Here is a 72,089-nt window from a genome sequence, read left to right on the forward strand (position 1 = left end):
GGGCGCTGTTGGAACATTTGATTTATGTTGTGTGTGTGTGTGTGTGCCTGTGCATGATACAAACAAGATGGAACATGACAGATTTTGCCAAAAATGTTTCAAGAAACCTGCTTAGTGCATCCTCATCTGAAATGACTTGTGAGGTCCTATGGGGTCCCCAATCTGGCTGGAGATAAATGAAAAGCCCCATAGTTCCAGACGTCTGTTTTCCATGCATGCGAGTCGACGAGGAAGCTGTGAATCAGAGGGCCTCTACAAATATTTACATTTGAGACTCGCTTTTTTTGCAGACCCGCCTACTCATCCATGGAACATCTGTAATGGCTGGGTCACCCAATTTACCTTAAAGCCATTCGCGTTGGCTTTGTATATTTATGTGAATAGAGTTGGAAGGAGTTGGATGTGGGCTTTCACCTCTTGATGTAATGGATCCTTAACATCAAGACCAAGATGCTATAGATGGTATTGTGAATGGGCTTGAAGAAGAATGTCTTTGTCCAGTGTACTGCGAGGACAACAGCTTGCTCTTAGAATACAGTTATATAGCTCTTACTAAGTCTGTTCTTTAGGTTTAGGTCTACACAGTGGGTTATTGTAAATTTGTATTAGCATATTGCACCTGTAGGCCAGGTGTCCCTAATACGTTTAGAAAATGAAAGCAGCCAACCTGAAATACAACTCACACAATACCACACCCAGTCGCCCAACACCAACCATTCAAACATATTTACCAGGACTGCTGTAATGCAGAAATACCAAGGCAGGGTGTTTAGGAACCCGCAGGATTTCCTCAACAATTTGCGTCCAGTCCAGACATTTCCAGAGTGTGTTTGCCCACGTGTTTTCGGCCGTAGAATGATTCGCTCCATACTGTGATGGCTCGATAATTAGGTCCATGATTTCCAAAGGAAAACAAATATTTCGATGGCAGAAATAAATTCCACCAGAGAAATAAACCTTGACCACAGCCTTGATTGAGGGCATTTCTCGCTGGCTTGTTTGCTTAAGCCTTCATAGGATACATGAAACATATGTTACACTCAACTATTGTCTGTGTGTTGGAATTTGAAGCAGCAAGAACACTGTGGTCTGTGTTCTGTTGAACTGTAAACCATCTTCAACAGGAGAGTTGCTGCACAAACTTGCTGTTCATTCGCATGTACACGTATACATTACAGAACAATATACTGCATGAGTCAGGAGTGGACGGTTGAGTGAGTCTGAGGTTTTTCTACCCCCTGTTCACTTTAAAAGAATGGCCAACCTACAGACACTGAATGAAAACAAAAACATGACGAACCATGCATCTACCGTCTGACAGCAAGGTGGAAAGTAAACCAACACATCTCAAAGGTATTTCTTACTAACAAATCAATTGAGGATAGACAATACCGACAATAAAAACAACTAAAGTCTTGGCCGGATTTTACAACCTCAGATGTCAAGATCATAAACTAATGCTCTTGTAGTAAACCTTCAATCATCTGAGGAAAAAACATCCTGTAAGCATTTGTTATGCTGATACATAAATAATTAGCTCATGTTACCATGAACACTCTGTTGTTTTTGGCTCTTTTTGAGACAAGCTCTGATCATTTGCACAAGTCATGCAGTGACTGAACTCCACATGATTTCAAGAGGTGATATATTCCCTCCATCACAGACTTCCACTCTCTTCATCAGGATAGCCTTCTGCTGATGTTCAATGATAATATATTTGTTGTTGATGTTGTTTGGACAAATTTTTGGACAAAAGCATCTGCTGCATAACATTAACATAAATATAAAATCTAACCAATCATCCCTTCATCATTTGCACACTTTCTATCTTCTATCTGAATGTGTAAGGAAGTAATGCACACTCATAAAGACACACCCATTCTCGCTTGACTACCGTCAGTTTTGCAAACAATTTTCATAGGAATTGTTTACCTGACCTTTCACAGGAAGCCCTACTCTGAAAACATTCAATCATGCATTGAAATTGTTGTTTGGGTGAAAGAGTCTTCGCCTTTCTTCCCTTGCCCTGCAACCCAGGACTAATGCTGATGAAAATGCACTACTTTATGTACTTTAAGCTCAACCACTTTTCACGCTACACTGAGGGTAAAAAAACAAGTGTGTTAAATATCCTGTCTAGGCTGAGACTCTTTTGGCTCTCTTCTTTTGCTAAACAGTAATTAGAGCAGTAATCTGCGCTGAATAGTGTGTATGTGTGTGTCTGTCTGTGTGTGTGTCTGTGGTTGCAGTATATGTTTAAAGTTGAGAGACCTATAGAATGAGGCATATCTAGAGGGTCCAATCTAAGGTCACTCTCCTGTCAACACGAAACTTTTCAGAGAGGAGACCTGCAAATCTGTGTAAAAGCTGTTTAATGGGGATGTAAGATGTTCCTCAGAGCTCCATTTCAGAGTGTTGAAGAGTTAAGAGAAACAGAACTGAAAATGTGAAAAAATATTTTAAAACCACATTAAAAGAAGTGTTCACTTAACTGCCCATGCTGAGAGGTGGTCAGAAGTAATATATACAAGTTATTGTACTGTGCCTCTGCTACTTACACTTACGTTATCATGGACATAAAATGACATGGAGATGAAATGTTGGATCATGTTGTCATAAGAGTTTGTGAATAGATGTCTTGTGCAAATTGAAGGGTGCCAGAGTAACTTATCACAAAAGGACTGCTTAGATGTCCAAGTCCCAGATGAATTCAACTTATAGCTGACACATTAGAATCTGTCTTCAGACCAAGGTCACTGGAAGACTAAATGATTCAAGAGATTACATAATGATACAATAAACAATCTGACAGACAGCCAAGCTCAGCAATATGTTATATCACTTAAAATCTATCAAGCAAAAGATGCGCTCACTTGCAGGTCTAACCCAAAGAAGCGACTGAGCTGGATCATTTCAGCACATCCCTCATTGGACCTATGATGGGAAAAGGGTGGCAGAGACATATGCATTCAATAATGGACAAGGCTCTGTCCTTTTTACACCAGTGTTAATTTCACCACACAAATTTAATATTCAACAAACGCTGACAAAAGAGTTTTAATATCACATGCCACAATCGTCAATCAAGGGCAATCACTGTACCATACTTGGATAAGTCAGATATTATTCAAACTCAACTGTAATTGTAAAAATGTGTTACGGATTAACACTGATTGACAAATCTACCCAAACTTAAAGTTTTTGCAAAAGTCCAGTATGTTGCCCAAAGGCTACATTGTAAAAGATGGATTTATTAAAGAATTTGTGAGGTTTAGAGCTCAGATTGCTCAGAGTGGAGTGGTATGTTTTTATATTTATATCAGACTTATTCCGTCTGATCCTTTTCTGATAAGCAGCTGGCTGCTTTTTCCAGACCACTCTTTTTGTTCATGTCTCGCGCAGTGTCTTGGCTGAATGGAATGTCTCGTTTGTTCCATAACACATTTGCGGCCCGCAAGGATTCTGACTCTCCTGAACTAGTCCAAGGTGCTGCTGCACATTGAGGAGAGGCCCCTCCAACCCGATCCTATTCCCTGTTGACAGCGTGCTAAACCTGGAAAGCTCAGACCTGCTGTGCTGTGTTGAGTGTCTCGCCCTCTCTCTCGCTCTCTTTCTCTGTCTTTCTCTTTCTCAGCAGTCAGGTATTTATTTATCCTTCAGATTAGAGAACTGGAGACTTTCCCAAAAGCTTCCATCTGCTCTCTATTTTCTCGTGTGGATCCCACACATGCAGGGAAAAACAAACTGACAGTAAAAGACGGCAGCTTGTTTTTGGAAGCCGAGTCGTGAATCTGTGACTCAGACTGGCAAATCCACTTCTGCTTTTAACTCTGAACGGCCGCTGTGATGTTTTACTTCGAGATGGTTTCCATCATAGTATTTTAAATTACGAGGGAATCATTTTCCCTTTCCCTTGGACCAGAACATCCATCCAGGCGGGCCGAAACGTTATCCCAATAAAGTGTGCTTGGGGACAAGCCATCAAAGAAGAAAGAGGACGCTCAGGCAAATTCCTGATTACACGGAATGTCAAGCCAGTGGGCAGACCTCACAACCAGGTCAGGCCATGTTTCTAGCACAGCGAGAACACTCTCAGGTAAAGCTTTCGCCGACCTCACGGGGCTGCACGCTTACTTGTGAACTCAGGTTCCCTTGCACTCACAATCCCTTGTCCTTGTCTTCCCCAAAAGCCTCCATCCCACGCCTCTCACTTTCTTTTTAAATGGCAGCAATTAGAACAGGCGTCTAAAAATGACCTCCATGCTGCCTGTGTCCAGGACTTGTTCTAAGGCGTGTTTCCCAAAAGAGTCATTATCCAAAGATGAGCTTTGGTAGAGAGAGAGAATAATTTTGAACTCTTTCTCTCTCTCTCTCTCTCTCTCTAGCAGTCATCATGGTCACTGCACAACCTAATTCTTGGATGCGATAAATGCAGAGACCAAATTCTTTACATACGCAAGTATACTTGGCCTAGAAACCTGATTTACATTTACATTTTACGATTTTACCTTTAAAACATACACACCAGAATTGTGAATGTCTCCAGTGACTACATAGGTCACATATTATAGTCCCTGAATGAATTTGCTTGCAGTGGAGGCACCAATAGCCATGTGGTCATCTATTTATCATGGTTGCTACACAAGCATCATAAAAAAGTGCCCCAGTATAGTGAAGACTAGAATAATTCACATGCTGATGGGTAGGGCTGGGACGGTATGGATGTTTTCTTACCGCGGTCGGTAAGCAAGAAATTACCGCGGTTTTGCGGTATACCCCCCCCCAAAAAAAAAAAAAATGGATTATGGATTATGAATTTTGTGCCGCCATCAGCCATCACAGCCAATTCAACTTTTGGCAGCTGCAGCAACTTCAAAGACCACTAGATCTAAGGCTTCAGACATGAAAGAAATAAGCAGTTTATCAACAAGGCTATCATGATTTAAGAACTGTTACAGTCTTGACACTTATGCTAATGTTACAACGGTAGGCTACCGCACGTTTTAATGGCTGCGTCAGGTTGTAACAAAAGTAGGTCTGAGGCTAGGCTCGACCTACATGTCGCTGTTAAGTTAAATTCTTAACAAACTAGAACATATTTTGTAATTCTTTCATGAACTAAACATGTAAACATGACTCCTTTCTGGCCAAATTTCACAGCTTTCACTGCAGCTTTATGTAAATCGAGTTTGAACGGAGAGAATTGAAAAGTGTTACGATTGTGCCCGTTCTCCCCTACTCTCGTAGCCTGACGAGCCAGACCCACATTAAAATGTAGGGTCTGGGCACTCACCGTTCGCAGTGCTCAGTCCAAGGGGCGGGATAATCAGTTGTCTTTCAAATTCCCTCTGCACGCAATAGGACAGCGGCAGCGCTATGAGTCCCATGCGTTTCCCACCAGCGGAGCTAGTTGGCTAGTTCAAACGTTTGCCAACTTAATAAAAGCTTAACTCGTGTCACACTGTTCGCCAACAGCAACATCCATCTTATTTGTTTTCAAGTAGCAGGGAATTCAAGCCAAACCGTTGCAACTCTGCCATCAATCATTATGTTAAGCCCACCTAACGACTCTATACACGATTTCATTGGCCTGATTGAGTTTCGATTTCTGGAGCTCACAAGCCAACGGAGAGTTGCTAGACTAGCCCTGGCAGCAAATGTAATTTGCTGTCGCTAGGGGCGCGTCTAGATTTCTAGGCTACTACTCTCGCATAGTAAACAAATGGAATGTTGGAACATCGCGCTCCCCAACACAAACGCGAAAGGTTGGATTTGCTTCATTTTTTTTGATGATACGGTTTGAAGTTTTGTTGTGAAAACGGAGGGTTAGCCTACTTAACATAACTGTGGTTCTCTGAGTATCAATGTCATAAGATGGTTCATCACATTACACATCATGACATTACATAGGCCTACAGTACGCGTACACATGTGTAGGCCAATTATAGTGGGATTCAACTTCATGTAGCCTAGGCTAGCCACCTGCAGACGTCTAAGCTGACTGCATAACTCTGAGATTCTGCTACGTTTTCAAACCGGAATTGTGCATATGTCATGGTTGAAAACGTCGAAGTCGAATCACCCAAATGTTTCACAGTTTTTTTTTTTTTTTTTTTGCGGTGATGACTGTGACGAGCTCAGACCTGCGGTAGGGGTCACGTGACCGCGGTATTGCGGTAATGCGGTTACCGTCCCAGCCCTACTGATGGGCACTAATGTTACTGGTTAACCCACACGTCAGGTAGGCAAATCTGTCTGAAATACTGCCTCCTGTGGCCGTACTGGGGGCCACGGCATGGGTGGCCCCTGGGAGCCCAAGGGAGCCCACTGGCAGGACACAGGTCACATAGGCATTGCGCAGCCCCGCTGAGTCTGCCAGGGCCCACAGCGGCCAGATTAGCAGTCAGTGGTAATCCGAGCCTGCTGCTCCTCAATGCACACCACTGAGGAGGAGCCACAGCCAGCGAACAGAGAGAGCGAGAGAGAGAGAGAGAGAGAGAGAGAGAGGGAGAGAAAGAAAGAGAGAGAGGGAGAGAGAGAGAAAGAGGGAGAGAAAGAGGGAGAGACAGACACTGAGAACACCCATAGAGCTCCCATTGGCTCTCTGTCTCACACCCGGACACACGGAGACACACACACACACAGGCACACGGATGCACTTCTCAGCCTGTACCCTCCTCTGATCCTCTAAAAGGCTTCACCCCGCCACATGAACAGGACACTTTCAATCCGGACAGTCTGTCTGCCCTGACCATCCTCACACAAGCCCAAAAGGTAAGTCACTAGCAAAAGGACTCAGAAGAATCAGATAGATAGAATCATCTGTAATAGGTACTATAAAGCATTACATGGAAATTGTAGTCGATCATAGTTTTGGAAGTTTAATGTTAGATTTGTGTCAAAGATGTGCATCTTGAGGATTGTCTGTCTTGTCTAATATAATGCCTTTTGAATTGCATGTGGAAAAGCTGTTAAGCTGCTGTCTAACTTTTGTTCTCCATGTCTAAATTGATTGGTAGTCCGTGGCTTTGACACACATACATAAGTCTGATACATTTAGTCTTTACATAGGAGAGATACATATAGATTCTTGAACAAAAGAATGTGGACACAGAGAACTACTCGGAAAAAAGATCTGCAACATAACTTAGTTTTGTTTTTGTAGATGGTGTTGGCTTGGATGTGTTGAAGTGCACATGGATAGTGTTCCCATCCCCTGTTTGAATTCTACAATTTATGTTCTAGGTCTGCCTTTCCCGGCTGAGTGGAATACCCTCAGCAAACGGGGGCAAGTGGAGGGACAGGAACACCAGTGTATACAGAAGGGATTTCAACAAACCAAAACATTAAGCGTTGGCCAAGCAGAGAATTTGAAGTGTCAAGGACTTGTTGGAAGGCGCTCACCGCCCCAACCTTCAAACACCAACTCCACACACACACACACACACACACACACACACACACACACACACACACACACACACACACACACACGCTGAAAAGTATGAAGAAACTACAAACACCCATCTTCAGGGAGGATGTGAGCCAGCGGTGATTTCATGATTCTGGAAAAGTCCGCAGCGCCATGAGGGACCTCTAGGGAGGAGTCCGTTTGGAGCATCGGCAGAGACGCACGTTCGGACGGCACGCACCACAGCGCTGGAGGAGCTTTCCCGGCTGCCCCCAGATGTAGAAGGTGCAGAGAGCCGTGGGGGCGGAGAGACAGAGACAGAAAGTGTGTGTATGGTGTGTGTGTGCCCATCTCATCCTTTGCCTCATGATGAGGGACTTATTGGACTGGCACTTGTCTTGAGGTCAACCCGATACAGCGACATAAAGATAAGGCTGGATTAGCCAAGCAAACGGTAAGGACACATCTCCTTTTGTTAGAATAAGCCGCAGCTTAGTGCGAATGCGTTAAGCACTGCACCGAGGCGAAGGTTCACAAAATGTCAGTATGCTGGCGAGAGCTCAGGGTTGACATTTGCTTGACAAGTTTGTTTAATGTCCGCATTTCCTATCAGTCCGCATAGTTCTCGTCACTCATCTGTGTTCACCCTTTGATCTGGCATTCCTGAAATGTGTTCAGCGACCTTAACAGAAGATAGTGATCTTAACAGAGAAATACAAACAACATAGGCTGCAGCATGGTTGCACACATTGTCTTTTGACATGCTTAGAAGCTTCATCTTGTTCTGAATCCAAGACACTTGTTGAAACCATATTGGTGTGGAAATGGTGCGAAGAGTTGGGGGGGGGGGGGGGGGGGTCGGGGGATTAACCTAAAAAAATGAACTAATCTCCAAAGTGCACCCCATCACTGTCTGACACCTGTTCAAGGTTTTAAGTCACTAACACTAGGACAGAGAGGCAAGCCTATTGATGCTCGTGGTGCTAACATCTACGCTTACTCACCATGTGTCATGTGCGTGATTTCTCTGCTATGAAAAGTAAATGGGGAGGCCAGTGACCCTTGGCCTGGGGGGGGGGGGGGTGCGAGGCACGTTACGAGTGGCTGGGGCACCAGAGGCTAAGCTTCTCGTCACTTGAGCCCTTCAACTCCCATAACCCAGAGATCCAATCTGGCTTACTTTTCAAGCTCCATGAAGGACTTCCATCAATCACACAAACCCCACGTTTGACGCCCACAGCACTTCTGGCATGGGACAGGGCAAACCGTTTTTTTTGGAAGCATGCGGCTCTCCAACAGATGGGAGATGGACGACATCTCTCTCTATCTCTCTTCTCTCTCTATCTGATAGGCACATGGCAAAACAATCCACTGAAAGCTCAGGAATGTTTTCGCTGATCCCCTTAAATGTCTCAACATATTTCAAATTGACACTCTGACGAGTGTTTTTTTTCCCTCCGTGCTGTGACATGTTGAAGGCAGAAAAGCTATTCAGCCCATGCCAGAGAGCTCCCATCAAGGCTTTTTGTGCCCCCATCACATGACAAAAAACCCACACTGCTTTCACTGAGGGATAAGATCTCTGTATACAAAATGCTGATGATCCCAGAGTGGCTTGAGTAAACCAACACTCCCTCCACTAATTTGACTAGAAGAGGGATGCCACCTTAACAACGCAAAGACCCGGTCTACACAAAATAAGAGAGAAGAAAAGGCAGGGGCACAAACAAACTCAAACTGTGTGTGTGTATATAGGTTCAATGCATCCAAATAGCAGTAGGTCTCTGGCAAACGTACACATGCTTTCAATCGCTTGGCTTTTCTTTAAAGAAAGTGGGTGTGCCGGAACCAGGCTGCATGTATGGTAGGGTGATTGCACAGAGAGCGTGGGGCTGGGAGAGGGGCCGCAGGGGCTGTCTAAATGCCTGCGCTCCTCACCTTGGGATGGCAGACTGCGTAATGATGGTGAATTCCTCACTTCCAGTGATGGCTGGGGACACACAAATCAGCCTTGGCCAGGTGAAAAATCACTGGCTTGGCTTCGGAGACACTGCACCTCGCCATTCCGAGAGGAGGTTTGGCTCTGTGTTCAAGAAAAACGCTTTTTTTTTATCTTTCTAGGCTATTTAAAAGAGACCTTTGCCTGGTTACACTTCGAAAAGAGAAATTGCCTGTACTTGGCCACATGCTTTAAGACCAACACGCAAGAGCAGCAGCAATAACTACAACCAGCTTTGAGCGCTACCAGTACATGGAACATAGGTGGAAAGTCTAGACACATAGGTCAGTGCCTTGCCTTCCAGAACAAATACTAGCCTCTGCACACAACATGTATCATGCTGTACCAGTTTCTAGCAGTGAGTATAATTGAGGGGTGCCAAGCCCTCTCCCAGCCTGCAATGCGGTCATGATGCCTGCAGCAACGAGGTGGCCCAGGCAGACTGTTAGCTGGGCATTAGAGCAAAGAGAGCTGATTAACCCGCGTCAACCTGTACTTCACGTTAGCAAGGATGGCTCTCTGTAGGCCAAGGTCCTATTAAAGCCGTATAGCTGTATAGAGGCTATAGAGGACCAAACCCAGTTTAGTTGCTTTCCCTTGTATATGATCACTGTGTGCTCATCACATTAATTTGAGCAGAGACACATACCGGTACATACAAAGGTAAGAAGGCAATCAGCCCCTCTTTGCAATACAATAGCTATATGGACGTGGAAATGCCCTGGAGCTAATATAAAACGGGCAGTCTACACAACTATTAGATAATGACATTTTGTATTAGCTAAAAAATATTTCCTATTTTTTAAAAATGTATTATGGTCAAATACAGTAGGTTGACCAAATACAGCAGCTGGATGTCCTGCTGTCAGAATTTGTGTGTGTACAGTACATATGTGTGCCACACAAGTCTATTCCCCAGGCTTTTTAGTGACGTACTTGGGGATCCTCCCTCTGTGTCCCCCTCTCTTTCTGTGTCTGAGTCGTTGTGCGGAGAGGGAGGTTATTGGTGGTGTAGTGGCGTGGTGCCGTAGGGGGTTGAAGCAAGGTAGGGCTAAGAGATTAAGTCAGATGGCCGGGGCCACACCTTCAGTCGGCCAATCGCAGGTGTTATCCCACGTGAAGGCAGATGAAGTGGGGCCGCATTAGTGCTAATCCGTCCCTGATCTTTGGAGTGTGTTCCCATTACTGGCCGTGGCCACGCTTCTCCACTCGCCCTTTATGGAGCCCGTCGTAAAACAAGCAAAGGACACATCCACCAGGAAGTGCACCACGGCAAATATCGAACCAGCCGCTGTCCTTAATATTTACAGGAAAAATAACGTATGTTGTAAAGTATACATGGGTTCGCTCTTCCAATCTCCCCTTCTTCCTCCTTTTTGATATGAGCCACAGTGTAAATCTATAGCCCCACTGCGGTGAAGGACAGGGGTGTGCCACGGGTGTGGGCCTGAAAGGAAGAGAACGGAGGGGGAAGAAAATTAGACAGACAAGAGCCAAGAGAGAAGTCAGAGCAAGAAAGTCAGTGAGAGAAAGAGAGAGGAGGAGAGAAGTGAGGTGACTGATCCAGCGGTTTGGACAAAGGGATGAAAATGCTGAGGTGAGAGTTGGCGTCTTTTCTCACACACTTCCTAGCTGCCCCCGGGGCTTGTCTCACTCTCTCACACACACCTAGGGTTGCTCCTGCAGCTTACACTTGGGACTGGGATAGGCAGCAGGGTGACGTGGTATTATTGGTGGTGGTTACCGTAAGTTATGCAACCATCAATCACCAACTATCAATACCTTAAGCAGGCCGATGGCAGCTACGGCTGTGGTCTATTTTAAATGAATGGATCAGCAACTTTGTGTGCTGTCATTGAGCAGCGTCACAGTTACCGTCACTCACATGTTTAGACAGACGAGGACGGTCTTGCTGGAACAAATTCGTCTGTCGTTAATGGGCCACTGATTAAAAACAACAGAGGATATTAGATATTTAAATTGATTCTCCAAGGATTTAGTTGTGTTTACAGGGTACATATGAGATAGTTCTTCATTTGATAACAGGTTTGCAGAGATAAGAGTTTCCCGGTATTGATGGAACGTTCTGAGGATGGCAGTAATGGAGATTTCCTATGCAAACGAAATTAGAGAGCAAAGATGGAAAAGGAAATTGTTATGATAAGCACATCATGCTTGCCCTGGTAGGTCAATAGAGCCCTCTTCATTTATCATGTTTCATCCCTGGATCAGATAAGAACGTCAATATTAGAAGAAAGAGGCAAGTATTTCTGCATTTTGAGCATGTCTGACTTTGCGTTCACAAGTTCATGGGTAGGCTCTGTGTGTATGGGTGTGTGTGTGTGTGTGTGTGTGTGTGTGAGTGAGAGAGAGAGAGAGAGAGAGAAAGAGAGGGAGAGAGAGAAAGAGAGCGAGAGGATAGGACATGCGTGGGGCTTAGACTGAGTTAGATCATGGACTTTAAGTGATCTGTGACAGAAGTTCATGTCAATTTTGGACTGAACAAAGGAGGGTTTCAGTCGTTACATGTAGTATGGCTGCAAGCCACAAACTCCCCGCACTGCCATACCATTCTTCACGCTGACTGATTCCCGCAGACATGGTTTCTGTCGAAATTTTGACATATCTGCACAGCTCACACTGAACAGCCTGTTGTGACCATGATCCGACAGAGCGCAAGATGTTAGAGGGGGTCAAAAAAAAGTGGAGATTGTAGGGAGCCCAGGCAATGCAGACCACAGATGGGGATAGAGACCTATTTGTGGTGCAGAGAAGAGAATGGGACAGAAAGCATGACCTACGAGACACGATGACACTTTAGCTGTCGTGACAGTGGGCCTTATGAATAGGCCCTCTGTGTGGCCAAAAGAGATGACGGTTAAAGACATGAGATAGTGGACGTCTTATGAATATCCCAACACGCCGGGGGTCTAGAATGTGATGGTGGCATTGGAAGCCTTATGTTGACGTTGAGGAAACGTTGAGATGACGTTTGTCCAGGTAGCTGAGGGTTGCTGCTTCATTGACTTTGACATTAATGGTCCCTTGTCTTCATCCTGTCATCTTCAGAGATGGGAGCCAGCCACACGATATCCACTAGGGGCAAAGTGTTTCTTTTCCCCCCACACCAATAATGGGTTTAAAGTGTGTGTATGTTGGAAATGGTTGACTTTGGGCTCAAATGGGGGAGACAACATTACCCCTCAATTCATCACCACTTACCCAACCTGACAGCAGATGGGAACAATCTTACCTCAGGAGGGCCATCCATCAGTTGCCCTCATTTCTGAACCGACACAAGTGTCTGACTGCAATTAGACTGAAAGAGAGAGAGAGAATGTGTGTGTGTATCTTGATGAGTTGAGATATAAGCTTGCAATAACAGCGTCTTGTGCTATAACCAGACGTCATGAGATAACAGCCGTTGTGGTAATGAAATCAAATAATGATGTAATCATTTATAACCATTATATAGTGCTGTAGCATGCTCTTCAAAGTGTTCCTATATTAAACTTCATCTGTCATGTTCAGAAAAGAAAACACAAGAAAGAGCTGAGTCTTGGGTGATAGCATGCTTGGAAACCCCAACACACACAAGAGTTAGGAAATAAAACAGATGGTCTATCCTCCATCAAGCACAGTCGCCATATGAAGGACTTCAAATTGTAAACAGTGCAATCAAGGGCCACCTTTCTGGTGCCTGGTGCGTCAAGTAATTACTCTGAACTGTACACGGAAATCCTTCAGTAATCTTGGGTGAATCTGAGCAGTCACTGCGGTGTGTTAGTTACAAGTCTTTCTTGTTTGGCATTGGATGTCGATGCCTAACATGTCCTTTCTATTGTTGCTCTTGGAGAGGCAAAACAAATTGATGTTGGGTTACTCTCATCAAAATAAGCACCCCCGTAGAGCTGGAACACAGAGGCACGACACGCATCATTCCCCGTCGACGTTGTCCCGTAGCATGCCAGTTAGGAGGCCTCATGCCTGGATGTGGTCCACTGAGGCCACCTCGAACCCAGTCTGGCAAAGCACTTTGTTGGGGTCCGGGAGGGGGCTGACTGGTCTGGATATGTCCTTAGTCCCAACCCGTTTGCCATTTCCTGATCTGCGGAAATGTTTTGCTCGTCCTAACCCTGTTCTAGAACAAAAAACACAGTAGCTTACCACTGGATACATCAGAGGGTGAGGGGCAAGGGGGAGAGATTCACCTTTTTAACTCAAAGGAGAGGAAGATGTCCAGGGAAAAATAACAGGAAGTTGTGTGATGTAATTCCTCTGAGTGGCCCTCTAAGTCCGGTGAGAGTGGTGTTGGAGGGAGCACACACACACACTAACACTCTGAGTCTGGTGAGAGTGGTATTGGAGGGAGGTGAAAGGGGAACATAACACTGACTGATTTGCGTGCACACACATACACACACACACGTACGCACGCACACACACACATACATTATCCATATGGACCAGGAGGCCCCAGGGTCAGCAAATAGGTGTGTCATGGCGATTCCTGTTTGAGAATGATTATTTCCTCTCTTTCACAATGTGAGTCAGTGCACTCTTGTCGCATTCTTTCAAGTCGACATGTAATGGAAGTTTATTTAGCAAAGCACACAGGGCCAATGCTCAGCTCGTCACTTCCCATCAATGAAGTACTTGATGCTAGTAATGGTACTCTCACCCCTATCTTGCGCCATGCGGGGTGAACTGTACCAACACGCTCAGCCAATGACTGATGTGCCTTTAATACCTTCTGCTTCCATCTTTAGAAAGGTATGAAACTTGGAAGGAAGTGTTTTTAGCCAAGTGAAAATGGGGTGAGTGGTGGTCTTTAAACCTCTGGTGAATAATAATGGAAACCGATTGGAGCCAATATAAAATAACAACCATGAAATAATAACCACTGCTACACAAACTTCATGATGCAATTACATAGGGGCCAGGAAGATTACTGTCAACGACCTATAAGAGAAAGAAAGCACTGGAAAAATATACATAGTATATACATAATATAATATACTTAGCTAGTGATACAAGTTTGTGATTCTCCCTGATCGTGTGTATTTTAAAACCTGCCAGACAGAATCTCGGCCCATACACATACTTGCACATCATGAGCAGCTAGAACAAACAACACCCAGAACTAACTTCAACTCCGAGAGAGTTCCCAGTGCTGGAGGTGATAAAAGATTGCTCGTTGAATAACTATTTTGTGACACCTTGTGGGCATGGGGCCAAGGGAAGATACTTCACATGTAAGTGTTCCTCTCTGTCTTGCTTGCTTTTGCAGAGTTTCAATGCTCCAATCCATTCTAAAATGAAGTTATGGAAAGGTGCCACCTTGGCCATCCTGCTCTGCTGTGCATCTCTGTGCGTCCTCCTCACTAAGCCTGCCATGATGCCCGCCGCGATGCCCCCCACGCCAGCCAAACAACGCTCTTGGGTGGCATCCCTGATGGCACCACCTTTACCGTCAACGTCATCACCAACATCATTGCCCACACAGTCATCAACATCCTCATCACCTCCGAGGTCAGCGAGGATGGGTGGTCTCCGTCGGCGTGCCCGGTCTGCGGATAACGTGGGCTCTCTCCTCTCCGAGTGTAAGCTGGCTTGTTTCTGTCCACCCTGACAGCAGTGCTAGTACTGATGAGCTGGCACTTGAAGGCCCTGACAGCAGGCTTATGGGCTTTCTCCATGCGGTCTCCAATTTGTTTATGCGACTAAGGCCTTTGTATGCTGCACTCTTACGCAGAGTCAACTAGCACCTAATGTGTCTCAGCCACACACCACAGACCAAAGTGGTGGGACGAGAAGAGTCATGGCTCTAAAATGTGCAAACGAACTGACTGGGAGGTGTGAAATTGCACTTGAGTCTGGGCTAGTTTCTGGGGAGTAATAATGACTGGGTTTCCATTCAGCTCACTGGCATATTTTAAGCACATTCATTTAAAGTCCATTAAAGAGAAGACGCATCTGTGTTTGCTACGCAAATCAAGAATAGACATTCTGCTCATCAAAGCGAGGAATTCAGAATACTAACTAAGGGATCAAAATGTAAGGTCGATCAACATTAATAGCATTATACAGTACCTTATTATATGAACTGAGAGCTAATCCACCCTCCTCTTACAAATCAAATGTTATGTGCATTACAAGATTTTATGTGCCACTCAGGTGCACTTAAAAAAACAACAAGTGCATTAAAACCCAACTATTGAGTCCTAAACACAAGTGCAGATTATCCTTAGATGTGACGTAGAGGTGATTAACAATATCTCTAAAGTGATGAACTAGAGCTCAAGATGATGGCATTGTGGATATCCATGTTTAACCCTTACCTGACAGACTTCTCACCATGCCTTTCTGCTCTCTCCTCTCCCTGCAGTCACCTACCTCTTTCAGAGCTTCACGGAGGGCGAGCTGAAGCAGATCGTCAGCGTGCTGGTGGACCGGAAGAGTCGTCAGGACGGGCAGGAACAGGAAGACGACGCTCGCAGCGGCGGTGGCCCGCGGAGCTCTGAGGACAGGCAGAGCCGCAGGACTAAGCGTGCCCGCAAGGACCAGCGTCCGTGCGCACTGCGTGAGGTCCACCGGACAGTCAGCGAGCTGGGCCTGGGCTACGAAAGCGACGAGATGGTGGTGTTCCGCTATTGCAGTGGCAGGTGCACGGCACGCCGGCGCCACTACGACATGGTCCTGGAGCACATGCAGCGGGCCGGCCAGCTGGACGACAGCACGTCCCGCGAACGGAAAGGCAGGGGGCGGAAGGACAAGGCCCGCTACAGCCCCTGCTGCCGGCCCACTCGCTACGAGAAGGACATGTCCTTCTTTGGCAACAACAACATCTTCTACACGATCCCCGACGTGTCAGCCAGGGAGTGCGGCTGCGTGTGACAGCCCCGGTGTAGGGGGGGTACATGGGGCAGGGGAGTTGGAGATGTACTGTGATTGAGGGGGATGATGGATTACAGATGCCTGAAAAAAGTGATGTGACATGGCCAATGCCCAAAGGGCTGTGGGGGTCACAGTCAGCCTTAAGAAAGGCGTTTGTTTCTCAAGTGTCCAAAGGTCAGAACCTCCACTAAGACCAGTAAGACAGTAATGGAAACCTGGAGACTACCAAAGGCCTTTCATGACAGACTTGGAACCATTGTATACACTTGACACTGAAACGATTCTCATGACTTATTCTGGATGGACCAGTTTGTGTTTTTACAAAACCAGCAAAATATCTGGCTAGGAATGTTTGTTTTTGATGAGTTAACTGCTTATGTTATTTTAATGATGAAGTATTAAGTTGTTTGTATGTGCATATCTACCTCAAATTTTGATGTTCCTTTTTTGTTTTTCCTGGACTGAAAATCCAATCAATTCAGTGACTACACACCCATCTCCTTGTACTTGAGCATTCAGTCATATAATTTAGTATATCTTTTTTGTTCTTTCATACTTTCTAAAATCTATCAGGTCAGGCTGTACAAATAGGTCTCAAATACAGATGACCATATTCTAAATCTCCTGCTTCAAAAGCCTTGCCAAAACAACACATTAAATCCCATTCAAACCCATACTTCTCTTGACAGAGTTCCCATCCAAACCCAAACTTGCCTCTAACAAACCTTTTATAACACAAAAGTATATTATTCTTCTGCCCAGACAGAAGTAAATAATCGGTCGTCGACATTCCACTCAGCCTAGTGAAAACAAACCTGTTACAGTGCTCAGTAAATTATGAGGCTATCTCAGACAGGCAGTTACAGTCACCTGTCAAAGCAGATTTGCATCGCACAGGTTTCAATGCAAAAGGGCAATCCCAGCCATTACTGACATCATTGTCCTCCCACCAGTGAAACTTGCAGTCAAATGCAGACATCAAGAGGCATTCATCAAACCACATGAATTAGTTTATTGAATGCATTTGTGATTGACCTGCGTGGTGTACCCAGTGTGACAAAGATGCCACGTGGCCTGCTGCATCTTTGTCACACTGGGTTTTCATGCAAGCTTCACTGCCCTAATGCACAGGGAAAGAGCTTGCTGCTCCCTGTTCCACAAAGTGAAGCAAATTAAACCATTACCTTACAGTTAAATAAAGAAAAATCCACAACAGGATTAGACCTGAGCCAGAACTCATCACAGTTTAAAAAAAGGGCCGATGTCTTCACTAATGTGCTTAAATGCAAGTAGCAGGGAGGACTACAGACATGCCTGCTTGCTCAGTCTCACACGAATCATCAAAGTGAGCTGTCGCATGTAAGACCATTACCGCACCTAGTACAGAGTGTTACAGATACAAGCAATGTAACATCTAAAATGCCTACGTTGTCTGTAAAACCCATTCCTTTTTTTTTTTTTTGCAAAAAAGTATACCCTTAATTGTTTATTTTACTAATACTTTATGTTGGCTTTGTTTTGTGTTAGAGAGCATATTTGCATCTGGGATTGTGGACTGATTTCTCGAAAGGGTATTTCTGTTTTTTATCCCTGATAAACATGGAAAATTACAAGATTTCTGAAAGGAAAAAAAACACACTGCACTTGCACAACTACAGAAAGCAGTAGCCTACAGGCTTTGCCCTCCTGATGTATAGTTAGAACTAGTGAGAATGAAAAGGATTCCGAAGCACTATGTTTGTCATGTTTTTTTATTTTCTATTTTTATTTTAGATTCTTCTCACCTTGGCTTTTCAGCAACAGTTACCAGATCTAGCATTGTTGGGTTGATCCAACCATGATCCAACGGCAGTTAAGTTGATGCAGTGCATCTTTGTTGTGAATAATCAATATTTATTGGAAAGTGGTCTGTTTATTTATTTTAGAGTATGTGGTAGCATGGGAGAAAAATATTTATTTATTTTTAAACAACGTGCCAAAATCGAGTTTGTATTCTGATATTCTTTAAAACACTGCTGAATAAACTTAACCAGCTTAAAAAACATACTTGTTTATGGAGTCTATGAAAAAGGAGTCTAACCTGCCATTGTGTCCAAAAAGTTAATGTTTGGGTCTAAAACTCTTCTTTTGAGTAGTGGCCTACAGATGATGGTTTGACAACATGCCATAGCCTACAGGCCAACCATTTAGATAAGCAAAGTGGTAGAACAGAGCAATAAATTACTTTTCCTCATAATCTGCATAAAAACAGTCATGCATATCACAGATGTAGATAAAGATATATAATAAAAAAAGATCTACCCCAAATCTGGGCTCATGGGTTACCATGCACATCCTTTGCACAAGAACATGGGCCTAACTCCTTGTTCTAACCCAGGAGGTCTATCCAGTGCATTAATATGTGAATAGAGGGGCAGAAATATGCTGTTTGCATGGTGTTTTGGAAAAAACAGTAAACAGCTCAGTGTAAACATTTTGGTGCATAGAGCCTTCAGCGGTCCAAGCCAAACCACTCGTTAGAAAACATCTACACATTCACAGATGTGATCAATTAAGAACATCGTTGCAGACCTTTCTTCAGCCACAGTGCACAAATGATCAATCTTCTAAATGTTTAACAGCCAAACTTACAGTGTAAATATCCAAGCTGACTCATATAATCACTTCATCTCTTCTGGAAAGTAGGCCTGCTCATTTCTTGAAAACGCGCAGATTAGAACTATCATCAGTGGGATCAGTAATCACCACCGATTACAGGGGCCACGAGTGAAAATAATGGTGGCGCTGACACAAAAAGACAATTTCTTCTTCAAAATGTTTTTTTGAAAAAGAAACGTTTTCAAAATATTCTCTCTCCATTAGGTTACACCATAGGTTTTACTAGCCTACTGGTCCATGAGGACAGTCAGCTCAATTATCTGCTATCCTCACTTGTCAGGCTACTAGGGACATCATTGGTCAATTTCATTTCAGCATTTATCTTCGAACTAAACGTTAATTACTGAGTCTACATAATGGCAGCCTACAAACTGTGAGTTTAACTGCGGGGGTTAGGCCCACCCTTTCCCAAACAGCCTACCTCGCGACGAGAACAATGAGGGTGGAGCGAGCACATTTTTTGCTATCAACCTGGGTGACACAACAGTGCCAAACAAGACAGCAAGACTCACAGCATTTTCGCAACTAAAGGTAAGGTAACTTGTAAGTTATCTATGGTGGGGTAGCCTAATAGCCTACATTCCTATGTGGTAATAGGCCTACTCGTGTCCCAAGCTATAGCCTACCATAAACTCTAGCCTACACCTACATTTGCCAACAACTGAGACAGACAGGTAGAGGTCTTGTAAAATAGACCTTTATGCCTTTATTGTTTGATAGCATAAAAGCCAGGGAACTGATAGCATACTACGTTACGTTAAGGAATCTATAAAATGCATCATGTTGATCTTGTAAATTACCTCAACGAGGATTTTCCCCATTTTAGGCTGCTTGATTTGAGTGCGCGGATACTTTTGTTTTCTTCCCGTGCTACTATGGTTAGTTGTCACAGACGCGGAGTAAAATCAACAAAGTATCCATGCCAACAACCTCTACTGGTTTAGCTAGCCTACTCTCGTGTGTTTTGTGAGAAGTAGGCTAGTAGATATACTTTGGTAATAAGGTAACGTTTGCAAGTTTGGTAGATTATGATGACTCATGTTAACAAACATGCAAACTAAAGAAGAAATATAAAGAAAATTGTTGCGCTGCTTTTTAAGAAAGAGACATGGCCTCTAGTGATCTGCAATCATCAGATGTCCTGGAAGATCTCAGGAAGCAGTGCCTGGCAAGAGGAGCTGCTGGAATCAAGGGCCTTGGGAGGCAAGTTGTGTATAATCTCTATAATCTTAATTTAACATAGGCTACAGTGCTGTCTGAAATTGTTTGTATGGCCCACCACGACAAAAGAAAAAAGCCTCTTTTTCCAAAATAATTTGAAACTGGCAAAAGTAATTAGCATTCATCATTTAATTTAATTTAATTTAAATTAGACTTTTGACTAGAAACAAATTGTGCATATAGTCTAAGTTCCATGGGGGGGAAAGGTGACAGATGGTGTGATCAGACACTGATTTACCTTGACCTTAGAATCGTTGTTTTCTGTGCAAAAGAGTTCAGTAAAATAATTTATACAAAATAACTCTAATTAAAAAAATACATATGGACCTTGGAATTTACCTAAGTTTTCTTTGGTTATTTGTCTTCCAATTTGCACTATCCCTCTGTTCAATCTGGGCTCAATTTTCCTCTGCCACACCCAGCAAAGGTAGCTACACTTCCAATCACCTTAATAAATGTGCAGCTCACAAGAACATCAAGCTATTTAGAGGTTTTTTATGATAGCCTTACCTTTAACATGCTTGCCTATAATTTCCCTTCTGAACTCCTTAGTCAGGTTCTTTTTATTTCTATATATTATAGTTATAGCTATATTAGCACACATGACCAATGGCTTCTGCTACAAGATAGATACTTTTTTGATCCCCAAGGTGAAATTCAAGGTCTCAGTAGCATACAGACATCACATATAAGTATATACATATAACAAAACTCCACTGTACACAGTAGAAGATAAGAAAAACGAACAAAACTAAATATAAATAAATATACTATATAAATTAAATAAAAAAATCCACAGTGTGCTTGAGGGTGATCAAGCATGAGACTCTTGCAGTGACAGGGCCGGGACTGGCCTGTACAATACTGAATGGCTGTAACCCTATTACCTCATCAGCCATGACCTACTGGTTACCACTTCGGACCTGTAACCAGAGGGTTGCCGGTTTGAACCCCGACCAGTAGGCACGGCTGAAGTGCTCTTGAGCAAGGCACCTAACCCCTCACTGCTCCCCGAGCGCCGCTGTTGATGCAGGCAGCTCACTGCGCCGGGATTAGTGTGTGCTTCACCTCACTGTGTGTGTGCTGTGTGTGTTTCACTAATTCACGGATTGGGATAAATGCAGAGACCAAATTTCCCTCACGGGATCAAAAGAGTATATATACTTATACATCTGTCCAGGCCATTTTAGAGTATCTTTGTAAAATACACAATAAATTAATTCAAACTGTCTTTGCTTAACTTTATTACTTGACAAAGACATGCAGATATTCATGAAAAAAATTGCTTAGAATCTTGTCACTTTAAAGGAAGAAATAAAACATTATTTCAATAATCTGCAAGGGTACCCACAAATGCAGCCACAACTGTATAAAGTATAATACCTTATATTCTACAGTAGATTATAAATTCTGAATCACTGCTTCTGGACCAACGTTCAAGTAATTGTTAGAAATGTTCTGGGTAACTGTCTATTCTATTATTTCAATGATAAATGTTTGACTGACAGAAACGTCTGTTTATCAATACATTGGTTGCACTGTAGACAGTTTTGCGCTTCTCTTTTCTCTTACACTGTTTTCATGGACATATTCTTGTGCATCAAAGGACATTTCGCATTATGGATGACGATAGTAGCAAATCCCTGGATCTGCAGGAGTTCCAGAAGGGGTTGGACACTTATGGAGTGACCATGGCCAAAGAGAGCGCTTTGGAAGTGTTCAGCATATTCGATAAGGATGGAAGTGGAACAGTCGATTTCAATGAGTTCCTGGAAAAATTAAGGGTAAGAGTATGTATAGTTTTGTGCATGCAGTGCACAGTTGAGGTTTTGACCTTTCCATGATGGAATTCAGCAGTCACACATGATGAGTTCTATTTCGGTTTAGGTAGCAGACACTTTGTGTAGAGCACCACATATTCTTGTACAGCTTTAGCAGCAAAGTTGATGTTAATTAATTAAAACATTTAGGGTGTTTGAGTTTGACAGCATATTTTGCTGACCGTGCATGTGCACTGTGGCCAGAGCGATGTCAGGTGCAAATGGGCAGAGTCAGTCCAAAGTTAATTGATAACAGATCCAAATTTAACACTGGTTGCATGTGATGTGGTTTATTCAATTTCCCTTAACCGGAGAGGTCTTGCCCATTTCAGCATCCCCGCCTTGATGTACATGGCTTTCCACTACCTACAGTATATCGCCACCAAACTCGGGCTCTGTGTTTAGTTTACAAATGAGGAAAGTCTGATGCCACACTGAGTTTACTGCCCAGTGCCATATTTGTCTAGACCAGGGATTCCCAAACTGTGGTATGCGAGCTGCTTCTAGGGCAGGGGTGGGCAAACTTTTTGGCTCAAGGGCCACATTGGGTTTTGAAAATTGGCCGGCGGGCCACACAACCCCCCCCCCTCCCCCCGACGACACACGCCTAAAAAAATACATTTTTTATAGCCTATAATTTAGTATGAAAAGTATTTGTTTTAAAATAGTGCTAATTTGTTTTAAAAATACTGCTAATTTTATGCTGTTAAACAAATGTATAAATTGTACACTATCGCTTTAAGACAGTCGCTTTAATTCACGTTTATTTCTCAATGATCTTCTGCCTGCTCCACTATGGCTAGTGCTGTACCTACGGCTGGGCCCTCTCACAGTTTTTAAATGGTCAGTAGTGGGAACTACTGTTGCCTTCATGATTTCCTTTTAAAACTTTCTTATAAGGAGGAGATATCAATTATCAACAATCACAAGCCAGCTGGAACCTGCGGCTCTCTCTCCCTCTCGTGAGTGCAGACGCTTTCCCAATTAAATGGATTGCATATGTTCACGTTAGATCTGCTGCAAAGGAGATAACTAAGAGTTAAATTAGTTTAACATGATGTTATCTCTATTTAACATGATGTTTTGACATTGACATTGTAAACGTTATCTAAGGAGAGTGAAAAGCAGTTTGCAGTAAAGCTAACCAACGTCTATCGCAGGAAAAAAATAGCGAGCAGCCTGATAACTAGCCCAAATGAAAGGCTCGGCGGGCCGGATGAAGGTGCTTGGCGGGCCGGATCCGGCCCGCGGGCCGTAGTTTGCCCATCCCTGTTCTAGGGGGTACGCGAGATGCAAAGGGCCATGGCGGACAGGTGTAAAATGAACAATTTTAATATTTTGTAATTAATTCATGAATAAATACACAATTTCAAATCAGGTCATAATGATATGGAAACATGAAATTAAAGGATATCATTTATAAACTCTGTACGTGTTCATCAAAAAAAGGGCAGCTTATTAAACATGACGCCTGGAATAGCGAATGCGTTAGCCTACTTTTGAATGCGTTGGATGGTCCGTGGGGGGAAAGTTTCGCGGATATAACAGGTTTTTGAAAACAACAAAAACAGAAAAGGAGGGAATGAGCAAAGCTAGGAGTTATTTCAGATGGGCAAGAAAGGTAACATTAAGCTAGGCTTTACATTTAACAAACTAAAAGTAGCCTAAGTTTAGCCTTTCTAGGCTGTATAGCCTAATGTACATCCTTGTCAGGCGTTGTTGTAGGCCTATTAGGCTATAAGATTGTAGGTGGATGCGGACAAATATTGCATTATAGAATGCGTTACGTTTTTATGTGTTTATGTGTCGGATGGTGGGGGTACGCGAGCCGAGTCGGAATGTAGGCGGTAGTACGCGGGGGGAAAAGTTTGGGAACCGCTGGTCTAGACCAGGGATGGGCAAACTACGGCCCGCGGGCCGGATCCGGCCCGCCAAGCACTTTCATCCGGCCCGCCGAGCCTTTCATTTAGGCTAGTTATCAGGCTGCTCGCTATTTTTTTCCTGCGATAGACGTTGGTTAGCTTTACTGCAAACTGCTTTTCACTCTCCTTAGATAACGTTTACAATGTCAATGTCAAAACATCATGTTAAATAGAGATAACATCATGTTAAACTAATTTAACTCTTAGTTATCTCCTTTGCAGCAGATCTAACGTGAACATATGCAATCCATTTAATTGGGAAAGCGTCTGCACTCACGAGAGGGAGAGAGAGCCGCAGGTTCCAGCTGGCTTGTGATTGTTGATAATTGATATCTCCTCCTTATAAGAAAGTTTTAAAAGGAAATCATGAAGGCAACAGTAGTTCCCACTACTGACCATTTAAAAACTGTGAGAGGGCCCAGCCGTAGGTACAGCACTAGCCATAGTGGAGCAGGCAGAAGATCATTGAGAAATAAACGTGAATTAAAGCGACTGTCTTAAAGCGATAGTGTACAATTTATACATTTGTTTAACAGCATAAAATTAGCAGTATTTTTAAAACAAATTAGCACTATTTTAAAACAAATACTTTTCATACTAAATTATAGGCTATAAAAAATGTATTTTTTTAGGCGTGTGTCGTCGGGGGGAGGGGGGGGGGGGTTGTGTGGCCCGCCGGCCAATTTTCAAAACCCAATGTGGCCCTTGAGCCAAAAAGTTTGCCCACCCCTGGTCTAGACCGTCAACTCTCCCAACTCTGTGGTAATATTCTGACAAACTTTACCACCAGTGGGGTAAAAACAGAATTTACATAAATGCTTTATCTTGCATGTGTTCTACATCTACTTCATTAGTTTGATTGTGAGCAGTCCAGTTTAATTGATCTTATTATGTCGTCTCCAAGCCCCCAATGTCAAACGCGAGAAAGCAGATCATTGCAGAGGCTTTTAAGAAGCTGGACAGGACAGGGGATGGTCTGGTGACCGTAGAGGATCTGCAGGGTGTCTACAACAGCCATCACCATCCTAAGTTCAAGAACGGAGAGTGGAGCGAGGAGCAAGTGTTTCGCTCGTTCCTGGACAGCTTTGACTCACCCTACAACAAAGATGGCAAGGTCGAGTAAACGCATACTATTTTTAAAAATGTTATTCATACATTTTACACATAGTTCACCACTGTGGCTGCACAAAACATGATTTGGTAAAACATCCAGCGCTGGAGTAAAGGTGAAACGAGGAAGTACTGCTTCTTAGATCCTTTTCCTCAAACTTTGCATCCTACAAACATGAGATTTATTTTTTATATAATGTCACAGGTCACACAAGAAGAGTTTCTGAACTACTACAGCGGAGTGAGTGCCTCTATCGACAGTGACGAATACTTTGTCACCATGATGAGAAATGCCTGGAAATTGTAGGATTCCAGTCACTTCCATGCTGAACATCCGACGATTTGGAAAGAGACCTCCTGTGGCTGTCTGGGGAACTGCAGTGATCCAGTAAACATAGACATATTGGTTACTGTATAGCAGATGGAACCTTGTTATTTAGGCTAGGTAGAAATACATCTGTAGATAAGTCTTTTTGAGGTTAGGGGAAATTCTGTCAGCACCATATGGATCAATAAAGTATCTATCTATCTATCTATCTATCTATCTACACCAAAGCACTGGTCTTTACTAGAACCTTGAGCTCCTTGTGTGTGGTGTTTTGTTGATTATCACTTTTGTTTAAAACAATCAATCAATTTAATTTAGACTATTTGTCTAGGGTTTGTTTTGGTGTAATTCATCTGTTGACTGACTCATTCAGTCCTCAATAGTACCACCTGGAGGTTACTGAAGGAACTGTTATGTTAATTGTTAAGCTATAGCGTCTTCTATTTGTCAATCTTCCCTTCTTTCTCATGTCGTAACCCCTCCTCCTAATCAATCATGTGAAGGAAATGAGGAGGGATTGCAATAAGGCTGGAGGAATCCAGGACAGATATGAGAAATGAGATCTGCTCACTCATGCATCACTTTAGACACGTCAATTACTTATATTGCGGCAGCTTCAACTCTTGTTATACAGCATAGAGAATTGGGGATTATGATCAATCATTAAAACATTATTGTGCATAATCAGAGCTTGGTTGAAATAATTGGAATTTGTGTGCTGTACTAATCCAAAAACAGAATGTGAATAAGTGTCAAGTACCGGTATTTCAACCAGACTCTAAATTAATTAGGCTACTTTATGTCTAAATCTGGAAATTGCTGAGAATATTAATGGGAAACTAATTTTCACACTGGCTGCTTGGCCCAGTGATTGCACATTTTGACTAAACGCTTCCATGTAGGATGCTGCATCCACGCATATTAGTCCACTCTCCTTGTTTCACATCTCCTCTGGTGGCAATTAGACAAAAGAGACATCCTCAATGATGACATCGAGCTTTAAACGATTTCCGAGGCACAAAATGGAGGACAGAGATACTGGTGGGTATTCCAAGAACATGTTCAGTGACAAAACCTCACACTGGAATTAAATGATTTATCCTAATTAATCACTAAATCACATAGAATACCCTATTGTTTTTTTTACACTGACATTTAAAATAGATCTTTGGTCTTTCTAACACAAACACTAGCATATAACTAAGCTAAGTATTTGTTCATCCATTGGTCAGATATCAAAGAAACACAATCATTTTAGGGCACCATTTCATTTGTCTGGTTTTAAAGATTTATTCTGTAAAGTGTAGGAAGCATGGGATCCTATTAAATGGTGTTATATGAAATTAACAGGACATTCAAGGATTGGACAGACAAGATTTCATTCAAACTCTTACCACATAAAATAAACCTTAATTTCAACTTGGGTTCTGGAGAGTGGATAAAAAGTTAATATATCAATAAAAATGTTGCAAAATAATACAAACCATCAGAAATAAAAACCAATATCTGAAAGGCTGTTTTTAAATTCATGGAGAATTTGTAAGAAAAAATGGACCAAATTAACTGCAACATCTAGTGGATATTAAACCACAAAGGGAGACAAGTACATACACGGCGAGGGGTGAGATTCTCGTGCCTGTAAGCCTTAAAACAAAAACTCCAAAGCATGATAGCCTCAGTTGTTGGATTAATCTATTCAACACACCAACAAAAGATTTAACTACCACAGTGGAGGACTAAATGGTATTGGCTTAACCTACTAACCAGTGCATATGTATGTAGATGTGTTTTTATATATATAATAAAAAAAAAAAACGTCCGAAAAATAAATTAGAGTTTGAGTGAATGTTTCACTAGATGAGACAGAGGATATGGAGACAGAGGGGGTGGGGCAGGGAAGGGAGGGGTGGGGCGGGGTTGGGTGGGGATAAGAGTCCAATGGGTGCTGTAACCATTAGTGACATGACTGGTCAACAGTGAGTGTGTCATCCTTCTGGAAGGTCCCAGGTGACAGCAAGCTGTGGCTTGGCGAAGAATAAAAAAAGGTCCCATATTTAGAAACATGTGCCGTATTCAAAATGTAGAGGAGCTCCCTCGCTCTCATCAATATGATGAGATTCCAAGTCCTAAACCAAAATGGAAAAGTCTTTTTTTCTTGCAGTCCAAAAAATAAACCAAACAAAGAGAGAATAATAAAAAAAACACACACTGACAATTCCAAAAATTCCAGATTTACATTTAAATGCAAAGGGAAAAAGGGGGGAAAAACAACAAAAAAAAAACAACTGCACAAGTAGGGTGAAGGATTCCGACACAGGGTTAGATGTCTACTATCCCCTGGACTGCACTTGTCTGAGGGACCCGTGTTGGTTACGGGCTGTCCATGGAGATGCCTGCTCGTAAAAAAAAAAAAAATCCTTGTACAGCAGCTTCCTAGCAGGCAGATGCCAGAGATGCTATGTCCCCCCGGCCTCCTGGGATTCCCCTCCTTCAGAGGTACCTGCAGGGAGAGAGATTGTTGTTTCCATATACCCAGAATGCAACCCAGCGTATGTCTGTATGACTTGACTGATTGGCTAATGTTGCTCATAACATGGTAAAGGCCCAGTTTGAGTAATACAAATTCATAGTAAGGAATCTTTGTACATGCCCGTGTGTGTGTGTGAGCTTCATGTGCACGAGTGTGTGTGCATGTGCATCTGCGTGTGCAATACTGCAATCAATGTGTATGCCATACGTGTGTACATATAAGTGTGTGTATATTTACCGCTGGTGTTGGCCGTGGCCCCCTCTGCGCTGTTGGGCTCGTCATCGCTGTCGTCCTCGTTGGACTGGGGCACCTCAGGCTCAGGGCCTAGTGGGGCCGGCTCGGGCTCCTGCTCTGCCCGGCTCTTCAGGGCCAGGATGCGGTGATGCAGCGCGGCTGCTAACTGCCCTGCATCCTTCGAACTGGCCTGGAGGGAGAGGGGAAGAAATGTTTCTAGTGTCACTACTAAGCCAATGAAGAAAGAACAACACCAAAAGTTCTTGAACTTGAATCATGAAGAACACCAAAAGTTCTTGAACTTGAATCATGAAGAACACCAAAAGTTCTTGAACTTGAATCATGAAGAACACCAAATGCGAGCGTCCACTGGGCACCTGAAGCCGGGAAGACGGTATGTGACTCCACGATAAAAGAAGTCAGAAGTCGCACTTTGCCGTTTTGAGATACGTGGGGATATAGAATGAGTCTGCTAAAATGGTTGAACTTTACTTTTTGGTATAATTTCACAGCATTGTGACTACATTTCCATATTGTGAATCATTCATATCAGAAATTCATACCATCACAAATTCGTACCTTTTAAAAATGCTTTTTTTTTTTTTTAAATAGTTCTATTAATAGGTTTATGGTGTTCACAGACTTTCATAGCATCAAAATAGCAGCATCTATTAAGCTTTAAGCAGTGTTGGGAACATTACTTTAAAAAAGTAATTAGTTAGTTACTCACTACTTGTTCTAAAAAGTAACAGAGTTAGTAACTGAATTACTCTATGATAAGAGTAACGCGTTACCAGGGAAAGTAACTATGGGCCCTATCATGACATTCTAAAGTGCATCGTCACTCGTCAAAAGTCTATTCAAATTTAGTAGGATGTCCAGTTCACATTGGGAGGGGTTTGTTATCAAAAGTGGAGCGCATGGCGCAACAAGGTGTTCCTAGGTCTTTTAATCAGTCATATGGGTGTGTTTGGGGCGTAACATCATTTCAAACCAATGAGAATGACATCTGTCATTCCCTTTAACGGCGCAAAGCGCGATATGTCAAATAAATGCATCGGTATTTTGGAATTTAACGGCGCATTTGAAGGAGGCTGCTTGCGAGACTGTATGGAATAGTCATTCTTAAACCATGCTTTACTAAAACCTAGCATAGCCTTTACGCATTTGCACTCGTCTATTATTTGAACTCATTGGCAAAGTGAAACTAACTTCACCAAGGAGTCAGTCAACGACAAGACAGTTTTATGCAGTTACTTTCACTATTGACTGACAATGGGTTACCACCGAAAACATAGGCTGGAAAAAGCAACACTTACCCTAATGTTGCTCAAATGACTGAATAAAACAACATTTATCCTGCAGGAGTTGCTTAGATCTCGTGACAGTGCGTCTTCAGCTGTGCTCCTTACGTGTCTCTCGCCTCTCCCCTAATCACTTTTAACCGTCATTACCAATTTGCAAATGATGGTGAATAACTACTCATCATGAGATGTACAGTATTTCGTAATATCTTTATTCTAATTATGTTTCCCATTGTAATCGTGCAATTTGTAATGCTTTGCATGGACGTGCACTGGTGTGCGTTCATGAATGATAGAAGGATGGTGCGTGCACCTGCCAATATGACTGTTGACATGCGCTCTTAAAGGAATTACCCGGAGTAAAATGCACTTTAGATCAATTTACGGATGATTGGGAGTACATACGTTGAGTTGACATCCAAATCATGTCATTCGGATGTGTTTTAAGAAAGTTCGATGTTACCGTTTTTAGTCAAAACTCGTTAGCGTGGAAGTGAGAAGGGCATATTATTTCGCCGCCACAAAACGCTATTTTTATACCTCTTCTACAGTTCCAAACAATATTACACTTACGTGGTAGTGAGTAGAGGGTCCCTAAAGCCAAACCGAAGTATCCCGAGGTCTTTATGTGGTCGGATAGAGAGTCCAGAATGAATTTCATCAAGCCAGTACCTTTCCGGAAATGTTGTCATCTTTGCTCCCATCTTTAGGGGAAAGTTCACAATTTCTTCGCCGTTTAAAAAAAAAAAAAAAAAAAAACAGTCCAGTCCATACAACTTCATTTCAATTTCAAAAGAAATACTGGACTATGTTTTTTTTTTTTTTTTAAACGGCGACGAAATTGTGAATTTCCAGAGCACACTTGGCAATTGACTCCTACGGACTTTCCCCTAAAGATGGCAGCAAAGATGGCAACATTTCCAGGTGGTGTATGATAGCGATTTTTAGACAACGCGCCAGGCCCCTCCCTAGGTTGTTAATTGCCATAAACGTGCAAAATACCGAATTCAACTTTGCGCGGGTAAAAAACGAACTTTACGCCATGCGCAGGTGCCCAAAATACAGCCCCATTTGCATTACTGTTAAAAAAAAAAAAAGTTGCTATATGTCAAATAATGTGGATTTTTTTGAGCAGTTTTGAGCAGCCAGTTGAAATAGAGTAGCAGGCAGGTGTTTGTAGGCTACATAACGAACGAACGATCGATCGATCGATACTTTATTGATCCCAAAGGAGAAATTCAAGATATTGCACATCGATAGACCTACGGTTGACTTCAGCCTGTGTCATAGGTTTTTTTTTGTGAGGCAGAAAGATCCAGCTTTTGCTGCTTGGGAGGACTTTGCTACGAGTCCTTCTCTGCTAGTGGATGGCGAGCAATCATCTGTGGTAGAGGTATCGGTGTTTTTGGCCGCTAGCTTTAGATGCGTGTGTGAGATGCTTTATTAAATTAGAGTTGTCAACGGATGTTGACAAAGTCTTCACTCCTCGACATAATGTACACATTACATGCACGTTCTTGCCTTTGACCACAATGAATTTGAAGTAGTGCTTATATCTCCACCTCGAAAATACCAACTTTTCATCGGATTGCTCCTGACCTCTGCTGTTTCGTCGAATCTATATTTTAGCTGTTGCGTCTGTGTGTGTGGCGCGTGTGCTGGCAAGTGTGTAAAAACACTGGCTCTGATAGGCTACCATGAAACATGACTCTGCCTTAGCCAATCATAATCGCTTACGTCGTTATTAACCCACCTCCTCACTAGCTGTGAGCCAGGGGTGCGTTCGGATTACAGTTTATTCAATCAATGCATAGTAACGCACCGCATTTAACGTCCAGTAACGCTAACGCCGTTGTAACGACGGGAAAAGTAATTAGTTAGATTACCCCGTTACTTAAAAAATAACGTTGTTACCTAACACCGTTCTTTTAAACGGCGTTATTCCAAACACTGAGCTTAAGGCAAAATCAGGCCCAACATTTCATGATCCCTGAGACCTTGTCCTCACCAGGTCACCTACACCTGATTAAAGAGTGTTATTTGTTTATCCTGCATACCGATATGAGAAAGACTTTAACCCCCTGGTCCTCAGTGTCCATGGCAGTGATGCGTACACTCTTCTCGCTGGCCTTGTCCACCTGCATCTGAGGCCACAGCTTAGTGTTGAGGATCAGACGCAGACTCCCCTGGGTGCGCATCACTGAGAGGGGGACAGAGAGAGAGGGGGGAGAGAGAGAGAGAGAGAGAGAGAGAGAGCAAAAAACAAGGAGGGTGAATGAGGTGAGGGGAAAAAGGAAAACAAAACAAAGGCAGATTAAGTGCCGATTACCCCTTGCTCTCTCCCTGTCCAGGTAAATACCCCTGACCAGACGGCTTTAGGACAAGTGGTGGCCGTACCTAATCTGGACCGTAGCGTGCCGTCCTCAGTGCTGGCCATGTCGTTGAGCCGCAGCAGGCCTCGGCCTCGCTCGATCCACGACTGCGCCGTCTTGTCGAACACAAACAACTTGCACTGCATCTGTGGAGGACGCCAATACCCCGGCAGCCATTAGGTCGCCAGTACACAAACATTCACAACAAACAACATTCATCAGATTCAAAATCAATTAAAAAAATATTTCAACACTACAGATCTGGCTGCAGACCAGGAGAGGAGCCCCACCTGTAACACATTGCTCTCCGACTCCTCGCCGGTGCGCACCTCCACCTTCTCCAGAATGCACTTCTTGGCCGTGGCTTTGGTGTAGGCTGCCGCCGACTCCTCCAGAGACTCCGCCACACTGTTGGCTGCTACTGCTGCTGCCGCTGCTGCCGACGCCGACGCTGTTGAGGCTGGGACAGGAAAATTAACAGCAGACAGCACATTTGTTAGACACACACACACACGCTATTGCACCAAAACCTAGCAAACCAACTCCACAAAATAGCTTACAAATTAGCTATAGGACCACACTATGGGGGATCATAAAAGCAATGTAGTTGCAGTGAGGTAACCATGCATGAGAGAATTCATTCCAACAGGTCCAGTGTGACTACATTCTTTTGAATAGTGTAACCAGGTGTTCAGTCACACTGTTGGCCACTGTTGTTATGATGACAAACACAGTGCAGATTCGATACACTCACCATGGCAACAAAACCTATTGATATTCTATTGCAGTCTAATATGGCACAAGATCTCCAACTCTATGGCACCAAATCATGACCACAGGCAAAGTTTCTAATCAGCTACATGGCACTGTGAGGACGACCAGGGTTGAGTATTCAACGGACCTGCACACAGACCCATCTTTGACCGGTTATTCTCAGGGATTAAAGTGAAAAAAAATCGTTTGACTGAACTTTTTTCAGGCCATAAGTCATACGTTGTTCATATCTACCTATAGAGATAGCACCCCTTTTGCGGTCGCGACCTATTGGTTTTTAATGTACAAAAAGATGCAAACAGCAAAGTAAAGGGAGTATTCGCCTTATTCACACAGCGGCCATTGTTTAAACCAAAACGAGGCTACAGGGTACACTTACTATATAATTAATGCCACCTACAGGTGAATGCATAGAACATAACAATCCTATGGTTTGTGTACCCTGTAGCCTCGTTTTAGCCGCCAATGGCCGCCATGTGAATTAGGCGAATTGAGAGTGTTCTTGATTGAGATTGAGTTTTCCTGATGAACAAAAATATATTTTAGTACCATCCCTGACCATTGCTGATTAGCCATTGCTGTTCTTTTCTACTGCAGCAATATTGTAGAAAGGCTTTAACACACTCTTATTTAATTACTTCAGGCCAAAAGTGTTTAAAGGGGAGATTTTTTTCTTGTTAATATGCAATTCAACACCAAGTAAAATCTATAAAATCAAGTTTGCAAGACTTCCCATTTCCTCATCAAAGTAACAAATCAGAACATTCTAGATATTGTTCATATTTCCATTTGTTGCCTCATCCGCATTTAATGATAACATGGTAATTTTGAGTTTTACAGACAACTCAGTTTTCCAATGAGCAGCAATACTGTGTGTGCTCATGCAGGAGGTCTGTGCATTTGTAACGACAATCTGGAGACGGCGCTTTTGTCTTCAGCAACATATTGTATAAGGTTGACAAGAGGTTGCGATATGGTTAAGGACAGGTCGTGTTGCGCTATGAAAGAACATGCGTAGCCTACTTTCTAAACGTAAAAACGGTCAGCCATAGATAAACGTAGCCTACCTCTGTCGTGGTGGCTAGTTGCACCAGGTAGGGAAGATGTCCTGAAGTGCACGAACGTTAACCTTATGGCGGTCTTCTGATTGGTGGCGTGCTAAAACGTTTTCCTATTGCATCCATAAACAATTTTCTTGCAGCGAACCGCGCAAAAGCAAACTCCTGGCACTTTAATTTCTTTACACCATGGCTTGTTAGTTCTCCCCTGTTTCCAACAGCTGCCCATCTGCATTTATTTTTTAACTTTTGACACCTGCCTTCCTTTAGCAACAACGCATCCATGACAGCTAGTGGCCTTGCCAAATAGACGCACACAAATCATGACGCTAATATGCGAGGTTCTGGTAGGCCCACTGGTTATGGTTTTGTGCTATAAATTAATATTTTATAGCAAAGTTTTAAGTTGACTATTTTAATTGTATGGTTATTTTTTGTCAACATACACTCACAACCTATTGTCGTTAAAAGTGAGGCCTAAGCAAAATAGGCTACAAGGCTGTCTGTGCGTCACAAACACGACCCCCTTACTCGACACGCTCAGTCAAAACCTTCCGTCGCAAATTGTGAAAAACATTGTTGTATGTCATAACAGACGGGATAATAAATTGCATAGGCTACGGTTTATATTGCGTCGCTTTACACATAATGTTAGTTGCATTGATTAAAAACTGTAACAATAATAGTAGCCTACATCGGGTGGCATAGCAGGCTATCTGTTCAAGTCATAGGTGACACCCAAAATGAATGACCTCCCCAAGAGTTCGCGATAGTAAGTGTCTACATTGATGCACGGAAAGAACACAGCCTCCGAATTCACACATAGAGCTCACAATATCATATCCAAAAAAGTTAAACGGATTGGCCAACCTCATCAGCTGTCTCGATTGTGTCACTATAATCCAACTTTTAGACCGTTATAGTCCTCCATACGTGTTCTTTTTTTTAAGCAAACGCCCGAGACAAGTGTGTAGCTACAACATACAAAGCGAAACTCATGGCTGACGTAGGCCGTATAGGACGTATCTTCTTGAGCGGTCACCGATTGAGACACAGAAAGTTCTCAAGAACACTATTAGGTCTTTAAACATTTACCTAATATTTGTAGTTGCCTTAAAAAAGGAAAAGGAAAAGCAAAGGTGACAGTCCCCCCCCCCCCTCCTATTTTTTTTCTCATCGGATCTGCATCGATCTCAAATATGACATTTCTAAAATCAAATTGACGGAAATCCGTCCTATGACGGAGAACTTTAATCCTTGTATTCTACAATCATTCTGGAGGCAAGAGAAGCTTGCAGAGGACCAGGCGGAGTACAGCTCAGAGCAGAGCCCAAGAGGCTTTGGCTATCTGAAGGACTACTGGCAGTAGAGTATAGACATTAGAAGGGTGCAGCAGAGTGGGCTCAGTATGAACGGCTTCCTGCTCCAGTCACCATTGGTCAATCATGAAATCTTGAGCTGAGATCTTGAGACTCGAATGTGGTTGAATTTTAGTCAATGAATGATGAGAATTTCAACTTCAAAACAGGTAGAGAAAATAAATTATCAGAAGTCTCAGGGAGCACGCAATTCCTCCAAACAGTTAAACTCTACAACTTTTTTTATGAAAAACAAACACACACACACACACACACACACACACACACACACACACACACACACACACACACACACACACACACACACACACACACACACACACACACACACACACACACACACACACACACACACACACACACACACACACACACACACACACACACACACACACACACACACACACACACCTTAACAAGTGTGTTCACCTTCACTGTGCTTGGTGAGAGCTCTGAGTGTGTTCTCTAGGGGGCGGTGACAAACTGTCAGGCATGCAAACTGGTCAGGGGTGAAAAAGGTGAGAAGGGCACGCGAAGTGACAATAGTGCATAGCTTCCACGGAGTATGAAATGGCCCAAAACCAGAGATTTACAAAGAAAACAAACTATAAAATCACTAAAAAATGTGTTCTGGCCAAAAATATCATATGTATGATAAAAATAAGTGAATATAAAAAAAGTGTCTTCTTCTCCTGTTTCTCCTTAAGTGTGAGGGGCCCGTTGCACTGTTTGGCAGCATGCTTCAGCATGGCCCTCCTCTCCTCCTAAGCAATCTACATGAGTTTTCTTTCTTTCTTTTTTCTCTGTGCCTGAAGTTCAGACATTTCTGAAGATTTCAGGCCTATTGGACATGAAGACATAGTAGGCATAGTATTAGAATAAAGATGATAAGTTTGAATATTTGTTGAACCAAACCATGTGAAACTTGCTTGAGATACACACTGTTTCAGACTAACATTATATAAAATAGGGTAGACTAGACTAATTTGTAAAATCGATTTGAAATGTTTTAACTTCCTATGGAATGGCCATTTTTGTGTCTAGACCAGGTCGTGTGAAGCCGTGTGCAAAAGTAGATCAAAATAAAATGAAAAATGAGTCATTTAGACCATTATTTGCTAAGGTATGCTCATGTGTTTTAAGATGGATTATACATCTGCACAACAAATATTGGATAAAACAATGGATAAAAATATGGATTCCTGTGACTATTTCAATACCCAATTTGCTGCATCTATCTTATTGATAAGGATACACACTGCAGCTAGAAGGTAGGGAAGCACCAGAGGGGGAGGAGGGCAATTTGATACAATTTAATTGAGACATAGTAAGATTAATCTGACAATGTAAAGCACTATACAGATTGTACATGAAAAAGGTTGTCATATATGGATTCCCAAGTGTCCAAGCTTTCAAATGGTGTATAACATTACTATGCTACATAGCAATATGGTGCAATTGATTTATAATGTTGGGGGAGAGGGGGTGGGTGTGTTGTGGAGGGCACACTGTTTCATAACAAGTGTTATCCTGCAGCCTAGGTTACTTACAGATTGTGGCATTGTGCTAGTTAGTTTGTTTAACCAACCAATAAAGTTGTGTTGTGTGAATAGTGTTCACACTACATGTTAAACTGTAGCCTACCCTATAGGCACAGGCTACTTCAGATCAGGTCACTGAACGTTTCTTAAAGACACGTCAATCAACACTGATTTTGTCTCTGAGCAAGATCAGTATAGCAAAGATCAGTATAGCAAAGGCTAATGTGAATAATTAAAGAGTTAAATGTGAATAATTAAAGAGTTAAACGTTTTGCACATCCCAGTTTAGGAGACATTTAACTCTTTAGGTTATTCACATTAGCCTTTGCTATACTGATAAGGTCTGTGTATTTGCTTCACCTTTTGCCGATCTAGACCAAGTACAGCACGTAACCTATTCATCAAATTAACTCGTTGTGTCTATATTTCTGTCTCATATCGCTAACTTTAACAACATTAAAACAAAACCGCCAATGCTACATTGCTACACTAATGTCAACGTCTTTTGCTAACAGAAGTTGAAAGTTTCAACTAGCCCACCTGTGACATCTCTAGGCACCTTTCCTCGCCGTGCTCACATTCCAGCTGACATTTCAGACGCATCTAGGCCTATCTGCGCTCACAAAAGGAGGCTATACCTGCGCGAGCGTTCTGTTCACGTTGCCTCTGCAGCAACAAGCTTCCACTGATGTTTAGTAAACGCACATAGCCTAACATTCGTTGCTGAAATTTTTAATGGCGCTCTGGCAACACCAAGATGTGTTTGCGTCTGCACAATAGTAAACTCAGGTCACGTTGACCCCCCCTTAAATATTTTCTCATCGGTTCTGCACAAACCACGTAAGTCAGTCTTTTTGGATTCAAAACGGCGAATTTCGCCGAAAGGTGAGGAGTTTGCATGCCTGAACTTTGCTTGGTGAGAGCTCTGAGTGTATTCTCTAGGGGGCGGTGACAAACTGTGCTGGAGGAGAGAGGACTCACCCTTCTCCGGCGTAGCCTCCTGTGAGGAGGGCTCAGACACAGGAGCCGGGCTCTCTCTCCCGCTCCCCACACCCTCGCCACCTTTAGGGGGGCTCTGCAAGTACACATACACGCAAAGTTGATGAATAATCCTTCAGTTCGGCTGTGTTTAAGCAAAAAAACTAAAAAATTAAAAAAACACAGCATATGCCTAAAGGGAAATGCTGGTTAAAACATGAATGAGTGTGTTGCAAAAAATGTCTTCAGGGTCCCACTTCTAAAGCCTTGTGAAAACACTGACTCACCAACACTCGCTCCGACATATTCTGCCCAAAGACAAACTTGGCCTCCTTGTCTGTGTTGTTTGTGGCATTCTGAGAGCTGAAAAAAAGGCCAGAAACAATATTTGTTTTACTGGGCACTGCTACCCAGTTACAAAACATTATTCTGATTATATTTTAAAATATTTAAAAAAATACTTTAAAATAGGCGTTACCTGGGGGTACCTATATACTGCAGGAAGTAATTCGTTCCACCTGGCTGGGAATCTGGCGTGGCAGGGTCTTTCGTCTCATTGGCTGCACTGCTGTTCTCTTCCACCTACAGTCACACAAACATTCTATATGCTAAAAATCTCCAACCTAACAAGACCTCAAGACTTCAAGTGATCATTTAAACATGTCATGCAGTCAGTAGCTGGGTGTCTATTCAACTTCTTCCTGAATTTGCATGTTTGACCGGGAAACATTGGGAATTAGATGGTAAATATGCGGTGTCCTTATCGCCTAAAAAATATATCCCTTTTTCAAAGTTCCTCTAGTCTCTGGAGTCCCCCTGCCCAATCATTTCTCATCTGCATGAATCTCGTGACGTATGGGTGACCTATTTTGACAGCAAAAAGGTGAGGAGTTTGCATCTAGGTACTATACGTTTCCGTAAACGTTGCCCTGACCAGATTACATTTTGATGAAAATTTGGCTGAAATGTGCAAGTGCTTCAAATATGTGAATGAACTGAATGGGAATTGGTTACAATCTTTGTGTTTTCAAAGACGTACTGGACACACTCACCTTGGCCCGCTCTCTGATGTTCTGGCCAAACACAAAACTGGACTCTTTGAGCGGATCCTTCTTTTCATTATTCTGGCCACTTGGTTCACTCCCATGGTCCTTGTCATCATTCTGCTGTGGAAAAATGTAGACAAAGTGCACTTAAAAAAATAAATGAAAATAATAAATGAAAGAAACACTTACTGAAGCGGTTCTACACGCCTAAAGGACACAATTACCATACCGCAGGGAATGGCTCGTTTCAAACCAACAATGGCTGCTATAACTTTTAGACAACCTTGCACGATACTTATCTGTCCAGCAATAACTGAATATAAAAAACAGTGTAAGTAACACATGTAGACACATGTAGGCGTCACATAAGGGATAATGTATAGATTGGCGGTCATCATGGAGAAAATAAGTCCCGACAGGCGAACCGGACCCCGATGTGCCAGAGGAGGGTTCTTGCTTCGCCCTGAAAGGACTTCTTTTCCCAATAATGACTGCTGTTCTATACATTATTCCGCTTATTATACGGCTACTTGCCAAAGCGAAAAAATAAACTCCACATGATGTCTCTCTCTTCTTTATTTGTTACCGTTTCTTCGTTGCGAATAGCTCGCAACACATGCTGAACTTGAATCAAACATTCTTTACAATACAGCTGATCAACCGTCTGCTTTCACGTTTGAATAAAGTTCCATTGCAAGAAGTGACCAAACTACTTGTGGAGTGATATGAAAGACGTGAATAAGAGGCACAAAACCCACAACGGCCTGTTATACATAGCAACGGTTTGTTATACAAAATTATCAGACCTCCAAACGTTGGGAAGGCCCATTTAAGTGAATGGAGCATTCTACAGCATTATGAAGAGAGCAGTGTATTAAAGTAACATGCATGACACTACTCCTGGTCCCTCACCTGTGGTTTGTCCGATTTTTCTACGTTGTTCTGGATGACAGTCGGAGACTCTGTTGCTCCGTCCGAGAGTGTCCCCACCCCATTCGTCCCACAACTTGATTCTACAGGTGAGAGGGCAGGCCAAGAGGTTAACAAAACAAGCCTTCTGACCAGCACATGCACAGCACACAGCTACACTATGGTGAGTAGCCGAACACCAGTCAGTTATTCGTGAGGCATACATGTGCTATGTATGCCAGAACAACTCTTCTTCCTGGACTCAGGCTTGAGGTTATATATTGGTGTGTGTGTGTGTGTGTGTAACTGCAGCAGTTTTTAGATGCAGCGGGTGAGCATGCGTGTTTGTCTCCATGAGTTAAAACATGCCTATGTGTAAGTCAAGCAGACTCAGAATACCAAAATGGAATCATGCATGTGCATGCATTAATCTGCATGTGTCTGACAGATTCAACGGACTCTGTAGGTCTTGGTATGCAGTGTGTGCATGTGGGAGTGACTCAGTGTGTGCGTGTGTATAGTCACTCACTGGACTCAGTGTAGATCTTGGTTGGCTGTGTGTGTGTGTGTGTGTTAATATGTGTGAGCGAGAGAGACTCACTTGGCTCTGTGTATGTCTTGGTGGGCAGTGTGCTGTGTATGTATGTGTGTGTGTTAATATGTCACTCACTGGACTCTGTGTAGGTCTTGGTGTGTGTGTGTGTGTGTGACACTTACTGGACTCTGTGTAGGTCTTGGTGTGTGTGTGTGTGAGACACTTACTGGACTCTGTGTAGGTCTTGGTGTGTGTGTGTGTGTGTGACACTTACTGGACTCTGTGTAGGTCTTGGTGTGTGTGTGTGTGTGTGTGACACTTACTGGACTCTGTGTAGGTCTTGGTGTGTGTGTGTGTGTGTGACACTTACTGGACTCTGTGTAGGTCTTGGTGTGTGTGTGTGTGTGTGACACTTACTGGACTCTGTGTAGGTCTTGGTGTGTGTGTGTGTGTGTGTGAGACACTTACTGGACTCTGTGTAGGTCTTGGTGGGCGGCGCCTGCAGGACAGCGGGCCGGAGGACGCTGCGCTGCTGCTCCTTGGGCTTCTGGCTGGGCACGCCTGGAAAAGAACCTGCTAATGGATTGGATCTGAAGCTGAACGCCCCACAGAGCTGACCTCAACGCTCAACCCTGCCGCAACTCTTACCCACCTCAATACGCAAACACACTCACAACAATCAAGCCACTCGCCTCCCCAAACACACACACAAAATTTTAGTCCCCGACCCTGCCACGGGCCCTCAACCTTACCCACCCATGGTTTAATCCACACCATTCACACTCGCTCTCTCCCCCTCTCTAACTCTCTCTCACACACATCCAATACAACCTGCTTCTCCACACCCCAAACACACAGCTTAAAATCAGTCTGGGAAAAATGGCCAAATTATCTAACAGCTAAGGGTGTCACGATTTCGATTTTATTTTGAAATCGATCGAAATTACATCTCAATCTCGAACTTCGAACTTAAAAGTAGAATCGACGATGCAGCCACACCCCCAACGTCACGTCCAGCATGTATGCCAAGACGCACAAACACACGAACTGCAGCGTCAACACTCCTCTAATTTTAGGCTGCAGCCAGTTAAAATATACACATCAACCTACCGAAATCAAAGCCCCTCTTGCTACTTTGAAATCACCGGTGTGGAAGTATTCATTCATTCACGTCAATTAAAACTAACTTAGCCTACTCAACTTGCAAGTGAAAAGGTGATCTAGTTACAGTCCAAAGTTACTTTTAGGCTTAAAATGCACATTGATAAGTACATATTCCATGAACACTAACCTTGGGTCTCCTAGGCATGTGCTGAAACAATCAAATTATCATTCTGTGTTGTTTCATTTCACTATGTTCACGTCCCTGTTTTAGCTTAATGTTAGTTCTGTTTACATTACAACCTCACGGTTGGAACGGTTTCAAAATAAAAAGCGGTTTCAAAATAAAAGCCAAAAAGAGTAAATAACATAAGTAATGCTTTAATAGTAATATAAAAAAAAAGATCGAAAATCGAATCGAATCGTGACTTTAAAATCGAAAATTACATCGAATCGAGGATTTGAAGAATCGTGACACCCCTACTAACAGCACAGCAAAACAACATAAGCCTTAACTCCTTCGCCTAAAACCACATCCCTCTTAAAGGGTTCTCATGCCTATAAGGTCAGAAAGCTTGCATAGCCTCCCGATACACACAACCCCACCTGCATTAGCCTGGCCCAGGGATAAGCACTCTTACCTGCGCTGGGCGCCTGCCCGTGGATAAGCGTCGGAGGCTTCAGGCGAAATCCCACAGGCTTTTCCTCTGTGGACAGACGAGAGAACTCACGTTAGCTAAGAACTGGACTGGAATTGTGTCAGTAAAACACACAGTACTGCACAATGGCAACAGCAAGCAACATGAACATAGAACTTTGGCCAGACACCAGAGTCATGCATCAGACAGGCATCAGTTGGGTGCGTGAACGCAAAGCTTCTGTGGAGAACATGGCTGGCTGTGTAACCACTGAATGTGCACCAGTACATCACGTCTGCGCCTCGTCTCTCTGCTGCTTCCAAGTGTTGGTAGAGCAGAAGGAAGCTCACAGGGAACAAACTGAGAATGTGTCCTGTCGGTGTGGCGGGCTGTCTAAACTGCTACTGGCTACAAACACAACATCAACACCAAGCCAACGGTGAGGAGGCCGAGTGAACCACGCCAGACCACTTAACCGCAGATGGCAGGAAAAAAAAAGATGTACAAACACAAAGCATAAAACACCGCAAATTATATGCTATATATTTCCTGTCTGGCTGTGGTTGGATCGAAGAGGAATGTCTGCAAGTTAGGTGTGCGTGTGGCCCGATCTTGCAATGCAAGTGCTTTTTCTGGCATATTTCAATACCACTGCTTCTTCTGTATTCTGTAGGGAGGCACTCTGACATAATTGTTGCAGCCCTACTTGCAGCTACATAGAGATTTATTTTTCTCATCACTGATTCAAGTGTTCAGGACAAACTTCATAAGTGAAACAGCCTCCTTTCCCATTGGAGCACTAATGAAACAAGATCGTGAATATAGAAAGTCTGCCTGAGGCAAAATGATTCACGTGGAAGAACAACAATGTTCCAGGACGGCAATGATGTACTACGGCAAACACTGCTGCTAAGACTCACGCTAATCATGTCTTAGCCTAAACATCAACTCAAACAGCACTGAATGCCGTCATATCTGCCCTCAACATAGGCACACCACACAAGCACACGGTGTGGGTTCCTCTTAACAGTCGCTTTCCTTCTTTACGCTAATCTATTTTGACCGGATTAACGGGGCCAGTGGACCTGGAAACTAATTTAGTCTCAAAACAGGCCTAATATTCATAGCACTTTCAGTGGTGTGAATGCCCTAATCTCCATATTTTACACTTGTCAGGGCACAAGCTAACAACAAAAACAAAACAAGGGTGATGGGAAGTAGGGATACAGGATCCGTCTAAACACATTGCATTAATAGTCTAACAGAGAACTCTACGATTGCTGACCAACTTAAAGTATCTACCAGGATTGCTGCTCTTCTGATACATCGCACCTCCCACCCACAGATGCCTCACCACGGCTGGTGATTCCTTAACCCCAACCCCCAAAGGCCCTTCACAGTGACAGCCCAGTGAAGCAGGAACATCCCTGCTGACCACTTCCAAGAGCCCACCTCAGGCCTGAAAACCTACTTCTGCACATTCCTTTCAGCTTGGACCGCTTTGCTCCACACTAGCCTATTTTTTGCCTCCTCTCTGGCTGACTGCAGAGCTCTGAGCGGCCCTTGTGCACTCCACTCTGCACCGCCTGCCAGTCTGGTTGCCACTTCCCTTTGTCTCGGAAGGTGCCGGAAATAGACATGCACATGAGACACTCTGGGCATCTTCACATCTATTTTCTTTCTAGCCTTTCTCGCTCCTGTTCTCTCGATCTAACTGAGGCAGTCACCATGGTTACTCCAGAGCACGCCTGACACAGTATAAATATGGTCCCTTATTATAGTGGATAAAAACAAGCTTGACTGCAGCGAGCAGACATTGGTTAGCCGTGCACCAAATGTCCAATCCCCTTTGCCAACCGACACTGACACACACAGACACAAGGCTCCAAAAAAAATCCTCACCATCTCCATATGCATGCTAGGCAGTTTATAATGTACCCACAGGGAAAGTGACAAGCTTCCAACACACTACCCAAGTGATTCATTTATGCAGCACAAGGAGTCTTGAGAGTGTTTCTCTGTTCAATACACTCTGTGTGTGTGTGTGTGTGTGTGTGTGTGTGTGAGTGAGTCGTTTTTAAGTAAGTAATAACACTTCACCTGGCTCTGAGTCAGAGTTCCCAGTAGGAGACTGGCAGAAACTTGAGGGCATGAACACATTATTCTTTGAAACTGCAGAGAGAAGAGGAGTAAAAAGGAGAGAATAGAGAAAAGGAAGTGCAGAAGAGGTATAGAAGGGGAGAGCACAGAAGAGGGGTAGAAAGGAGAGAATGGGAGAGAGAAATGGGTTAGGCAGGTCAATGCCTTCAACTGACAAATAGGGGAGGAGGGCAAAAACAATGTTACCAGACTTACTGAACCTCAAACACAGACACACACACAGATCAAAATACAGATTAAAGTCTAAAGGCCATAGGAGTAAAAATAACCACATGATAATACTACTGCCGTATCCGATTCTTCGCTCTTCCAATGCAGGTCAAAGCTTATAATTGTTTCCCTGTGATTTAGTCCACAGACATATTAATCACCATTTTAAATCATCTCTTAAAAGAGAGGGAAAGAAATCATAAATCATAAAGCTTGAATCAGCCAACAACTACCAATTAATTGTAGAAATGTAGTCAGAACACTGCAGCAGCAGACTGTTTACACTGGCTAGTCAACAAGCAAACAAGACATGGAGCTCACAGGCTTTACAGTCATAAGATCTAATTTAATTTGGATTCTGACATATTACACAACATATGAATGATCCAGCCAACAATATACTGTTTCAGCAGTTCAACAACGTGCCTAAAAGACAAATCCAATCACGGTGAAAATGGGAACATTTTATTTGTGATTTCCTGTGCATTGATTACACTGTAGGGTAAAGAGCTAATTTAATGGGTGCTAAACGATGGTGCAGTAGCACAACACTTAGCCTCGAGTAACATGGTAACAGGCTTCTCTTTTTCAGACCAGAGGCTGCGCTTACAACACTGGCCTACCAAGATTTGTATCCTTTTCTGAGGCTTCCTCAACCCCCAAACCAAAATCAAACGGTTCCAAATATCAGAGTCAAATAGTTCTTAAAACATTTTGCAATGACATTCAATTCTGAGCGTCACAAAAAGCCACATCAGTGCTCTTCCTTCTAATACATATTGACATACTAGGCTATATGTTGATCAACATCCCAAATGCCAAACACACTTTTTCACTTTTGGGTAAAGAGTTCACCGCTGCAAAGACATAATGGAGTGCATTGCATGCTTGCTTCACCTCTGAAACCTGCTGTAGTGTCCATGCTCACCTGAGTTAGACGGAGGAAACTGTGTTAAAGATGATGTTCTCTCTCTCTTCACTGGAGGACAGTATTCACTCTCCTCCCGTTCTGAATCTGAAACAGAACATGTTTTAGCATCTATGAAAAATAAAAAATAAATAGTTTATACTCAAATTACTCTGGGTTACAAAATAGATGGCATGCAAAATTTCACCAACATATTAAATGGGGGATACTAAAAGAGATATTTAGATGTCCATTTAGATCTCTCTCTAAATGGGCCATGAATGAACACCTCAATGTATACATGCACTCACCCTCTCCATCTTCAGCACTTGACCCATCGGCCGATCGCTGAAAGAAAAAAAGACACGAGGATCCATTGGGTCAGAGAAACTAGAGCTTAAACTGGCAATTTCACTCTACACACTCTGTTCAAGTAAGCCCTTAGTGAGTGGAAGACTGTGCATCAGACTCACCTTCTGTGCTTTATCTTTCTGAAAGACAAAGACTGGAGGGGCTATGGCAGGCTTCTCTGTTTGGGAGAAACAAACACAGTGTGAGATAATAAACAAATACTGAGGTAACAATGAACACAAACACATGCATGTAGCCCCTGGCATAATATTGTTTAATGCAAAACCTCTCACGCATGTTTAACACTCTCCTCTCCCTAAACAAAGCTCATAATCACAAGGTGCATCATACCAATGTCCTCACATAACAAGACCAGAGGTGTCAACAGATGAGGTCTTGCTCAAAACAGAGTATGCTGCAACTTGAAAAAAGGGAAATATTACTTCTGCAAACACTGCTTATTGATTTGTATGTTGAGTAAAAATGAATTAGGCTAGAGTATTACTGGACTGAGATGCCAGTCTATTGAGGCTTAGCTATTAAACTGCACCTCATGCATGACTGAATGGACGCATGCAGGCATGCATATAATGTACTCACAAAGCAATAAAGCCCCTAAGCTTTATGCTATTAGGCCAACTAATTCTTACCAAACACCTCTCTTTAGCAACCAAATGCTAATGAAATTGGGACTAAAACTAACACCTAAATGTAAAGCATGAGTGGGCAATCCCGTTTAAAAATGTGTCTTTGTTTTCTCACATACAGGTGTCCATATGACATGTTTTGTGTCCAAAATGTGTTACTTTACTTTACTGCTGCACAGCAGCCAAAAGGCTGCTCCTGCACTGGAAAAGTAGCCACTACCTTTGGAAACTACACTGCATAAAAGCATTTATAAAACATTCAAAGCAAGGCTATATACATGAACAATACAAGATATCACACAAAATGGGACACATTCCTGGCTGAGATACAAATACGAATCCAAAATCAATCCAGTTTTTATGATGGCCATTTTCGACCTAAACCAAGACAGGATCTCCGCTGTATGCCTTTAGTTGTGGTGGAGCATCAACAGTCTTCATAACAGTGACAAAAAGTAAAGGGAAAAGCAAGGCACAATGTTGCCCCTTTGTCCCCGCCCTTGACAAATAAAAAGATACATTTATTCAGACCTACACAACAGGAGTCCCGGTATACACTTGTATTACAAGTATTACTTGATTTGGGCTTGGAAAAATGATTCACGAGAGTGGATGTTCAAACACTAAATGCAATGGGCTGCATCACTGGCTATGATGTGACCATAGGCTATTAGATATTAAACTGTTTTTTTTTATTTTTTTTATCCAATTTAAAAACGTTGTTATCTAAACGTAGAACTGTCTCCTTCAAGGATGAAACGGGATGAAACGCAGCCGCGTATAAAAGGATGCATTACAGTCGGTTGGGTGGGCGTATCCGACCTGGCTATCAGAAAGCTGGAGCTTAAGAGCCAACTAGCAGCAAACGTTTACGCAAATTTGCCTGAACGACTTGAACTGCTACGTCAAGCCAAACACGTGAATTTAATTACACAATACAAAAACTCGAATATTCAAAAAGAATAGTGAATTAAACATGAGAGAAAAGACGTCTATTACAATTCATATTGCCAAATCATACATCATTATTAGGTCCAGCTCTATACCATGCTAACTAACTATTCTAGCAGGCTAAGTTGAGACAGCCAAGTTGTGTCTGTCAAACATGTTGCTGGAGGACAGTAAGGAAACGCGTTTGTGAGTGGCTGACAAATAACGTTACCCTTGGACAGTGTTCAGGTGTAAAATAACGTTTGCCTGGCTTTAGACAAGCCAGCTGCTAACGTTAACGTAACATCGGTTCAAAAAAAGAATGACAACCTGAGCCGATTAAGACCATCGTTCACATCACATATAACACAGGGATAGCTCACAAAATAACTGAACTATTAGGCCTGACTACTGTATACTGACCCCCAACCGATGCAATCGAGTTATCTGAGCTAAAGTTAGCACAGATTAACGTTACAACAAATATTTGGAATGTTGACCCACAGCTACTAGCTAACGTGGTGGCATGTGGTAAGCAATTATTGCCTCCATCAGTGTTGTATGCGGCAGGCATACGTCAAATACAAAGCTACTCACTAACCTAACAGTTAATCGCAAATGGGTTATTAACATTAACCTTAACATTAGTCCTAGCCAGTAAACCACGTTCACTTAAAAAAAATGCAGAACGCATTGGACGTTGAAGGGGGCTAATTGCTAGGGGCATCCCACCGAAAAAAACTTTACAAATCCAAAGTGATAAGTTACTGGCATTAGCTATAGGCGTGATTATACTGTAATACATTCCACTATTTGAATGGTAAAGGCTTATAATTGTTGCCTTACCATTACGTTATTTGGCTACCTGGTTAGCTTGCTAATAAACGTCCAAGATTCTAGGATTCACATAGGATGTCTAACGTTACACTGTGGTTTCCATTGTACGTAACGTTTATATTATTTTGCGAGCTGGGTAGATGACCAAAACCCTCGTGCATGCAGCGAGTTGTCTCTTGATGACAGAGTTTTCCTTGCAACCGGTACTTATGTCAGCTAGCAGGGTGATCATAAACTGAACAGCTTCTCTAGTCCCCGCCTAAAATCAAAGACGCGAAAGGCCGGGAACACAGCTAAGTAAAGCTACGCTAGCAAGTATAGCTAGTTGATCAGCCTAATTGCCCATTTCCATGAACTGTGAGCTAGCAGTGCTAATGTTGTCTGTAAGGTACCAAGTTAGTCGATGGCAATATAGCATCAGCTAATAAGCTAATGCTAGCTAAACGGCGTTTTCATACTAGCTATCTCATCTGTCATGTTAATCCCTACTACAAATCGGTACTTGAATGTCTGGTCATACCTGCTACATTTGCATAGCTTTTAAATTGAAAGCTTTACCAACACCGCCTTTAAAAACATTTCTTTGTTTTGTTATATCAACACTCAATCTCAATGCCTACCTTCGTTTGCCAAGTCCGCCATTTTACTTCGCCGCGCACACCCACAAAGCAATGCGCCAGACGAGTATTCAAAGCCTCTTTGGTCCGAAACATCAAGGCAACAGTAAACTACCGTATAGCTCCACAGTTAATATTATTCCGGCAATTATTGTAAAATACCAGAATAATAAGTGGATAAATAAACAGATATCTGTTTTGTGAAAAAAAAAAGTTATTATGTTTCTCCTTAGTTATGAATAGTCTGAATGACAAGTAGCCTAAAAAAAAAGGTAGAATTCTCCCCAAACATCACAATTTTTGAGTAGGCCTTGATGGTGTTTTATTGTGTTTTCCATACATTTTAAGGTTTAAAATCAAGTAGGGCGGGAATTAAGTTAGTTCGAGTTAGACTTCACTACCACTAGGTGGAGTTAGTGGTCATCAACAAGGGGCCGGGGCCCACTACAATGAAGGGCTTCGGGAATTATTTTATGAAATTATTTTAGTTATTTTTTCACTATCTGGGCATGTAGGCCCTATGGTCAATGGGAAATTGAAATGAAACTCTTCACCAGGGAGGTCAAGCTCCTGCTGAGGGACTGAAACACAACCTTTAGGTCAGGAAATGCTGAACTTTACAGTTCTGACAGGTCCAACCATGCAGCAGAGAGCTATTAAAGCCGCAAAGGCAGCCTGCCGGCTTAAGATTGAGGACCATTTCAGCAGTGTTGGGCAAGTTACTTCAAAATCGTAATGTACTATGCATTACTTATTACTGTCATTTCAAAGTAATTTGTTACATTATAATATTACTGTCTCTGAATTGTAAGGCATTACACTACTATTGCATTACTTTTAAGTTACTTTCACCAAAATATCTAGAAATATGGATTTGCCATTCTAAATGCAGTTTATTACGCTCAATGCAGCTTGCTCTTCCAATGGAGGGAGATGTGGTATAGCATAATGACTGACCTAGGCTTAAGGCAACAGTAGAATGCAATAGGCGCAGTGCTCATAATGCAATACAAGGAACAATCAGTCAGAATTTTGTTAAAAACCGACAAAAGGTCAAAGTCTGGTAAATTGTGATAGAAATACTGTAACTTTAAGGCCTAGGCCTACTCATTAAAATCAATAGAGAGCCTACTATATTGTAAATCAAAGCTTAAAGGAACCGTATGTAAGATTGTGGCCAAAACGGGTACTACAATCACTTTCAAATTACTGTAGAGCGGTGTATCCCCTTCCCCTCCCCTCTGACTGGCAGAGTTGGCAACCGGATGACGAAACACTACTGACTTTGTGATTAGTAGATAGGTGGAGGGTGGCGCATTAGGCCAAAACACAACATGACAACATCAACATCAGTTGAGGGCTGCAACTTCACTTTTTAAATGACAATATCCTGGCCAGACTACTGTTGTCAGTGATATAAGTATTTGAAATTAACATGATTTCTTAATGTCTAGTGACATATCAGGGCAATTTTATGATTAATTTTAAATAAATTTTTTACATACGGTTCCTTTAATAAAAACATGTCAAGATGGTGGCCTGCTGGCCATTTCGGTGCCCTAAGTGAGTGGCTTTGAGTGAGTGACATTTAAATGATAACTCAAACACCTAAAGTAAAATAAAAGGCCTATTATTTACAGACCATTACTGTGTATTTTTAAACATTAATTTCTGAAGAAATGCTGTTTTACTTATAAATGGTGCACTGTCACTTTAAGAGCATTGGTCTTTACGTTGTCATAATGCCCTTTTGCCAGCTCTTGTTTACAGGCCTTATTTGTTTGAGTTACATTGATAGCACAATATTAACAATAATATGCACAATGTTAAGTTGTTTTAAGCAACCTTCATTGCTTTGGAAATGGAAGTATGCAATGACATGTTGCTTCACATTTCGTTTTGCGAATACAAGTGAATGAGCCTGGTATCCACCTAGCTATCTGAATGGAATGCGTTTCAGTCGACTCAGCATATCATGTGCTTCATGTAGCCTAAATGCTTGGAAAACGAATGATTGAAGACCCACCAATTCTAGTACTACGTGGTGATTGAGAGAACCCAAAAGGTATCAAACTTGCATGTAACATCGTGTTAGTGCATTTTGACATTGTAAACGTTATTGATGAAGAGTGAAACACAGTTTGCAGTAAAGCTACTATTCATTGGTTACATTTGGGTGCCCCCTCTGTCCTTTGGTGCCCAACGCAAAGTGCGTGATGCGCACTACTTTAGATGTTTCATTAATTTACTTGTGCTATTTCGCGAGCTGTGAGATCTTTCGGTTTCGCACACAAAGTGCACTAACTATTATGTTCTTCATAGCCTCTGACAAGCTGAAAATAATGAGCGTAGGCTTATGTCCATCCTGCAAATAGAGTCCGCCTGCGAGTCTGCTGCAGCCACAGTCATGTTCAACCAGTATCAGGAGATAACGTTCTACTATTTTGCGCGGATTTTTTCTCCTCTGTTGTTCTCGTGTGGTGTTTGCGAATATGTATCAAAACAAAACAAGCGCTTAATTTTGGGTTAAACTGCATTGTAACGCGCGTTACTGAAGTTTGTACCGAGTAAATATTACCCAATTTTTTTTTGTAATGCCTTACATTACCGCGTTACCGCAAACAGCAATATATTACAGTAATTACATTACTTTTGTAACGCATTACTCCCAACACTGCATTTCAGTGATGGTGACCCCTGGTGTGCATGGAAAGGCCTTAATCACCTCACAAGCTGCAAAGACAGTAGAGACATCTCCTGCAGCAATGACTCACTAGCGGAGGAACTGAATCACTTCTTTTGCCTGTTTTGAGGTAGATGCAGTGGAAGAGACCGAGACCGGGATAGCAGCAGTGGCAACTGTTGACAGCCTGGCACTTCCTGTGAGCACAGATGATGTCAGAGGAAGTGCTCCACACTGTCAACCCCAGAAAAGCTGCGGGTCCAGACAGATTTCCAGGGTGGGCACTCAGACTTTGCCGATCTGGCGAAGGTGTTCAGCAACATCAAATGCCTCAAGTCTGCCACCATCGTGTCTGTTCCAAAGAAAATCGCAATCAGCAGACTTCATTCAGACCTGTGACTCACCCATACTGTGGTGAAGTGTTTTCGAAAGTCTGGTCCTGTTGCAGCACAATCTTCACTTCCACCCAACAGGTCAACAGAAGAAGCCATCAACACCACCCTTCACACAGCACTGACTCATCTGAAAACATCAGGGTACGAGGATGCTGTTCATGAACACCCGCTCTGCCTTTAAAGCAACACCAAAGAACTTTTCATCTGTCGCACGCACTATTTGTTTATCCAGCACCGGCTTTGCAAATAACAATGTCCACAGACAAGGTAGAATAAGTTGCATGATTTTATGAAAGTACGATGTATTGCGACATCAGATGCAAGTGAAATTTGTAGTTTCTCATGTCTCATTCCATCGAACTACAGATCCGCTACCCGATGCAGCAAACTTACATAGTGCGGTAATAGCCGATAGAGGGCCGCGAAGCGAATGCAGAAAGTGCTGTTCACCCTGTTACGAGTTGATGAACCACTGAAACGATTTTGGAAACATTATTTTAAGGTACAAAAAACTCTTTGGTGTTGCTTTAACACCATCAGGGTACAAGGATGCCGTTCATGAACACCCGCTCTGCCTTTAACACCATCATCTATCCCCAGCATACTGGTGGTGACCTGGGTGTCAGCACACATGATTCTTCAACTAGGGTACTTTTTCTGTCCCCTAAATAAAAACTAAAAAAAAAAACTAAAATACATTTCCACTATTTTGTTTTTTTCCACACTTACTACACATTTAGGGGAACCTATATAAAAATTATTGTTCAATTATGTTGTTTTTTATAAAATAAGAGGCTTTGTTATATGTGTTTTTTACTATTTTGCCTCCGTCCCCAGGCCAGACTTTTCTTTGACCTTATCTCACTTTAAATGTATTGATATAATGTTAAATTCAAGCATAAGTTATGGATTAATATCCATTTCAATCAAATATAATATTTTCTTTAGTATTTATTTTCAATTTGACATATTTTCAAGATGTTGAACGCTTGTCCCCTGGGTTCACTCTCTTTTCCACAACTCTGTAGGCCTACAAAATACCCAGGCTCAGTCTGGTAGGTTTGTATACTCAGTAACCATAGCAACAGACACTCCAGAGGGAAGGAGATATATCAAGGTAAATATGAGTTATACTTAGAGTATGTTTATTGTATGTCACTTCTGAACCGCTTGTAATTCATACCGACGACAAAATAACTGGATTTTTTTTTTTTCTGATTCACTGTTTTTTATTTATGAACAAAATCCCAAGATGGGAAACAGGAGCATTACAAAGTCAGTGATCAACACCCACCCACCCCACCCCTATAACTGGATTTTTAAAATGTAATTAGTTATAATTTGTGATTATTTATTGTTAACTCTAAAACTAACACTATCAGGCTAATCAGGCTTGAGATTTTGGAGGGAAAGGTGGAAAATGTCTTTTCAACAACCGTCTTTTCCACAACTATCTCCATGGTTGTGGTAAAGACAGACGGTTGTGGAAAAGACATTTTGCATTTGAAATCTGACATTGTCAGGGCTAAAAAGCAAAGTAGTTTGCCTATAGTGCTAAAACATGTAGTGTAGAAACATGATTTGCATATTATGACCTAGGGAATGTTATTAATTAAAGTATTTTATTGGTTACAACTAAGTCTGACATATGTCTCTCTGCTGTTCCTTTAAGACGGCACCCCAAACATCAGCAGAGAAGGCCAGACTATACAGGGAAAGACTAAAATCTGATCCAGTAAAATATGCTGAGTTCCTAAGGAAAGACAGAGAAAGATATGCAAAGAAAAAACAACAAGGATTAGTTAAGACTGTTGCAGACATGTCAGTGAGAGACCAAAGAATGATAAGAAGACAGTGGCGAACTAAGCAACGCAACAGACGTAACATACTTAAAATGGTCTCAGCAGCAGAGAGGTTCCTGGAAGGGGTAAACCACCACCACAATCCCCAGATAATAATGAGTTTGAGGAACCACATCAGCCAGAGAGAGGGGCAATGAGAACTCCTCAGAGAGAAAGAGGGAGAAGAAAGGTGGTAGGGGCAAGGGCAAAGGTCTACAGAGACCTCAATGAAATTAAAGAAAGACTAGATCATGCCCTTAGGAAAGTGGAAAAGTGCAAGAAGAGGTGTAGTCGTCTGAGAAAGAAAATGGATGAGGCTGAATCTCCTAAAAGTTAAACAAATAAGCAAATGTAGCAAACAACAACAGAGTTGAGGAGAATGCTACTCTTCCACAACACAGTTCTTTCGGAAATAAAGAAAACATATATGAATATCAGCAATAGCAAAGCAAGACAAGTCATTTCAAAAGTTGTGGCTGGAAAAATTCTAAAAAAGTACATGGCCAAACAAGAGTTTGGATTCTCTGTAAAGCTAATGAGGACAAACATGGCGAGGACAAACAAACTCAAATACAACAGGAAAACACAGCAAAACAAATTGGGTGAAGATTTAAAAGAAAAAGTCATTAAGTTTATTGAACGAGACGAAAACAGTAGGTCGTCGACTGGGAAAAAAGAGACGATTACAAGGGGAAAAAAACAAAAAGCAGAAGCGTTTCCTGAACGAGTCTATGAAAGCACTTCACCTGAAGTTTACATGTGAATATCCTGAGGCAGATCTCTCATATGCAGAGTTTTGCAAAACGCGTCCTTTTTGGGTTGTCAAACCTGCAATTAAAGACAGAGAGACGTGTATGTGTAAGTTACACGCCAACCTTCAGTTTATGGCCGATAAGCTGTTCTTCAGCAAAGTCATTCAGACGTCTAAATTTACAGTAGAGCCCGACCGATAAAGGATTTTGAAGGCCGATACCGATACAAATATTTGTTGATTTAAAAATCCAATATTCCGATATATCGGCCAATATATATATTTTTTTTCAGAAACGCGCAACAAAACATTAACAGATTTCCCTAACATTAGTTATTTGTAGTTATTTATGAGTATTGACTAAAATAATATGATAATGCATTTCAAAAACAAACTTTTAAATAATATTGTCACAGTGGAACAGAGGAACATCGAAATATATTAAAGTTTTGATAAATAAAATGTATAAAAATAGAAACTTAAGATATGAAACTTAGTCTTTTGAACAAAAACATAATAACAACAACCAAATCAAAGTTACCAGTATTAAAAGACTTAGTAAGCTTCATAAATATAACTTTGATCTAAGACTTAATAATTACAAAAAATAATGATGACATTATTACTATCATCATCATTTGTATTATCATTAAACAAGATAAAGGTCACTCTTAAATGTTTGAGTGTGTGTGTGTAATAATTAGTCCCTATTGCCTACCAATGTCAGCTTGCTTATCCCTTTACCTGCACTTAAAATTATTTCCATCAAGCTACATCAAACCATTTTCAATCATCAGTTGCTGCCTGCCTTCTAAAACCTACTATTTAGTGATCTAAATCCAGTAACTCTTTAATGCTGCGGCTGAAACGCACACTTGGCGTCATTGGATTTCACACATGTGTAAAAGAAAAGCTTACTTTTATGCACAAGCTACGTTTTGCACAAGCTACGTTTGATACTTTTTCTCTATGTCTAAATGTTCACTCCTCGCACGTCTAACTTACATTTTACAATGCAGGGACTGTAACTACAGATATACTAGTTATAAAGCATTACTTTATTTAGGCAGAAGAATAAGTTCGTTGTGGTTTCCAAGCTCATTAATGTTAACGTTAGCGGTCTTCCACTGATATTCATGGCATTAGCTAGCTTTGTGGTTAGCTAGTCTATGATGAGCCCTAATTTAGCAATAGATAACGTCATACTGCAAATTGTAAAAACATACGCTTTCAAAATAACAGGCCGGGGAGAGATGATACGTCTCACTGCTATAACTGTCACGCTATTAAAGAAATACATCTTCAGTCACATTGTCAAAAGTTAAAAGGACAGACAGTCAACTACACTGTAACAACGTAACGTAATTACTAGCTAATTCCTCTTCACTCTCGGCTTATTTAACAGCAGCAAAACTGGACATTGTTTTCACGAACTTTGTCATGCTTATTTGAGTTAAGAGAACTGATGGGGATGTTCTTTTAATTGTTATTTCAAGCAATGTATGTCTCGTGACCAAATCACCATGAACACACTTCACTGATGATCTCACTCGCGGATAACTGGTTCCAGAGAATGTCTAATAAGGAGAGAACCTTCACTCCTTAGAAGGGCTCTGCTGGTTCTCTCTGCCCGACTCTGGCTGGATCAGCAGGTTGCAGGATGTGTGGCGGTTATACACGAGTGTTGCCAGCAGGGATGGTGTAGAGTGCCCTCTGGTGAACAAACTATACAACGCCAACACTCATGACATGGTTGAAGGGTGTTTCGTCCGTTTTTATTTTATTTTTAAAATATTCATTTATCGGCCATTATAAATGCCGATACCGATAGTTTGGAAAATGCCTAATATCGGCCGATAATATCGGCCCGCCGATAAATCGGTCGGGCTCTAATTTACAGATTTAATTCATTCACTTTGTTGTGAAAATGAGCGAAAGGAATGCATGTACAGAGAGTGCCTTTATTGTGGAGAGAAAGAATTTGAATCGTCTGCTTTTGATGAGGAGGAACAGACATCGTGGTGGTCCTGGAAAAGTATTGTGGAAGACAGAGAGAAAAATTTCCATAAAAGTCTAGTGGGGCTACATACCCACCAAATTTCATGTGCCCCGGTGGTTCGGTGTCCCGGGTATCGTTGACCAAAAATTCAGGAAGTAGATGACGAAAAAAAAAAAAACTTTAACAGCTAGCGGCGGTCATAAATACACACACACACTCACTCACACATAATAATAATCTACAAGACCAGGACACATTTCTTGGCGTGTCTTGAGCTGCTTTTGTTCGGAGCCTGATACCTGCCAGTGCTTTGGTCCTCAGGAAGTTGAATTACTGCCTGAAGTACGATCAGGGGGTCAGGATTTGAAGGGTTAGCTTCAGCCACTTAGCATGGCATTTGGCCGCCGACATTTTTGAAAACATGGCGTTACATGGTTGCAACTTCCGGCACCAGTTTTTACATGCTGATTGGTAGATGACAGCTCATGCACGAGTTTAGTGTTGGGCACGAGCGTCTTCGCGCGTCCATGTTGGTTTGCATTTCTGGAAGACGACAAATAAAACAACTAACTACTTGGATTAAGCTACTGATACTTGACTTAATGCCTACATAGGCTGTATTACCGGACTTTGTGGTAAATAAAAGAAAATGTTAATGTTGTCATATTAGGCTATTATTTGCCGTATATGCGGGGTGCCAAGTAATTACCTTAAAGTAACTGACTATGACCATACACTTTTGGCAGATGCATAGCAATGACCTATATCCAATTATTAGCCTACTCATTGCGTTGTGTATGAAGACTATTTTAAAACGCACAGGCTGTAGTTCTGTAGAACGCAACGTCTGGATCAACCTGTCTCCCCAAGTGATTTAAAACGAAACAAATGTCAATGACTTATTTCGTTTGCTTTCTTGCAATCATATTAATGAATTTGTCTCCATCTTCTACTCCATCCCCCACTCTTGAAACTTTTGTGTAGGCCTATGCTTGTTTGGAATGTGTGTTTGCACACATTCCGCACACAAAGTAGCCTACTGGCGCTGCAAAGGTGAATAGATTTGTTTCTGGGCCAAAAAAATTGTAGCATTGTTATAAAACCTTTAAAATCTCTAAACAATCACAAGTAGGGCAGTTCATCACAGTCCATCCATTGCAACTGGACTGATGAAAGGTACACCTGTAGGCTACATTGTATTTGGGAAAAGCAGAAGGTAGCAGCATAATGTATTTATGTATTTATTATTAAACAAAACAATCCCTGTCAGTTCCATGCAGTGTTCAACAGCTATCAAGAAGAGAGGTCATGTCATGGATTTTTGTGAATGTTTCTTCTTCTACATATGCATAAGTTTAGTCATAGTTCAAATGATATTCAGCTTTATTGTCAATGCACAAATTAAATACCAGTAGTCTAAAACAAAATGCCGTTTTACCCAGTGGTGCAAATAACTGACATGTCCAAAAGGGCTTTCATGAAATGCGTTGCGAGACTGTTCATACACATTTTAACGGGCAAAGTTGAAGAGCTACTGTCCGTTATTGTTTGTGCAAATAATATGCTGATTCATGTTCCCTTGCATTTTGCAACTATGAGGTCCATGGTTAAGCTCAATCTTTTGACGCAATCTTTTGATTTTCACCCAGCCTAGTCCATGGTAGGCGCCCCATAGAAATATTGTTTAATTTTGTGATTGAGATATCCACGCACTGGCGCCCCCCCCTGCGACGTGTTCGCCCCCCGGTTTCAGAGCTATTCTAAATGCAAAAATGCATAGAGGGAGTTATGACAAATCCGTGACTGTTAACAAACTATAAGCTATATAAGGTAGGCCCTATGCTAGGCCTATTACACAACACTTGTCACTAGGCTATGCTGGCGACCCAAATAAAATCTCCTTTGGAACCAATGGCTTGCACCTTACAGTATCAAGCTGCCACCTCTTGGCGAATCACGGAAAGGGCGAATGAAGTGGACACTTCTAAATGGAACCCAACTCACTGTACAGTAGCTCAAGGTCTGTGGTTAAAGCAGCCATAATGAAAGCGTTATCATTATTTGGATACTTCACACACACGTGTTTTTTAATCGCATAGACTACAACTACCAAGCTGGAATCAAAGCACATCGACTCCCCTATCACACCCTAAACACCCACTTCGAACAAACAAAAAGTGCCTCAGTCTCACGGAATAGCCATAGGCAAAACTGTATCTGACCGGTGTAACGTTGGTACTAAATCATCCATCGCAAAGAATGATTTTTGTAGCACGTGCAAAAAATATGTACAGCCCTGCCCTGAATACATCTCAACGTGCGCTCTAAAACATCTGGTTTAAATGGAGATGTAGATCATCACTGGTGCGTTAATAAATCTACATTGTGGGGAGTTGACACAAATTATTCACTTTGACGAATTTATGTAGTTTCAGTTACTTTACTTTGAGCCATGCTCTTTCTTACTTGAATCGCCTTTGAAAATAGAGGATTGAAGTAGCCTATGGGTGTTTGGGAATGAACGTTGACTCAGATGCTTTTTGAGACTTTGAGCAGAAATGTCCCAGCCCGGTGTTTAGGATGCATCATAGACAGGTTATCTTTCAGGTAGCCTATATATTTTCCATTCAAAAACCATCACGTAGCGAACGTGTTGTGGCTAACTCACTCACTCCTGTTAGTAGCCTAGGTTATGGTCATAAGCAAATGAGATGACAGTCGAAAGATACAATTAGTGCTGTTATCAATTTGCTTGGTAGCCTATAAACGCATTTATGGTTTTCTACAAATACATCAATAATCAAATTGGCCTCCATCACTCAACCATGCTAACGGTAACATTATTTTAGCTACGTTCTGCTATTGATGATTAACGTAGCCTACCTGCAGTAAAAAACAAGCATGTCCGATAAACATTCTCAGATTTATTTCGGGTTTAAGAGGAAATGGGAATTACATGTCATGCAGAAATCATCCTACCCAGAGCCATAGAGAGAAAGAGTTGCGACACTCCCATTGGACTCCGTTGTACGCTTTTTGCCGCCTACTTCCGGGGTATGCAGCCTCACGTAGTTCCAAAAAGCCATTCTATGGCGTTGGACATCATTCACTTCCAAGCTTAATGAGTTGTTATTCTTTAATATATTTGATTCTTTGTGCATGGCTTAGTATTAAAATTATCATGGTTGTGTGGTCAACTCCTGCCTCATCAGAAGAAGTGGGTGTAAATGCTGAATGGACTGTTCTTTCTCAAAAAAGCAAAAAGGTACAACGGAGTCCAATGGGAGTGTCGCCTGTCACTGTTCTCTATCACTCTCTCTGCAGCTAACCTTACTCTTACTCTGTGCATTAACCCAGAGCCGTAGAGAAAAATCTTAATAGCTCTGCACTTACCTATAGACCCAAACATATAAGCATAATGCTTTTGATAATATGTGAATGGCTTAATCTTAAAATTATATTCTTAGTCTTAACATGATCATGTTTCACGTTGTGGTCTGGGGGTGACCACTTATCAGAAGTGAGCTAGCTGCTAGGCGAATGCTGAATGGACCACGGCAGACCTAACACTACCACGAAGGTATATGGCTGAATCGGAATTTATAAGCAAAATCACGGTAATCAATAATACAGCCCAGTTGCGATAAAATGAAAATCATGAGACATCTGTCATCACATGAATGATATGGAAAAGAAAACTTAAGTTAGAGCCGTTCTAGCCTGTACTTCTGTCCATGCGAACATGAACATAAGCTTTTCCCTCCAAAAATGTAAAACGTATCTAAGTAATATACAGCTTTTTCGTTGTCACCCTGCCCCTCAAAATGCAAAACTGACATTAACAAATATGTAATCATGCAATAACAGCTGAAAAAGTAGTAGGGTGTATGTTTATATATATATATTTACCGTTAAATAACGCAATCGCTGCTGTCTGTCCCATAGAAGAACATGACAGCCAGCGTATGTTTTGGAACTATAGCGGTTTACACGAACCACGTGACTGCACTGGCGGTGACATCAAAGAGTGTCGCAACTCTTTCTCTCTATGGCTCTGATCCTACCCTTAGACGTTCTCTGTGGCAAACTACTGTGCAGTCTTGTAGGAAGCGTAGTGTCTTTCCAACCCACTTTAGATTAACTTCCAACAAAATTACGTCTCACTGCAACAATGCGCCATCTAGTGGATACAAGGATACAAGGATACAAGGAAGTTTATTGTCACATGCATATAGTTACTGGAAGTAAGAAATGCAGTGAAATTATGTCTGGTGTCAGCCTATGTGTGCATTAATGGGGGGGGGGGGGGGGGGGGGGGGGAAAAAGTGCAGTAGAAGAGGGGTTTAGTAGATTAAGTGGCAAGGGCTGCATAAAAAAGGTGGGGGAGGATTGGGATTGGGTGGGGGGCACCAACAAGGAGCACCCAAGAGCAACAGGGGCAAGGAAAAACTCCCTTACCAAGGAAGAAACCTTGGGCAGATCCACGGCTCAAGGGGCTAACCCAACTGCCAGGGGTCTTGGTGTGTGTGTTGGGGGGATGACAGGGGAGATGGGATAGTGTGCTGTGTATGTGGGGAGAGGGCAATGTGCAATATGTGTGTTGGAGAAGCTTCCTCATGAGACAATGTGCTGTGTATTGGGGGGGGGGGGGGGGGGCAGGGACTTACTATTGCAAGCAGAGTACTGTATGTATGATGTATGTGAGTGATGACAGTGAAGATGTGTGTGTGGGCAGGAGGGGAGTGGAGCAGTGACTGTGTGTGTGTGTGTGTGTGTAGTGTGTGTGTGGGCAGTGTGCTGTAAGTATGTTGGGGATGTGTGTTGGGGAAGCTTCCTGATGAAACACTCCCCTCCTGCCCACACACACATCTTCACTGTCATCACTCACATACATCATACATACAGTACTCTGCTTGCAATAGTAAGTCCCTGCCCCCCCCCCCCACACATACACAGCACATTATTTCAAACGACTAAGTGACGCCAATACTGGAAATGCAGCCAAATTATTATTATGATGAATATTTTGTTTTCCTTTAATCCTACTGAATTTGTAATTATGTATCAGCCGTTCTAATTGCCGATACTGATGGTATACGTGCCTGTGTGTGTGTGTGTGCGTGTGTATATGTGTGCACCACCATCTACAGGCCTATGAGTGTACAGTCACTAAATATACACATAACTTAATGTTTTAGACCCCCCCCATGGATGAAATTCTACGAAACTTGGCATACCCCCAGAGAATGTCAGGTTAATCATACACATAAAATTTGGTGCAGTTCTGAACGTCTTTACTGAAGAGAGGGGCGATTAAAGCAGAATGATATTGCATTTTCATTTTTTACCGGGGGGGTGCAAATCACAAATGAGTGATTATGGGCTAGGTTGATGTGGGCCCTTGAGACCAACATACCATAAAAATGTCTTCATCCTCGGTGCCACGGTTCAGGTAGTTATTTAGGAAAAACTGCATTTTTTGGGTTTCGGGAGGCCCAGCGCGGAGGGGGAGTGGCCCCCGGGGACCAAACAAAATGTTTCCGTAAAAGTCTAGTGGGGCTACATACCCACCAAATTTCATGTGCCCCGGTGTTTCGGTGCCCCGGGTATCGTTGACTAAAATTTCAGGAAGTAGATGACGGGAAAAAAAAAAAATTGACAATCCCTATATGACCGCTTCGCTAGCTTCGCTTGCGGCGGTCATAATAATAGTTTTATGGTATGATGGTTGTGGTGTTGATATTTGTGCAGTTGAGGGTAAGGTATATTGTATTAGTTTAAAAATATCAGATTTCAAAATGTTAAAAATGTGAATGAATGGTTTCAGTGACCTATTTTAAGTGTTTTTTAGTGTTAACTTAATAATATCATAACAGTTACATTTCTGAGATATAAATAAATGTAAAATTTGGAAAGATGTGAATGTGATGTTTAAATATTTGCTGTTATACATATATTGGCCTTAACATTTTTGCTTTAAAACACATATTTATCTCGGTGATGGAAAATTAAAATTTCCTTGCTGTGCTTAGACAAAATGGCAAAAAATATATATTATTCAATTAAAATCAGCATAGCCAACTTCAGGGCAGGTATCTAGACAGAATGGGGAAACAAAGTATGGCAATAATATTTGAATACAAAATGTTTCATTTTCTGAAAATCCTTTGGTGATAAAGTACCATAGTTGAAGAATCACATTACAAACCAGCCACAATCTGTCAGGATGGGGACCTATCGCTCCCCTACACTGAGACTGAGCACTCACAAGGCTGTGTGTGCAGAGCCCTCTTCTCTACTTTCGCTACACCCATGACTGCACAACCCACAGCACCAATACAATCATCCATTTTGCAGATAACACCTATGTGTTTGGCTACACAATGGGGATGAGTCTGCCTCCAGGAAAGAACGCTTCAAACTGGACCTATGAAGATTGTGTCTAACTTCAAATTCCTTGGCACACACATCTCCCAGGACCCCACATGGACTGCAAACAGCAAGAACGCATAGCAATGGCTCTACTTCTTAAGGACACTACGGGAAGCCAACCTGCAGGTGCTGGTGTCATTCTATCACCTCTGTGGGAAGCATTACACACATCTTGGTGTGGTATGCCAGATGCTCTGAGGCTGACAAGAAGGATCAGAGGGTCATCAAATCAGCACAGAATACCAACATTTAGCTGCCTTAAGTGTTCTTAACCTTTCTTCAGTGATGTACCCCCTATGAAATATTTTTTCAGCCAAGTACCCCCTAACCAGCGCACAAGAATTACCGCTATGCTTCAACCACGACTCCATCGTTTGAGTTTTGACAGTGATTGACAGGTGACGGCGGGTGGCATGTGACAGGTTGGGTCGAACCATCCTGAACCATCCGTTTTTAGGATAATGAAATTAAATAGCCTACTGAAATATAAAATTCATTTTATGAACTTATATTTTCCTGAAATATTTATTAAATAATTGTTTTTAAAGTATTTTTGCATAGATTCTACTTTTCAAATATATGTATATTTTAAAATCTCACGTACCCCCTGGAGTGCCTTCACGTACCCCCATTTGAGAACCACTGCACTAGAGGACATTTACAAAACACGGTGCTTGCGCTTGCGCAAGGACTCATCTCACCCTGTCACCACCTCCTCATCCTAAAATGTGATAGTTTGCACAGGAACAACACATTCAACACACAATTGTGTGGCTGGCAGGTGAAAAACAGATTTACGCTATCTCAAAAAAATAAAAATGTGTACCTGCACAAATGTTTTTTGTTTGTTTGTTTGTTTGCTTGTTTTTTATTAGATAGCTGAAATCCGTCTTTCACCCCGCCACACAATTGCTGTGTTGAAATTTATATACAATATCGTGTTTTCCAATGAGCTAACACGCAATGTGTCATTTTGACACATCACTTTTTAGAGTGTTCCCCCACTGGGAGGCGCTATAGGTCTACCAAGGACTGCACTTCTAGACTCCTGAAAAGCTTCTGGAGACTAAATGGTCACAGTGTTTCAGTATCCTGTGCAATATGGGAACAGTGTAATAAACATGTCCAATCAGTAACCCTGTTATTTATCACTATTTATTCTTATTGATATGTCTGTGTGTGGGTACTGTATTGTATCTGGGTGTGCATTTATTGTGTAGCCTATATTGCTCTTTTAACACATACCTGTTCTTTTATATTTTTATATGTACTCTCGGGTAAGTACAGTGCATACATAACTTTTTTTCAGCCTAACTGAGTAATTCGGGACGAAGGGCCTTGGTCAGACAGGTAACCAAGGACCCAATGGTCACTATGAATGAGAACAAGAGTTCCTTTGATAAGATGAGAGAAGCATAAAGAAGGACAAACATCAGTGCAGCACTCCACCAATCAGCCATTTTTTGCCGGTAGTTTGCCAAAAAGCACCTGAACGACTCTCAGGCCATGAGAAGTAAAATCTTCTGGTCTGATGAAACAAAGACTGAACTATTTGGCCATAATTCCCAATAGCGTGTGTGGAAGAAACCAGGCACTTGGCTGCACTGATGTTTGTCCTTCTTTACGCTTCTTTCATCTTCATTTTAAGATGAGTCTGAAACATAAAAAAATGTGGAAAAAGTAAAGCGCTGTGAATACTTTCTGTATTAACTGTATAGCATATGTTGAATCTGTTTGAAGATTCTATTTGTAGCCTATTTTCACTGTAGCCATATGAGCCACTCAGGGAGATGATCTAAAAGTTGTTGCACAACTGTGCAGTGACAATAAAAGCATTCAATTCTATTCTGCCATGCACTTGAAATATTTCAGGATTATTAGAGCAGAACTTTTTTTTTCGGAAACGGAAAACCATGGATGTAGTGGAGGCTAAACGTAAGTAAACACAGTTTATCCAACTCTGAAATTTCAGAAATAGAGTTTATCCACCTCTTATTAGATTTTATCCACTCCTCAAAAGGGTCTATTCTACGGAGCCCTCCGGGTGACATGGGGAAAAAAAACAGTAATGGGGAAAAAAAACATGAAGAAGAAAAAAAAAACGATGCACTTTTGCGGGATCTCATTGCGGGATCTCGCAAAGTTTTCACCAAGGTGAAAAACAAAGGAAAGCACCGTAAGAGCTCCCCGAGAGAGTAATTGTATTTCACAATGCCTGAGATGGATATGACAGGGCCCCTACGGCAAAAACTCCTGGTAACCACATGTCTGGCTCTGCATTGGCTTTAAACACATCCATCACTCTTACAAGATGAAAGACCCCATAAGTATGTTCCATTAACAATGGCAGAGGCAGTTTACTTTCTGGCTTTTAAAGCCCTGCCTGAAAGTAAAGATGATGCTCATTAGTCAGACTATGCAACACTATCTTCACTTCAACACTACCCAGGTAGAGCCACAAAACACTGAGGCAATTAGCATGTCTCTATCTTTAAACCTAAACAGAGTAACAGTATATCATAATGACTACAAATCTCACATCTCCACAAAGCCTAAACACGCACACATTCCAGACTTTTCAGCACCTTTGCGGAGGAGGGTGCTAATTGCTGAGTTACTTTTATATCTTCCTGTTGTTTGGAATTAAAGCCAGTAATAAAACTCAGAGTATAATTTGAATTAAATAGAATCTGCATTTTATAATGACATCCTTAACCCAATTGTGTTGTCACCAATATTCAACAAGTACGCCCCGTATAGGAAAAACCAAGAAAAACTAAGGAAACGAAGGAATAACTTTCACTTAAAGGGACACCACGCAAGCCAGATGCTTTTTCTCTACGAAACTTCCCCTCGCTCGGTCTGAAGCTCTTTTCCTTTTTTTTTTTGCGTCTTCCGTCAAGGGTTTTCGCTGCTTCTTCGGCGGCTCTGCCATTATACACACGTTTGCAACAATCTAGCGTTTCGTTAACCTGCCTCTGTGCTGTAAACCGATCCTGCTTCGGTCGGCGGGTAGGATACACCGAACTTGCAAGTGGGATGTTCTTCCTACAGGCAGTATAGGTGCGGGCGAGAGAGCGTTCATTCGCCCCGTAATGAGTCATTTAACCATATACCGACTTACGAAGATGATTAATTAACACAAAAATTTTGCCTGGTGTCCCTTTAACAGCACTAAAATAGCAGCTCAGCTGAATTTCCAACCACAAATCTAAAACCTGTTAAATATCATAAACTTAACATGAATCTGGATGTTCTCTCTTAAAATACAGCACTTTATTAATGGCCAACGCTCTGTCCCTTCACCAAAAAATCTAGTTTGTTAGCACATTTCACCACAATGTTTTGATGTGTGTGTGTGTATGTATATATTTTGAGGTGTATGAATGTATGTGCTTGCTTTTTGTTTTAGTGCTTGAATACCTTAAAGGCAATCTTTCTTACCTGGTGACAGCTTTATTGGAATTATGAACAAAAGCAATCTCTGTCTTTTTGTAATGTTGACACACACTTCACTAATTCAGATTCAAAACAGATCAGGGCTCTTCCTGTTTAACTGTTAAACACAGAGGCAGTGACAACTTAACTTAAGGCTTAACTTTCCTCTGAGTGTATTTTGGTTTTGAGAACCTTTGAAAGTCCCCCTTAGTTTCCTGGAGATAATATCTTGTGACCACATACATTTTCTTGGTTGTGGTGTTTTCCAGGTTTGCAACTTCCTCAGTTGTAGTGTTTTGCAAGTAACTTTACTGGTCATCAATTACAGTAGCCTCTTCAAATGAAGTCTTAGACAGTCAGTCATGCTTTTGATACAGAAACTTATCCTAATAAAATCCTTTCTTGATTATTTGAAAGGAGTGCTACACACCTATTGATTCAGAACTGGTAATGAGCCATAGCCTACAGATCATATTTATTATAATGGAGACCAGAGGCGTATCAGGCTTTTTAAAAGTGGGGGGGTTGCGCAGGGATGCACACACATTGAGCGCTCATACCATAGGCTATGCCTCTATAGTTGATGACACCAAATTAAGAAGTATTTCCTGATTGGGGAAACTTTTTTTTATTTTTTTCTGTCCGCGGTTTCATCATACCATTCAATCTTGCTGCAAATGATCAGGTGTGTGAAGCACTGGCATAACTTAACTTCGCGGCTACGCGGCCCAGTAATCCTCTTGAGGAGGACCATATAGTTTGAGAAAAGCTGCAGATTCCGCTTGTAACGCTCCTGATGGAGACACAGAAGTGCAGCCTTGACTTGGTGCATCTGAGGCCAATGTGTTGACCTGCTGTGCAATTCTTGTCCATTAATTAACCTCAAAAAGCCAGACCTTTTTACTTTTCACATCTATTATTTTAGTCACACTCGTGAAATTATATATGACACAGAGCAGTAGCAACAGGGATCAGGGGGTCTGTGCCCATTGGGATGCGAGCATGCGAGAGGTGAAAATGGATACTAGCACATCTCTTAGGTGTTTGGAGCAGGATAATAGTGATTTGTTGTGACACCCTGCCCTGTTAGATCGATTGACAGATATTCCATACTTTGGAAGACAAAGATTAAATTATATTAGATTAGATTATAGATTAGATTAGATTCAACTTTATTGTCATTGTGGAGAGTACAAGTACAAAGACAACAAAATGCAGTTTGTGTCTAACCAGAAGCAATGTAAAGTATAGGTGGTGCATAGACAGGACAATATATATAGTGCAGTGTGTAGACAGTAGTATACAGTTGGTTTACAGAAGGTGGTTTACAGTAAAATTAAATATAAATATATGCAGTGTATTAGGAGTTACATTATAAGAGCAGAATAAATATGGCTATATGAACATGTGTAGTGTAGTAGCAGTAACATTATAAGAGTATAAAATAATATAGACATATGCAGTGTATTAACAGAATATTTTATATGAAAAACAGAATAAATATGGATATTCAGTATGAACTGTATAGAAAGATATGTACAGTATGTACAGTTATGTGCAGTGTGGTAACAGTACCGTACAGAAACAGTATAACATTATAAGAGTAGTAAGAATAAGTGTGCAGGATGAGTAGTATTAAGAGCAGTAGAATATGACTGGGGGGGGGTGTCTGTTGAGGGGCAAAAGTTTGCACAATGTCCGTCTCCTTGTTATCAAGTTATCAAAGACAGCACAATAAAGCCAAGAAGTATAAGTAAGTATAAGTATAAGTATATATACTCCTTTGATCCCGTGAGGGAATTGGGTCTCTGCATTTATCCCAATCCGTGAATTAGTGAAACACACTCAGCACACAGCATATTTCCATTGTGGCCCTCAATGTAATTTTGCTTCATTGTTCTTTATCTGCATCTACTTCGCTGACAGTGAAGTCAAGGTGTCCGGGAAACATTTTGGCCTGTCCATACTAAATCCATCATTGTCAAAAACTGTTGACTTAACAGACACTAATCTTGATCAGTGTCATCTATTCATTTTGTGCATGAAAATCACCTCAGCTGTGAAACACTAAAATGTCACTGAATGCAGAGAACGTGCCACTGCATATTCTACAAGAACATCTCAGGTTTCTTCTTTCAGTCTTTTTTGACGGAAAGAGAAGTTAAGCTCTCTGTTTGAGTCTGAGCTGATTGCTATTAACCCATCAGTATCACTTCCAGGAACAGATTCAACTACACAAAAGACACTTTTGATTCTGCTATTGAGATACTTCCCACACTGATTTCTCGAGTATTTTGATGTCACCATAATAGAAAGGAAAAAGGGAAGGTTACACAGAATGGGAAAATGACCATAGCGTTCACTCTTCACACAGTGGAGGAATCAGCGTGTCAACATTATTTCCACGTCCAATGGGAATTCATTTAAAAATTCACACAGATGAATAGAGTGATGGCAACAGACCCAAATTACTTTACAGTGATTTTATGCCAAAACATGTGTTTGAGGTGGAGAGTGGGGGAATCAATCAACCAATTACAATGGGGGGTGACTAAGTATCCAGATGGATTGAATTTAGGCAGGAATGTTTCTCAAGGTCCCCGAGTACTGAAAATAAAATCAGTTCTCCATCCACTACTGACCGAGCCCACATCTGCTTAGCTTCAGTCATTTTGCTGGGTATCTGCTGGTCTAGTGAGGCTGCAGTGCTGTCTCACCCCTTTGCCTGACCTTAGATGTCGGGATATGACAAGACAAGTCCCTCAATTGGTCACTTGTTCCAAAACGAGTACAATGATGTCATTTTGAGTGATTTGGCTACGCAATACCGGTACCCATAGCCTACTTGTCACACCCACATGAACAATAAATGGCCTATGAATATATCCCAAAACCCATGCAGGCATACTTTCAACCTTCCTCTGGCAACTGGGGCCCTGACATTCTTAACCATACCCTCAAGTGTCTCTTGGCGTCATTGTTAATGCAGTACTCATGATCTTGTCACTGATATCATACCAGTAGAAAATACTTAATCCCTTGACAAATACTGACTCAACATGAAGAAGAAATGTCTTCATTTTGTCTTGTGAAAAGTAGTGTACACATTTTCTCACTGTCTTAACAAAGAAAAGTCTTTTCAACAGCTCTTCCCAGAATACACAAAGTGAACAAATAGGCTGAATGCAAACCAAAACACAACAGAAGCGAAAGAGAATTGAACAGAAAACACAAGTGTCTGTGTCAGTCTCCAGGAGATTTATATATTTTTGCCACACTTCATTGACTATAGACCATACGTGAAATCAAGATCATATCCACAGAGAGCAACGCTATCAGGTGTCCGCTTCAGTATAATGATCTAAAGCTTTTTGCAACTGGGCAGAGAGTTCTAACATGTTAGCAAAACACAAGAGTGTGGGCGACATTTAGAGCCTCATGGAAAGATGTCTCCAGGATAAAGGACAACAATAAAGATGATGAAACCTGGAAACAATTACTTGAAGGCAGTCAAAGTAGAATATAACATTTGTGTGTGTAAATTAGGATACACAATTGCTCAATAACAGTTTCTTTCTGGTATCTGGTATAATTCTATTGACTGAGTAATCCCTTCTCAATTCCTGACCCCAAGATTAATTATAATACAAGAATAGCAATCAATCATAATCCCTTATCAGATACATTAGACCTCTCATCTGAGGCTAGTCTCAAGATAAGACTATTTATTGCAGCGGCAGGATTGCTGTCTTTCTGCCTTTATGAAAAATAAGAGAACAAAGAACATAATAACACAATAATAGCCATGATGTCTGACACCCACAAAATAATGATGATTACTTTTAGTATTCTTTACTGTTACTGTTTACGTTATTGCACCATTACATTTTAAGTTTTCCACATTATCTAATCCAATTTTTTATCTTTAGCATAAAGCTTATACATATGAAAGAAATTAAAAAACAAAACGGTACATTTTAGTATGATAAGCTTTATATTGTTGTCTATGTCATTGATCAGTGGTCAATGCTTCTTCATTTAAAGAATCATACCAATTTAATAACATTGATTTTGAAAAGAAATATTGACGTTTGATTCTCCATGATCAGTGTCATCTATGATCAGTCAGTGCACGGTTAAAATACAGGTTACAGAATACACTACCTTTTTTTCATTTTCCAACATATTCGGAATACTTACTTCTTGTTGTCTTACACTGAATGGCTGTGGATGAAACAGTCATGTCAGACGTTAAGGTTGCAAGACCAACAGCCAATGCTAACACATTACGTTGTGTTGGCAGTGGTGTATTTTTCTATACGGCTAAATCTCTACAAATACATTTTTAAATAAAACTTTGTAACACTTTACTTGATAGTATCGACATAAGAGTGACATGACACTGTCATGAACACATGCCAGTGTCATGACACATGAAACCTAACCCTAATCCTAACCTCTAACCCTAATCCTAACCCTAACCTTAAACCTAAACCTAATTTTAACCATAACTTCTTATGACAAAAACCGAATGTCACTTAATAAGCATTATGTCATAAATGTTTATGACTTGTTTATGACACGTTCATGACAGTGTCATGTCACTCTTATGTCGACACTGTCAAGTTAAGTGTAACCTAAAATTGACCAACACAAGAAAAGGGAGCTACATGCCTTATATGTAGAACACTGTCAAGAAATTTGAATCTATAATTGGCCTAAAATGTGCTGGCTAGATACAGACCCCATCAGTCTATAAACAAAACTGATTTCACATTCCCTGGGAGTTTTATTTAACTTATCAATATAACCAGAAAGAAAACAAGAAAGGAGGCTCCAGAGTTTGGCATAGAAATATTTGAATTTGAGTTTGTAAAAGCCTTATATCAATTATGAAGTAATCCCTTTGACTCTGAGTTCAATTCTGACTGTATCTCCACATTCTTCTCTTTCCTCTCAATCCCTCTTATCACGCCCCTTGATTTGACTTGACTCAGAACTATCATTCTTTCTTATGCAAGATAGTAGTTATTATTACACCATTGTCTTCAATTTGCAATGTACCTTGATTGTTGCTTTGGACAAAAATGTCATCTAAATGAATAAATGTTAAAAAATGTAAAAAATAAATACATAGTATAGTATATTATACAATATTGTGTATTCTAAATACATAATCCTATTCCAGGTATTCCATTACTCCGTAACACTGTCCATGATTAGTACACGCAGAACCCCCCCCCCCCCCCCCCAAAAAAAAAGAAAAAAAAAAAGTTGCACACAATCTGAACTCCTGGTGTCCCCATCAAACAAGGGCATGGTTTCGACAGGTCCATTGAAATTCATGAGGAGGGAGAGTCGGGGTTCATATTTTGTCAAGTTTGAACAGCAGTGTTTGTCAGATTGGGTTTCCGTTTTAAAAAATCAGCCTGGGCAGGTAATTTTTATAAGTATGTGGCAGATTTCACCTCTTACATAATAGCTGGCAGTTAGTGAATGGCCTTTTGAATAGAATAATGTACAAAGTACACACTTATGTGTACTTATGACTTAGTTGCATGTAGCTATATTTTGAGAAAGTGAATTTACTTAATGCTTTTGTTTACTGTATGTCCAGGCATCATGTGCAAGACACAAAATCCTCTATTTATGCTTGCAGATGAATGAGGATGTATAAAGTCAGAGAGCGGCTACACATCAAAGAGAGTTGTCACCCGTCACAAACGATCAATCTTTTCCTTATCAAACATTTTATGACTATCCAGTGCCACCGAGGTCACAAACTGCAATGAAAAGAATCACTGTATTGTTCAGACTCTTCTTTTTATTATCATTTCAACACTTTTTTTCATAATCATTCTCCAATCCCGAAACCTGTACATGCGTGGGTGTAAATGTTCATGGAAGATGCTGATTGCAGCATAAGGTCTGTCAGGAGGTGTGTCCCAAGTCAGGCTACCTGAATATATAAAGCAAGCTGGTTTTCCTGCAGAGCCTCTAAAAGGAGTTATCCAAAGACCAGCAGACAAAGGTAAGACTCTCAGAGCATGCAGATTAGATATGAAAAAAAATGTTATTTGAAATGTTAAATTATGATGGTAAAATACATTGTATTCATATTCAACC

At 41.7% G+C, this 72,089-nt stretch overlaps 4 protein-coding genes across 7 annotated transcripts in view; 3 read left to right on the forward strand and 1 right to left on the reverse strand.

The window, feature by feature from the left end:
- Positions 1-14,716: 14,716 nt before the first annotated feature.
- LOC143135058 (uncharacterized) lies at positions 14,717-16,307 on the forward strand. The gene is made up of 2 exons (XM_076295788.1): positions 14,717-15,013; positions 15,799-16,307. Exons 1-2 carry the CDS (start codon positions 14,728-14,730, stop codon positions 16,305-16,307), a joined length of 795 nt encoding a protein of 264 aa, XP_076151903.1. The 5' UTR covers positions 14,717-14,727.
- Positions 16,308-19,392: 3,085 nt separating this feature from the next.
- On the forward strand, positions 19,393-25,570 carry capsla (calcyphosine-like a). Its single transcript, XM_076293791.1, has 5 exons — positions 19,393-19,496; positions 20,066-20,168; positions 21,793-21,970; positions 24,833-25,042; positions 25,244-25,570. The coding sequence occupies exons 2-5, from the start codon at positions 20,074-20,076 to the stop codon at positions 25,343-25,345; spliced, it is 585 nt and encodes a 194-aa protein (XP_076149906.1). The 5' UTR covers positions 19,393-19,496; positions 20,066-20,073; the 3' UTR covers positions 25,346-25,570.
- Positions 25,571-26,631: 1,061 nt separating this feature from the next.
- ranbp3b (RAN binding protein 3b) lies at positions 26,632-48,466 on the reverse strand. 4 transcript variants are annotated; one of them, XM_076293790.1, is made up of 17 exons: positions 48,428-48,466; positions 45,516-45,571; positions 45,354-45,390; positions 45,064-45,150; positions 43,866-43,937; positions 41,769-41,834; positions 40,495-40,587; positions 39,495-39,595; positions 38,589-38,699; positions 38,015-38,118; positions 37,824-37,899; positions 37,540-37,633; positions 32,097-32,266; positions 31,832-31,952; positions 31,492-31,634; positions 28,134-28,320; positions 26,632-27,866 (listed from the first exon to the last, which is right to left on the reverse strand). In XM_076293790.1, the coding sequence occupies exons 1-17, from the start codon at positions 48,447-48,449 to the stop codon at positions 27,823-27,825; spliced, it is 1,584 nt and encodes a 527-aa protein (XP_076149905.1). In that variant the 5' UTR covers positions 48,450-48,466; the 3' UTR covers positions 26,632-27,822. The 4 variants fall into 4 exon arrangements, with proteins under 4 accessions (XP_076149905.1, XP_076149904.1, XP_076149903.1 ...); XM_076293789.1 differs by having other exon boundaries at positions 38,589-38,702; XM_076293788.1 differs by having other exon boundaries at positions 40,495-40,599.
- A 23,486-nt stretch (positions 48,467-71,952) lies between these two features.
- ccl25a (chemokine (C-C motif) ligand 25a) overlaps positions 71,953-72,089 on the forward strand; it is a 3,156-nt gene continuing 3,019 nt past the window's right edge. The window contains exon 1 of the mRNA XM_076295790.1: positions 71,953-71,994. The gene's annotated coding sequence lies outside the window, so the exon portion shown is untranslated. The remainder of the gene's footprint in view (positions 71,995-72,089) is intronic.

The sequence above is a fragment of the Alosa pseudoharengus genome, unplaced genomic scaffold, assembly GCF_046254945.1.
Source record: "Alosa pseudoharengus isolate Yale_2024_CS ecotype anadromous, Long Island Sound unplaced genomic scaffold, YU_APseudo_1.1 YU_APseudo_1.1_scf_2, whole genome shotgun sequence".
Taxonomy (NCBI): Eukaryota; Metazoa; Chordata; class Actinopteri; order Clupeiformes; family Clupeidae; genus Alosa; species Alosa pseudoharengus.

Excerpts from the sequence above, each read along its gene's own strand:
- LOC143135058 (XM_076295788.1), top strand. The coding sequence starts at position 14,728 with ATGAAGTTATGGAAAGGTGCCACCTTGGCCATCCTGCTCTGCTGTGCA. Across the intron at positions 15,014-15,798 it reads GGGCTCTCTCCTCTCCGAGT|TCACCTACCTCTTTCAGAGC; the intron begins GTAAGCTGGCTT and ends CTCTCCCTGCAG.
- capsla (XM_076293791.1), top strand. The coding sequence starts at position 20,074 with ATGGCCTCTAGTGATCTGCAATCATCAGATGTCCTGGAAGATCTCAGG. Across the intron at positions 21,971-24,832 it reads AGTTCCTGGAAAAATTAAGG|CCCCCAATGTCAAACGCGAG; the intron begins GTAAGAGTATGT and ends GTCGTCTCCAAG. Across the intron at positions 25,043-25,243 it reads CCTACAACAAAGATGGCAAG|GTCACACAAGAAGAGTTTCT; the intron begins GTCGAGTAAACG and ends ATAATGTCACAG.
- ranbp3b (XM_076293787.1), bottom strand. The coding sequence starts at position 48,449 with ATGGCGGACTTGGCAAACGAAG. Across the intron at positions 45,572-48,427 it reads GGCGGACTTGGCAAACGAAG|AGAAGCCTGCCATAGCCCCT; the intron begins GTAGGCATTGAG and ends TCTCCCAAACAG. Across the intron at positions 32,267-37,539 it reads GGAGGCTACGCCGGAGAAGG|CCTCAACAGCGTCGGCGTCG; the intron begins GTGAGTCCTCTC and ends TTCCTGTCCCAG.